Genomic DNA, 72089 nt, shown 5'->3' with positions numbered 1-72089 from the left:
ATTTATTCCATTGATGATAAAGTACAATGGATATATTTCATACTCTCTTTATCTAGTTATATATATTTTCCTATATCTGTTCATATTTCACTTTTTTTTACATTTGGTTATCTTTTGTTATGGTTTAGATGTGAGATGTCCCCCAAAAGCTCATGTGTGAGACCATGCAAAAAAAAAAAAAAAAGGTTTAGAGTTTAGAGGTTTATATAACAGCCTGAACCAAATCAGTGCATTAATCCCCAGATAGGGATTAACTAGGTGTTGACTGTAGGCAGATAGGGTGTCACAGGAGGAGGTGGTCCCTGGGGGTTTGCTTTTAGAGTATGGATTTTATTCTCATTGAGCAGAGATCTCTCTGCTTATGTTGTCCTGAGCTGCTTTCCTCTTCTGCACCCTTTCACCTTGATGTTCTGCCTCACCTCTGGCACAGAGCAATGGAGTTGGCTGTCTTTGGGTAGAGACCTGTGAAACTGTGACCTCCCAGATAAACTTTTTCTCCTCTAATTGTTTTAGTTCTTTTGATTGTAGCAATGCAAAAGCTGACTAAAACATCTTTATAATAAAAATTATATTTTATTTACATATTTTAGGAAAAATTCTTTTTCCAGACGTATGTATTACCTTGAGCTTGCCTTTTCATTTTCTTGGCAGTATCTTTAATTTTGTTTTAAATGTTGATGAAATACAATTGAACTATTTCTTATGAGGTTTTGTGGGGTTTTTTGTTTGTTTGTTTCTGTAATTTATGTGCATATATATTATTTCTAAGAAATTGTGAGCTTTTTCAAGATCTCAAGAATTTTCTTCTGTGTTTTTTTTTAACTGGATGCTTCATAGTTCAGCTTTTGTCTTCCATCTGATTCATTTCAGATTGAGTTGAAATTTTTAGATTTTCCATATTTCTCATTTTTTGTAATTCAATTCCAATCCATTTGGAATTTTACTTTTGGTGTATGTAAAATAGTAAATGTGAGAAATAGAAAGTCTATTGATCCTTTTTCTGAATATAGTCTTAATTGTTTCTAATTGTAGCCATTTTAATTCTAGCCCTTCTTTCTGATCACCCCAGTTTTAAAATTAGCCAATTGCATAGATCATAACCACAAGCTACAATGAAGGGCAGCGCTAAGTTAGGGATGTGAAAAGACAGATTGCCCCCCCGAGGCAGCTTGTTTGCCAGGTTCTGGTAGCACACCCTTCGGGCGGGGGTAAATGTCTTCCTTGCCCACCCACTTTCCTGCACACATTTCATTTCTTGTGACACCTCAGTATTTCTAACAGTTTAAGTCACCTACTTATTATTCAAGAAGAAAAGGGATACATTTTTAAATTCTATAATTCTGAATTTTGTGCACCTGCTTTGTACTCGCTTCTAATTTACAGAAGTTGAAGGACTAGAAAGGAAAAAATGAGATTCTGAGGTAGCTGATTCTACAATTTGAAATCAGCAATTATCACTTATTTCCAATTGGTAGACTTAAAAGTCTCCACCAGTTTTATTACAAGGTAGGTAATATTGTTCTCTCTTACGGATTTGAAATCTGCAGCATGAAGACATCATCTTACTTGCTCAAAGGATGTCAGGTGGTAAGTGTGTGAACACAGGACTTTGACCCTAAGGCCTGGCCATTTAACCTCTAGTCATCTGCTTCCCTCAAAGGAAAGCAAAGGTATTTGGTCCCTGAATCATTAAATAGCTAACTGTGAGCAACTCCACTTGGTGATACACACGGTAGACTTTATAAATCATGCTTCATCTTAATATATTTGAAAACCTCAATATTTTGTGTGGAAACCTTATTTGTTGATACTATGTTAAAAATAATTGAAAACTCTGATGTATGTTCACCCCTACCTGAATATAGTTTTAGGTTATTAAACGTCATGGCAGTCGAGCAGGGCTTATTCTTTCCAAATTGTTACTTTCCCAGCTTCACTTATTCACAGTTGCTTCTCTAAATACATTTCCAGGTCTTAACCTAGAAATATTAGCTTGAGAACATTGAAATTATACACTCGGAAGGTTTTCAATTATTATGAACATAAGTTAAATATTTTATATAAAACAATTATTGTGTTTGAAAGAAAGTTTAAAATATTGAATTGCAACAAATTTTATTTAAACAAATTCATCCAGAGTGAAATAATCACATAGAAATCAAGGAGTACCCTCCTGCACAAAGCAAATAGCAATCAAGTACGTCCATCAACCATGTTTTTCTGTCTCCTTCAGAAATTAAACAGAGGACATGGCAACAGGAAATCACTCCACAATAACTGAGTTCATCCTGGCTGGGTTAACTGACAAACCAGAGCTCCAGCTGCCCCTCTTCCTTCTCTTCCTAGGAATCTATGTGTTCACAGTGGTGGGGAACCTGGGCATGGTCACACTCATTGGGTTCAGTTCTCACCTGCACACCCCCATGTACTATTTTGTCAGCAGTCTGTCCTTAATTGATTTGTGCCATTCTACTGTGATCATCCCCAAAATGCTGGTGAACTTTGTGACAGAGAAGAACATCATCTCCTACCCTAAATGCATGACTCAGCTCTATTTCTTTCTCATTTTTGCCATCTCAGAGTGTTACATGTTGGCTGTAATGGCCTATGATCGCTATGTGGCCATCTGTAGCCCACTACTTTACCATGTCATCATGTCCTCCCAGACCTGCCTTTCCTTGATTTTAGGGGTGTATATTATAGGTGCAGTTTGTGCATCAGCTCATACAGGTTGCATGATTAGGATTCATTTCTGCAAAATGGATGTGATCAACCATTATTTCTGTGATCTTATATCTATTCTAAAACTCTCCTGTTCTAGCACTTACATCAATGAATTACTGATTCTAGTCTTTAGTGGGATTAATATCCTTGCCCCCAGTATGACCATACTTAGTTCCTACATCTTCATCATAGCCAGCATCCTGCGCATTCGCTCCACTGAGGGCAGAGCCAAAGCCTTCAGCACATGCAGCTCCCACATCTCAGCTGTTGCTCTCTTCTTTGGATCTGCTGCATTCATGTACCTGCAGCCATCAGCAGTCAGCTCCATGGACCAAGGAAAAGTGTCCTCTGTGTTTTACACCATTATTGTGCCCATGCTGAACCCTCTGATCTATAGCCTGAGGAACAAAGATGTCAATGTTGCCCTGAAGAAAATGCTGGAGAAAAGAAAATTTCTGTGAGGAGAAATAACATGAAGAATATTTATTATATCTAAATCTTTGGCTATTACATTATACAAATTGATATATTTCATCTTAGTATATCTACCATTATTCTCCTCCTATGGGCTTAATTTATTTTTTCTGTGACCTTATTAATGTCATTTATCTTTAGGTTTTTCTCTCATAAGTATCACTGAGACACAAATTAGTAAAATACAATGCCATGTATACATGAAACCACCCATCCATCTCCATTACCCTCTCCATTTTTCCCATGAGTTTGATGAAAAACATAATCCTCAGCATAATTAAAACACCATCTTCCAGATGTGATTACCAATCTATTTTCCTCTATGCACTCAAAAAAATCACACAAATCGTATCAATAGTATGTCTGTTATCTTTAGCATCTGCATATATTCCACCTAAAAAAGTTTTTTCTACCATATTCTATTCATGCATTCTCTTTTAGAATTTTTCTTCTATTCTTTTCCTTAAAAATATAAAACCTAATCAAAAATCAAAATATGAATTATAGATCCATGTCCATATTGTGATTATGTCCAATCCAATATACCTTGCTTTATTGTTTATTATTCTAGTTTTAGAAAAACTGCCTGCTATTGTCCAGTTCTTCACTGGACTATAACCTCCAAGAAGGCAGTGCACTGTACATATTACTCAGGCTTCAGCTAGATCCCTAGTAACCCCTTGATAATTTTCTCCTATAAAATATTTATATGAAAGTCAATATATATCCTGTATAATTGTTACTCATGAACCCATTCAAGTACTACACTCCACTTTTTTTGTTGTTAAGTCAAATAAATTATGCCTAAGTTTTCAAGAATATTCAAGATAATTGGTATCATCCTTAGTTATTTCTAAACATCAATTTAGAAATATTAGTCTTGAGTTACTTATGCAATAAATCTTAGCACCAGTGTGAATTCTAGATTACTAAGTCCTTATATCCAATTGACAACCAAGAATTCTCTCAAGCCAAGTCTAATTTATTCTTGAATTCAGACAGCACATGAAACACAACATTTTCAATAGACTTGAAATACAATGAGCCAACATGATAAATCAAGTGGCATAGTGAGTCTGAGACCCAAACAACACAGTGTATACTTCTATACCCACTGCAGGAAATAACACCACCCACACAGGCAAGAAGAAATTCCTGTTCTCTTTAGACTTAAGAGGGAGGGTACTAACTAAGTAAAAATAAAACCCTTGTTTACTGTATTCCAAGGAGTATTATATTCATCTTCTTTCCCATTTTCTTTTTGTTTTTTGAGGGGTGGTAGAAGTGATTAAGTTTCTCTGCTTGTCTTCCAGCTTACCTAAAATGCAGCCTGTTTTTATCTATACCTTTGTTCACAGACCTTTACGTTTCAATTTGTATTATGTTGAAACCTTCAACTGGAGGGAAGATAGGAGAATAAGTCTGACACATAAAAGGCAGTTCCCTGGCCATTCTAAAACTAACACAGTGCACTAATAATATAGAGTAAACTACATCAGGAGCTCCATTATCCATGGACTTTATTTCTGAGCCATCAAAACTCCTGGTGTGAATCCCTTAATCCTATTTAAGATTGAGTTTAAATATTTCTCTAAACAAAACCAAACTATTGGTTTACATGTTATTACAGATGTATCTCCAGATAACTAATGCAAAATGTGTCAAAATGATAAAGAAAATTAGACTTTAAAGGCTAAAAGAACTTAAACATCATTTCTTAAGAGAATACATTTTTGATACTTGAACTAAATTACTTTATACACCATCCCTCTCTTCTTGCTTTTAGATTACTGTCTCCTTTTCTTTTAATTAGTTATACATGACAGTAGAATACAGTTTGATACATCACATATAATGGAATATAATTTCTTATTTTTCTGGTTATACATGATGCAGAATCACACAAGTTGTATAGTTATATATGTACATAGGGTAATAATGTCTGATTTATTCTACTATCTTTCCTGCCCACATACTTCCTCTCCTCCCTGCATTCTCCTCCACCTAAAGTAACTCTATTTTTCCCTAGCCCCCATAGTGAGTTAGCAAAATGTTTTCTCTGATATGCATTATTTTTTGTCATAGTTTAAAATTAACTGTATTTTAGAACAATTTTAAATTTATTGAAGCATTTTGATGATTTTTACAGAGCTCCCATTTACTGGTATACTCTTTCCCCTATTACTTACATCTTACATTATTATGCTACCTTAGTAACAACTAATGAACCATTATTGATGTAGTATTATTAATGATGGTCTATATTTATTCCTTAGTTTTTCTTATTTATTTCAATTGATAAAAAGTATGTATTTACTGTATATAACTTGATGCTTTGATATATATGCACATTACAGAATGGCTAAATGAAGCTAATAAACATAGTCACTGTCTCACATGCTTATAATTTTCATGATGAGAACATCTAAAAATCTACTTTCTATTTTTATTGGTTCTTTTTAGTAATACATGACAATACAATGCATTTTGATATAATTATACAAACATGGAATATATTTTATGATAATTAGGACCCAATTCTTATAGATGTCCACAATGGTGGGATTCACTGGGTTATTTTCATATGTGTACACAGGAAAATTATGTCAAATTCATTCCATACCACTGTCTTTCCTTTCCTATGCCTGCTTCATGTATACAACATTTTGGTATTAACTGTAGTCATTTTGCTGCAAAACAGGTCTCCCAACTCAGGATATGGTTGTGTAGCAACTGTTCAGACTCAAGATGCAGTTAACTGAGGTGTAAGCTGGTTGTTTTTTAATTTTTTTCTTCTGTAAATTGCTTGCTTGCTAACTGGAAAATTCCAGCCCTGCGTATGTCCCACTAATATTGTTTTAACTTCTGTGATTGACTTGCTTGCAAGAGTTTCTCGCTTCTTAAAATGATCCCCATAATCCCATACCTATATATTTACCTATGGGAAATGAAAGCATATGTTTATAAAAATACTTGTACAAGAATATTCAGTTTATTTGTAGTAGTGTAATACACATGTTCCCTGATGTGTAATATTTACACTTTTTTTTTGATGTTGTGATGGTGTGAAAGAAATTTGCATTCAGTAGAAACCATGCTTTGAATTTTGGATTATCATCTTTTCCAGACCCGCTGACATGTGGTATGACATTCATGATGCTAGGCAATGTCAGGAAACTGCAGCTCCCAGTTAGCTATATAATCATAAAGGGATATAAGCAATACTTCTTGGTGTGGTGTGCTGCTAAGCTAGGATGGTCAGTAGCTTAGGTATACCAAATACTGTGTTTTTTTTACAATATTTTCAATTTGTTATGAGTATATCAGATGTAAACCCATGGTAAGCCAAAGAGTATCTCTAACTGGAAATGACACAAATGTCTATCACTATAAAACACTTGTAGCCACAAGTGCCCATTACATTGCCCATCCAATGTAATGCTACTCGTTAATCAAAGCAATTAACAACTGATACATGTGCAGCAACACAGGGGAATTTCAAAAAAGTACCTCTATACAATCTGTTAATATAAAACCATAGAAAATGCAAACAAATCACCAGGCTTGGTGGCACATGCCTTGTAATCCCAGCAGCTCAGGAGGCTGAGGCAGGAGGATGGCGCGTTTAAAGCCAGCCTCAGCAAAAACGAGGCACTAAGCAACTCGGTGAGACCCTGTCTAAATAAAAATATACAAAATAAGGCTGGGGATGTGGCTCAGTGTTCCAGTGCCTCTGAGTTCAATCCCCAGCACCCCCCAAAAATAGAAAATACAAACAAATCTATATTGACAGAAAGCAGATAATTGTGTACCTTTGAACAGGAATGGTAGATTGTCAAGTGGCAGATTACCATCTATAAATGGTGATTATGTTCATTAGTTTTATTGTACTGATGATTTCATGTTATATGTGCTTATGTATACACACTTACACAAGTGATGATGGGTTTTGGTATGTGTATATACATACCACATATATACATATATATAAATTTATGTTTACGCAAATACACAACTTATCAAGACACCAATATGTCTCCTACACACTATTCTATACATGCAAGAGACAATATTATCTCTGATTTACCAATCTTTTATTTGTACTCTGAAAATTCTCAAAAAGAATTTTAAAATTTTATAATTTATAATTTTAAGATTTTCTTCAAAAACAATAATAAAGTCCTTATCTGGGGATATAGATCATTGGTAAAGGGTTTGTGTGAGGTGGCAAAAGTGACACCCAGCACAAGATAAAACTAATAATGATGATAACAATAATAATAATACAATGGAAAATATGAACAATAATTGTATGCTAACTACATAATTTCACATAATTATGTCAACTATATCCCGATAAAACTCATTAATCTCAAATAAAATTTGATAACCATTTTAAAGAAAATAAACAGGTTAAAAGCTATTGATTAATTACTTTTTCTCATAATATGTTATCTATACTTTATTATTTAAATATCTTTTTAATGTACATTCCCATATAGTACTTAAAGTACTGGATATAGAAGGCTTTTCAATATTAATTACATGAAATGTCTCTTGTCAAGAATAATTTAGTACTTTATTTTGTATCCATATCAATTGATGCTTGCTGAGAGGAACACAAGATTAAATTCTGACAGCAGGAATGCAAAACATGAAGTATGGCCTAAAAATTTTAGGAATTTACATTTATGGTGATTCTATCATTGATGCTCAACTTTGTCCTCAATAAAACTATGGGAGAGAGAAAAATGAATAGATCAGAACCTTCTTCATAAATACAGATCTGAAATCTGTCTTGAAATTGATGTGTTTACAGCTTCTAAGTTTTTATTTTATATGTAATTATCTTAGAAATGAAGGAAAGGAGAAGAATACCTAAGAAAAATAGGTTTCTGATCATATTGTAGGAAAAAGAGTTATCCAGAAAGGCAGAGGAAAAGACTGAAGACAAATTCTGCTCTGAATTAAAGTTTGGACAAGACCACTTATATAACACCTGACCTTGCTGAGATCAGTGAATTCACTGACTGCTTCCTTTTTCTCAAGCATAATTGGGACAATTTTATTAGTTCTACAAAGACAACTTAGCCATGGTCTTTGACCATGGAATTCACACATCAAGGGAAGAGCTGAACATAACATGGAATCGTTCATAACAAAAAGTGTAATAACAATGGTAGGCACTTTTATACATCTGTTTATGTGTCAGGCATTAATTTGAACGCATTAATCTATTAAGTCATCAAATTCTCCCATCCATATTATGCAGTATGTATTTATATTACCTTCATTTTATATGTGAGGATACTGAGGTATGGAGAAGTTACATAACTTCTTAAATGTTTGCAGGTAGGAAAAGGCAGAGCTGGGATTACAGGCCACAAAGTCTGACTTCAAGGAACTTTTCCTTAATTATTTCACTGTAGAACTCCATAACTGTGACATTGGCACAGATGCCATAAAATCACAGAGCAGTGAATCATGTATTCTGCTTAGGAACCTCTAGAAAGTCTTTGCAGAAAGGTCATATGCAAGTCACACCTTTAATAGTGAACAAAATATATCATGGAACAGAAGAAATGAAAGATGTTAATGCAGGCAAAGAGGTGAAAGAAAATAACTCCTTATGGTCATTAACAACCAGAAGAGAGGAGGTACTAGTGAAGCAACTTAAACAAAAGTGCTGAAATTTCACAAGTAGGTGACACTATGTAAAGCTAAGGAGATTTAACTGTGGTAGTAACTATAGACAATACGAATCCTTTCAAGGTGTTAAAGCAGAAGAATTTCAAGTGAGACTGGTCTGCACTGAGAGTACTCATCAGACTGTATATGACATTTGCATTTGTTGGAAATACTGAGCCAGCTCTGTGTGCACACTTTATCGCTACAGAGCTTTGTATATTGGTCTAGGTCAGTCATCCTCAGGGGATTCCCCAAACCTGAAATTGACCTCATATATTAGATCTGTATATCTGGTTTACTGAGTTTATTTAACAAACATGAGAAGAAACTGGAACAAAATCACAAGAAGTCTAATTTCTCTATTCTCATTCATTCAACCATATCAACATTTTCCCCTCTCAGCAGGCATTGTGTTTTGGTTTGTTATATATTACCATGTTGGCTGATGAGTTTCAAAGTTCTTTTATTTTCTAAGCTTAAACTACATGTGCACAAGTCTATAAACATGCTAATCTACATAGAAGATGGGAAGTGGCAGAGGGAAAGAGATCAGCTTCAGGAGCAGAGACTCCTTCAGAAAAGGATTCCTAGTCCAAGTGGAAAACAGACCCAAAACAACCCAAAGTGAAAGAACAGATTAATAAAAACTATTTTATCTTATTGAATGGAAAACATTATGGGCAGCAGGATGCAACTGATGTTCCTGCACATAAAACACATGACCACTGGATGTATAAGTAAAACTCTGAGAATCTCAATGTCCTCTGTTCACACTCAAATGACCATCATCACTGCACTTCTGCCCATCACCAAATTTCTCCAGCTAGTGACTTAATATCTAAGCAACCACTTATTTTTTGCCCTCATGGTAATCTTAATACAATGCTCTTTCTTGAGACCCTAAGAACCAAATACATATGCATGGGTACAGACTCTTCTGACAAGACTCCATGACACAAGCTTAGGCGAGTTGCCCTTCACTTCTGTGCTCCAAAGTTCATATACTCACTCATCCTGTCCTTCAAACTGCCCACATATTAATCTTTAGTTGTTCTGTCAAGGATATTATATTTTCTAGACTTGTTTAAAAAAGAGTAAAAAATATAATTGGGATAAAGTGTGCACACAACTAATAAACAGGGCAAAAGTGAATACTTAGAAAATATTGCAAACTAGATTGTGTGCTCACCTCTCCTATTTTGATTTCCTAAATGTACTTTTTAAGACAGAATAAGAATCATCTTACCTGCAAATACTCATCATCCTGATTTAGTGATGTCTGTGTTCCCTCAGTGTTAGACTTTTTTGTTTTAAATAACATTTCCTTATTATGACCAAGTGGTACTTAGATATCGTTAGACTTTTTGTCTTGAAATTTTTTAGTGATTGTCCATAATTCACAACATACATTTACATCCAATTTATGTCTAGTTTCCAATAACACAATACCACTTAACAGGTAGTACAACCAGCCTATAATAACACAGTAATCCTAATTTTTTTTCTAATCCTTATCTCTCTTTATGGCTGAGTAACATTCCATTGTGTGTACATATACCATAGTTTCTTTATTCACTCACCTGTTGAAGGGCAACTAAGCTGGTTCCATAGTTTAGCTATTGTGAATTGAGCTGCTGTAAACATTGATGTGGCTGTGTCACTGTAGTATGCTGAGATATCAACATTTTGTTTATTGTTCCTTCTAATTGAAAAAGTTTTTACCAATCCCTTTCTCTCTGTTGTGTGATAAATATTTATTTTCTTTTATATATTAAGTAAAACTATACTCATCATAGACCATCGGCAATTTCTTATCATTGATGTGATCTTCCTACAAAATGCTCAGAAAGTTGTAACTTCTAAGGACCATTTTTTGTTTGTTTTGTTTTGAGCTTGTTTATTTCTTTCTTTTTAAAGAGGCAGGGTTTGGCTTTTGGAATTTGCTCCAATTCCTAGACTCACTCAAGTGATCCTCCTACCTCAAACTCCCAGGAACTGCGACTATAAATATGACACAACTCGGTGTTAAACAATCTGTTTTTCCAACTGTGAACTATACTATAGGCTAGGAGATCATCTAGAGTTATTTTCCATCATATCCCCAATAACTAACACACATATGACATATCATAGGAAGATAAAAATGCATTTTGTGAAAATATGAATAATTAAATAAATGAGTTTTATTATTGGGAATATATTCCTAAATGTTCACAGCACTTACTTCCAGACCAAGGAGTCTCCAAGTACAGGTGAATGAACACACTCATCTCTCTTCTGCCTGAAACCTCAATGCCAACTTTGATTTCCAATATCCTCTTTGACTTGGAGGAGAAGAGCACTGGACTGGTGTTTGCAGTCCCAGGCACCCAGCATGCTGCAGTCTTCAGTGCTGAAAAGGCTGAGCCTGGTTCTCCATCTCAGGTATTTTGAAGCTTGTCCACAAACCTGTCAACATCTTCAACTTTAACTTTTCAGTTTGTACTTTCCAGCTTCAGACTGGCCAACATACCTCACCTATTACAAACTACTGAGGACTTCTGATTGATGTGCCAGGAAACATTGTCTAGAGTTTAGATTGCCAGGTAACAACCATCATGGGTTCCTGAGAAAAGAAGCAATTACCACTGATAATTTCCTCAATTGTCTAATTTCCGTTCAAATAGATTCCTGTCAACTCTAAACTTACTAATTAGTAATAAAGCTTGGAACATAAAGATCAGCCAAGGACTTGTCAAAATGCATATTCTGATCAAGCTCCTCTGAATGGGGTTTGACATCTTTGTTTCTTACAAGCTTCTAGATGATATGGGTGGTTCACAGAAAGTGCGATTAACAGGTTTTAGTGAACCACGACATATTCTGATGAGTTATATGCTGCTCATAGTAGGTTAGCAACTTTAAAATAAAAATGAAGTTACTGCATAGCAGGTCTTAGGGGTATTGTAAACAACTGTTGTGAGATCAGGTGATTATCTTCCTTTGATTTAATTTGAAGAATCGTTACAAATTAATAGAAAAGCTTAAATTTAACTTAAGGGTTCCACCACTAGGGCCACAGTCACAGAGGACTATGATTGATCTACGTTAGTTGAACTTTTGGTTAAGTGTAGTGGTTAGAGTTACTCAAATTTTGAAACTGTAAAAGGGTTTTACAAGAAAAACCCTAGAGTCTTCTCTGCTGATCACTCTGCTGTGTTTTCAATAATTCATGTTTCTTGTATTCCACTGTAAAATCTGGAGATGGGGGGAGGTAGGGAAGATGGCCGCGAAGGGAGTGCAGTAACTCCGTGTACTGCGTCACTGTGAGGGAAAATGACGAGTTAGAACGGCTAAAAGCTATCTTGTTAGGAATTTCCAGTAAAACTGGGGTGCTCCAAAACCTAGTGGAAGGATTTTCATCGCACGAGGATCAGCTTCAGGGGCTCAAACGCGAGCGATCTGTCCGTACGGAGCGCTGCTTGTTCGGCAGATCGCCCCGCGGCTGGAGTCTGCGGTGCGCACTGGGAAACGACGGGCTGGTGGCGCAGAGATACAGCGATGCTGATTCTGCGGGCTCCTGCCAGCTAGGCATTTGCTGAGCTCGGAGCTGAATTCTGGGTTGGAGACGGGGGAAAGAAACGGTCCAGTTCGGTTCTCCACACCGGTCAGACCACGGAGGAAGCCAGCGGCCACCATCTTGGAGAGCTGACGTCACCATCCTTGTTTTCGACTGATTGTAGCTCTTTCAGCTATAGATCAGGTAATTTCAGGCTGACAATTGTCTGCGTCTCGCAGACAAATTGCTCAGACTTAGTGCTAAATAACACGCGGAAACTGCTTCTTGGAGCCTGCTCCTGTCGGAGCATGCACCAAGTCCTGAGAGGCCGAATTCTGGCTCCCGGAACTGCTCTGGCCCAGGGATAAAGAACCCGCGGAAACTGTTTCTCGGTCCGGGTCCTGCTGAATACTGTGGAGGCCAGAGGGGCGGAGCAGAGCCGCCGCCGGAGCCCGGAACAGGCCCAGCGACCCGCCGGTGTGGTGTCGCATCGCCCCGGCTAGAGCAGGGGCCGAACAGAGCCGCCGCCCGTGCCCGGAACAGGTCCAGCGACCTGCCGGCGTGGTTGTCAAGAAACCCCAATTGGAGTAGGGGGAAAGCAGATCCTCCACCCGCGTCCGCAATGTAGGCAGGCCTGTGACAGACTGGCAGAACAGGCCCAGCGGCCTGCCGGCGTGGTAGACACATCACACCACTTGGGGGAGGGGCAGAGCAGAGCCGCTCCCCGAGCCTGGATCAGGCCCAGCGGCCCGCCAGCGTGGCAGTCACATCACTCCATTTGGAGTAGGGGCAGAGCAGAGCCGCCGGAGCCTGCAAGGTAGACAGACTTGCGACCGACCGGTGGAACAGGCCCAGCGGTCTACTGGTGTGGTAGACACGTCACACAAATTGGAGGAGGGGCAGAGCAGAGCTGCCTCCCGAGTCCGCAAGGTAGGCAGACCGCGTCCGACCGGCGGATCAGGCCCAGCGGCCTGCTGGTGTGGTAGACATGTCACCCGTCATCCCAATTGGAGTAGGGGCAGAGCAGAGCCTTCGCCCGCGGTCGGAGCAGGCCCAGCGGCCCGACAGCGTCGTAGTCACGTCAACCCAATTGGAGCAGGGACAGAGCAGAGCCGCCACCCGCGCCCAGAACAGGTCCAGCGACCTGCCAGCGTAGTAGTCAAGACACCCCAATTGGAGAAGGGGCAGAGCAGATCCTCCACCCGAGCCCGCATGATAGGCAGGCCTGTGACAGACTGGCGGAACAGGCCCAGCGGCCTACCGGCGTGGTAGACACATCACACCACTTGGGGGAGGGGCAGAGCAGAGCCGGAGCCCGCACCCAGAACAGGCCCAGCGACCTGCCGGCGTGGTAGTCACGACAACCCAATTGGAGAAGGGGCAGAGCAGAGCCGCCGCCCGCGCCTGCAAGGTAGTCAGATCTGCGACTGACCGGCAGAACAGGCCCAGGGGTTCACGGACGTGGTAGACACGTCACACCAATTGGAGGAAGGGCAGAGCAGAGCCGCTGCCCGAGCCTCCAAGGTAGGCAGACCTGCGACCGACCGGCAGAACAGTCCCAGCGGCCCGCCAGCGTGGTAGACAGATCACCCCAATTGGAGGAGGAGCAGAGCTCCGCCCGCCCCTGCAAGGGAGACTTTGAAACTATACAAGAGCAATATAAATATATAGGGGGAAAATTTCAAAAACTCATCAGTTTCACTAAGCAGAAAGAAACACGAGCAATATGAAAAGACAAGGAAAGAAAGGACCACAAGCAATGCAGGTCAACTCAACTTTAGAAGAGGTAATAGCTGCAGCAGATGGAATGTCAGATAAAGAATTCAGGATATACATGCTGCAGATGATCTGGAGTCTCAAGGAAGACATTAGACAGCAAAATCAGACAATGAAATATCACTTCGACCACTTCGACAATGTATTACATAAACAAATCCAAGAAGCAAAAGATCAACTATACATGGAGATAGAGGTAATAAAAAACAAACAAACAGAAATCCTAGAAATGCAGGAAGCAATAAACCAACTTAAAAACTCAATTGAGAATACTACCAGCAGAGTAGAACACTTAGAAGATAGAACATCAGACAATGAAGACAAAGTATTTCAACTTGAAAAGAACATAGACAGCTCAGCAAAACTGTTAAGAAACCATGAGCAGAACATCCAAGAAATATGGGATAATATAAAGAGACCAAACTTAAGAGTCATTGGGATACAGGAAGGTATAGAGGTCCAAACCAAAGGAATGAGCCACCTATTCAATGAAATAATAGGAGAAAACTTCCCAGACTTGAAGAATGAGACAGAATCCCAAATCCTAGAAGCATACAGGACGCCGAATGTGCAAAATCATAAGAGATCCACACCTAGACACATTATAATGAAGATGCCCAACATACAGAATAAGGAGAGAATTTTAAAAGCTACAAGAGAAAGGAAGCAGATTACATTTAGGGGTAAACCAATCAGGATAACAGCTGATCTTTCAACACAGACTCTGAAAGCTAGAAGATCCTGGAATAACATATTTCAAAAACTGAAAGAAAATGGGTTCCAACCAAGAATCATGTATCCAGCGAAATTAAGCTTCAGGATGGAAGATGAAATTAAAACCTTCCATGATAAACAAAAGTTAAAAGAATTTGCAGCTAAAAAACCATGTCTTCAAAACATCCTCGGCAAAACATTACAGGAAGAGGAAATGGAAAATAACAATGAAAACCAACAGTGGGAGGTAGGACAGTAAAGGGGGGAAAAATAATCAAAAAGGAAAACAAACCATGTTTAGTAACATAAATAAACAAATATGGCTGGAAGAACAACCCATATCTCAATAATAACCCTAAATGTTAATGGCTTAAACTCACCAATCAAGAGACACAGGCTAGTAGAATGGATCACAAAACAAGACCCAACAATATGCTGCCTACAGGAGACGCATTTGATAGGAAAAGACATACATAGACTGAAGGTGAAAGGTTGGGAAAAATCATATCACTCATATGGACTTCGGAAACAAGCAGGAGTGTCCATACTCATATCAAATAAAATAGATTTCAAGCCAAAGTTAATCAAAAGGGATAAAGAGGGACACTACATACTGCTCAAGGGAACCATACACCAACAAGACATAACTATCATAAATATATATGCCCCAAACAATTGTGCAGCTATGTTCATCAAACAAACTCTTCTCAAGTTTAAGAGTCTAATAGACCAACATACAATAATCATGGGAGACTTCAACACACCTCTCTCACCACTAGACAGATCTTCCAAACAAAAGTTGAATAAGGAAACTATAGAACTCAATAACACAATTAATAACCTAGACTTAATTGATATATATAGAATATACCACCCAACATCAAGCAGTTACACTTTTTTCTCAGCAGCACATGGATCCTTCTCAAAAATAGATCATATATTATGTCACAGGGCAACTCTTAGACAATATAAAGGAGTGGAGATAATACCATGCATCTTATCTGATCATAATGGAATGAAACTGAAAATCAATGATAAAAGAAGGAAGGAAAAAACATGCATCACTTGGAGAATGAACAATTGGTTACTAAGTGATCAATGGGTTATAGAAGACATCAAGGAGGAAATTAAAAAATTCTTAGAGATAAATGAAAGCACAGACACAACATATCGGAATCTATGGGACACATTAAAAGCAGTTCTAAGAGGAAAATTCATTGCTTGGAGTTCATTCCTTAAAAAAAGAAAAAACCAACAAATAAATGATCTCATACTCCATCTCAAAATCCTAGAAAAAGAAGAGTAAAACAACAGCAAAAGAAGTAGAAGGCAAGAAATTATTAAAATCAGAGCTGAAATTAATGAAGTCGAAACAAAAGAAACAATTGAAAAGATTGACAAAACTGAAAGTTGGTTCTTTGAAAAAATAAATAAAATCGACAGACCCTTAGCCATGCTAACGAAGAGAAGAAGAGAGAGAAATCAAATTACTAGCATACGGGATGAAAAAGGCAATATCACAACAGACACTTCAGAAATACAGAAGATAATCAGAAACTATTTTGAATCCTTATACTCCAATAAAATAGAAGATAGTGAAGGCATCGATAAATTTCTTAAGTCATATGACCTGCCCAGATTAAGGCAGGAGGATATAGACAACCTAAACAGACCAATATCAATTGAGGAAATAGAAGAAACCATCAAAAGACTACCAACTAAGAAAGGCCCAGGACCGGATGGGTATACAGCAGAGTTTTACAAAACCTTTAAAGAGGAACTAATACCAATACTTTTCAAGCTATTTCAGGAAATAAAAAAAGAGGGAGAACTTCCAAATTCATTCTACGAGGCCAACATCACCCTGATTCCTAAACCAGACAAAGACACTTCAAAGAAAGAAAACTACAGACCAATATCTCTAATGAACCTAGATGCAAAAATCCTCAATAAAATTCTGGCAAATCGGATTCAAAAACATATCAAAAAAATTGTGCACCATGATCAAGTAGGATTCATCCCTGGGATGCAAGGCTGGTTCAATATACGGAAATCAATTAATGTTATTCACCACATCAATAGACTTAAAAATAAGAACCATATGATCATCTCGATAGATGCAGAAAAAGCATTCGACAAAGTACAGCATCCCTTTATGTTCAAAACGCTAGAAAAACTAGGGATAACAGGAACTTACCTCAACATTGTAAAAGCAATCTATGCTAAGCCTCAGGCTAGAATCATTCTGAATGGAGAAAAATTGAAGGCATTCCCTCTAAAATCTGGAACAAGACAGGGATGCCCTCTCTCACCACTTCTGTTTAACATAGTTCTTGAAACACTGGCCAGAGCAATTAGACAGACGAAAGAAATTAAAGGCATAAAAATAGGAAAAGAAGAACTTAAATTATCACTATTTGCAGATGACATGATTCTATACCTAGCAGACCCAAAAGGGTCTACAAAGAAACTATTAGAGCTAATAAATGAATTCAGCAAAGTGGCAGGATATAAAATCAACACGTATAAATCAAAGGCATTCCTGTATATCAGCGACAAATCCTCTGAAATGGAAATGAGGACAACCACTCCATTCACAATATCCCCCCCCAAAAATAAAATACTTAGGAATCAACCTAACAAAAGAGGTGAAAGACTTATACAATGAAAACTACAGAACCCTAAAGAGAGAAACAGAAGAAGATCTTAGAAGATGGAAAAATATACCCTGTTCATGGATAGGCAGAACTAACATCATCAAAATGACGATATTACCAAAAGTTCTCTATAGGTTTAATGCAATGCCAATCAAAATCCCAATGGCATTTCTTATAGAAATAGAGAAAGCAATCATGAAATTCATATGGAAAAATAAAAGACCCAGAATAGCAAAAACAATGCTAAGCAGGAAGGGTGAATCAGGCGGTATAGCGATACCAGACTTCAAACTATACTACAGAACAATAGTAACAAAAACAGTAACAGTACTGGTACCAAAACAGGCGGGTGGACCAATGGTACAGAATAGAGGACACAGAAACCAATCCACAAAACTACGACTATCTTATATTTGATAAAGGGGCTAAAAGCATGCAATGGAGGAAGGATAGCATCTTCAACAAATGGTGCTGGGAAAACTGGAAATCCATATGCAACAAAATGAAACTGAATCCCTTTCTCTCACCATGCACAAAAGTTAACTCAAAATGGATCAAGGAGCTTGATATCAAATCAGAGACACGGCGTCTGATAGAAGAAAAAGTCGGCTACGATCTACATACTGTGGGGTCGGGCTCCAAATTCCTCAATAGGACACCCATAGCACAAGAGTTAATAACTAGAATCAACAAATGGGACTTACTCAAACTAAAAAGTTTTTTCTCAGCAAAAGAAACAATAAGAGAGGTAAATAGGGAGCCTACATCCTAGGAACAAATCTTTACTCCTCACACTTCAGATAGAGCCCTAATTTCCAGAGTATACAAAGAACTCAAAAAATTAGACAACAAGATAACAAATAACCCAATCAACAAATGGGCCAAAGACATGAACAGACACTTCTCAGAGGAGGACATACAATCAATCAACAAGTACATGAAAAAATGCTCACCATCCCTAGCAGTCAGAGAAATGCAAATCAAAACCACCCTAAGATACCATCTCACTCCAGTAAGATTGGCAGCCATTATGAAGTCAAACAACAACAAGTGCTGGCGAGGATGTGGGGAAAAGGGTACACTTGTTCATTGTTGGTGGGACTGCAAATTGGTGCAGCCAATCTGGAAAGCAGTATGGAGATTTCTTGAAAAGCTGGGAATGGAACCACCATTTGACCCAGCTATTCCCCTTCTCGGTCTATTCCCTAAAGACCTAAATAGAGCATGCTACAGGGACACTGCTACATCGATGTTCATAGCAGCACAATTCACAATAGCAAGACTGTGGAACCAACCTAGATGCCCTTCAATAGACGAATGGATAAAAAAAAATGTGGCATTTATAAACAATGGAGTATTACTCTGCATTAAGAAATGACAAAATCATAGAATTTGGAGGGAAATGGATGGCATTAGAGCAGATTATGCTAAGTGAAGCCAGCCAATCCCTAAAAAACAAATGCCAAATGTCTTCTTTGATATAAGGAGAGTAACTAAGAACAGAGTAGGGACGAAGAGCATGAGAAGAAGATTAACATTAAACAGGGACGAGAGGTGGGAGGGAAAGGGAGGGAGAAGGGAAATTGCATGGAAATGGAAGGAGACCCTCAGGGTTATACAAAATTACATACAAGAGGTAGCGAGGGGAAAGGGAAAAATAATACAAGGGGGAGATATGAACTGCAGTAGAGGGGGTAGAGAGAGAAGAGGGGAGGGGAGGGGAGGGGAGGGGGATAGTAAAGGATAGGAAAGGCAGCAGAATACAACAGACCCTAGTATGGCAATATATAAATCAATGGAAGTGTAACTGATGTGATTCTGCAATTTGTATATGGGGTAAAAATGGGAGTTCATAACCCACTTGAATCAAAGTGTGAAATATGATATATCAAGAACTATGTAATGTTTTGAACAACCAACAATAAAAAAAAATGAAAAAAAAAATCTGGAGATGGTAGATAGACTGATTATTTGAGCTCATACACCATACAATTGGAAATTTAAATCTAATGCAATAATTACTTCTATCTTTAAGCACTTAAATTGTGATGTGACATTTTATACCTAGGTTCAAATTCCCAGTCAACCTCATACTTTCTAGGTGGCTAGGAAAATAATTTTAATTCTCCAAACCTCTAGGATACAGAGATATAAATAATATTGCCTTATAAACAATAAATAGCATTACACTTGCGAGTTGCCTAACACAGTTCCTGTCTCTTCATAAGAACATTGTAGACTTATAGTTGTTTTTTCACTGTACTCTGTGTTTCATAACAGTGGGGTGATAATTGATTTTCTCAGCATGTCTTCCCCATAGCTCTTTTTTATATTAATGCACATTGAAACAGATAAATCCAGAATGCTTTTACTAAGTATAAAACTTTTAAAATCATCTAAATATTTATGTTCTATATGTAAAGTTAAAAGTAATTTTTGTGTCTCTGTAAGATTTTTATAATCTTACAGCCAACTCTTTTTTTTTTTACTTTTTCAAAATTTATTTTAAAAAATTTTTAAAACGGTGACAGCCAAGCAATAAACTAAGTGTGAAACCTGTGTGACTGAACAGTTTGCACGCTCATAAAGCTGACCTTGATCAAAATATTTAATAAAGGTTATGATGTGACTCAGATGATTAAATTACATACCAGCCATGGAAGCAATGCAGGGCTGCTGGGCCAGGTCCTACCCCTTTAGCAACTGGAGGAGAGGGGAATTCTAGGGTACCTGGTGACCCGCCAAGGTAGCTGGACACAGGGAAGTACCTGGGGTATTCTCGTAGTAACTGTAATAATATATAGTGATGTGTCAGGATCTCGGTCTTAGACATGGCCCTTCTAGTGTCCACTGGCTGAATATGAGTCCAGCTTCTGATGGGTGAACCAGACGCCTCCTATCTTGCAGCCCATTCTCTTAAGTATGTGAGGAAGTAACTTTTAAACCAAGATAGGATAATTGGACACCTTCTCTGTGATGTTTGTGGAAGCAGAACTTTCCCATCCCACTCCCAATTGCTGTCTTAGAAGATGAACAGATCAGGAGCTGATGTGTTTCAGAGTTTAGTGGATCCATTTTTTCCTCTATGGTCTCCATACATACTGTTTTTTTTTTTTTTTTAAGTAGACTTTATGTTTTAAAGCAATTTCAGTTTCACAATAAAATTGGGTGGAGAGTACAAAAAGTTCCCATCTGTCCCTTGACCCTACATGTGTACAGCTTCCCCAGCTATAAAAATCCTGTGCCAGAGCAGTGTATTTGCTACAGTCAATGACAACCAACTCTTTTTATGGATTTTTGTCTCTGATATCTCAACAAGTCTCAAGTAATATAGGCTTTTGGGAGACTCTCAGTTTCATCTCATCATCTTCCTTTAGCTTTTCTCTCTTTCTTACCCCTCTATAATACAGAAACCCTTTTTAATAGTGAAGGCAGATTTATTACCCTTTTAATGGGATTTTTTCTAAGTGCCTATCAGTATATCTCTGAAGTTGTGCTTAGCACTAGTTAATTCGGTATTATTATGCAGTATTTATGGGTTTTTAAAAAATATTAGAATATAAACTTGACATAGTGCTTACAACAGTGTATAGCATACAAAGTCTCCAGAAATTTGTAAATGGAATTTTTGGTAGAAAGTTTGGGAAAAGGTATTAAGTTGGGGGGGGGGACACATTTCAATGTCTGAGTTTAAAGGAGTAAGCAAAGCAGTGCTTATCAAATTCAACTTTTCAGTACACACTAAAATGTGAGGTAACTTCCACTCCTTTGTGAGTGTGAATATTGCAATGGGGACAGCTACAGATTTGCTAATGGCCATGTGAATCACTATGTGCATAGGGTGGAACAGTGCAGCAGAGCATTCTAAGGTTTTGAAAGTCAAGGTCTGGAATTCAGGCAAAATCTTTTCCTTCCAGAATTCAGCAGAATTCCCTTGTTCTGTAGTAGAAAATGTTTCTGATAATACTGGTGGGCAGTTCTGAGCACCACCCTTGCAGGCTCTTGGTATGAATGTCACTAGCTCTGTACATATGTTAGCTGATATAACAAAAATACAATCTATGATAGTAAGGGTCTGATTAGGAACAATCATGATAATGACTTCCTGCCAGAATCACATCACAAAACTATCAAATCTTGCAAAAAGAAGTAATTATAAATTTCTTTTATCTCTAGTGGTTTCCCCATATTCAATATTTCACATAGCTGCAATGGGTTTATCTTGCAGACAATGGGATAGAAAGTAGGATGCAAAAGATAGTGCTGGCACTTCAGATTAATTCATATTCAGTCAACTGAAAAATTCAGAACTTCAAGATAGATGCAGATCCTCATAATACTAGCAAACCAAGTTCAAGAGCTTATTAAAATATTTTTACCATGATTAATTGGGATTCATTCCTGGGGTGCAAAGAGAGTTTAAAATATACAAATCAATAAATGTTATATACCACATCAAAAAAAGGAGAAAACCTGTATGATCACCTCAATAGATGCAGAATAGTATTTGATAAAATATAACATTATATTTTCAAAATAAAAATTCTGAATAAATTAAAAATTGAGGTAAGATACCTCAATATAATTAAAACCACATATAGCATAAGCTAACAGCCAATAATGTACTGAACTAGAATGAGGAAATTTCTCTTTAATATCTGAAACAAGTCAAGGAAATTTTTCTAGCACTTTTAATGGTAGTGGATTCCATAAAGCAATCAAGGAAGAAATAATAATCATTAAAAAAATGGAAAATATGTCAAATGCCACTGTTTGCACATGAAGTGATATTACCTATACAATACACCAAACTAACAATAAAAAATCTATTAAATCAAACAGAAGTATATGGGCTGGGTTTGTTGCTCAGTGTAAAGTATTTGCCTAGTACGTGTGAGGCACTGAGTTCGATCCTCAACAACACATAAAAATAAATAAAATGTATGGTGTTCACCTACAACCAAAAAAAAAGTCAGTAATGTGATTAATATTCAATAGCAAGTTATCTAAAATACAAATCAAGGAAGAAACCTATTTATAATAACTATAAAGAAACTTAAGAACAAATTTAATTTAAAAAGGTGGAAAGATTTCTACAATATAAAGTACTCATGAAAGAAATTGAAAAGAACACAAAACATGGAAAAACTCTCTTATTCATGGATTTGACATATTCAATATTATTAAAAATCCATTCAACCCAAAGTGATCTATGATTTGAACAGAATCCATATCATCATTTCTGATGTGATATTCTTCAATTAATTATGTAAAACACTTAAAATTTTATATATAAGAACAAAAAAACTCCAAGTAGCCAGAGCTCTCTTAAGCCAAGGAAGAAAGCAGGAGGCATCACACTATCTGACTTCAAAATATACTATGAAGCTACTATAATGATAACTATATTTATGGTATTGGCATGAATTCAGACACACAGACCAGTGGAACAGAAAAGAGCACTGAAAAGTAAACCCACAAATCTTAAGCCAATTGATTTTTGACAAAGTTGTTAAAAATACACACAGTTAGTGTTCAATAAATGGTGCAGGGAAAATGGAAATCACACACAGAAAAGAGAAACTGGACTTCTCTCTCTCTTATCACTCAAAATGAATTAAGGAGTAAGTTTAAAATTGGAAAAATAAAACTACTTAAAACTTAAATTTAATGGAAATACTTCAGGACACTGAAATGGGCAACAATGTTTTTGGACAAGATCCTCTAACACAAAAAACAAAAACAGAAAAATTAGATTATATCAAGCTATGTTCTTTGGCTCTAGCTTCTTTTTTTTTCAAAGATCTTTTTTTTTTTTTTTTGAGAGAGAGAGAGAGAGAGAATTTTAATATTTATTTCTTTATTTTTTAGTTTTTGGCGGACACAACATCTTTGTTTGTATGTGGTGCTGAGGATCGAACCCAGGCCGCACACACACCAGGCGAGCGCGCTACCGCTTGAGCCACATCCCCAGCCCCTGGCTCTAGTTTCTTAGGAGCCAAAAAATATAGTTAACAGGGAGAAGAGACAACCTATAGAATGGAAGAAAATATCTGGAAACTCTCTGACAAGGCATTGACATCCAGAATATACAAGAAGCTCCAAAAATTCAAAGCAAAAAAAAAAAAATCCCTAGTAGCCTAATAAAAAATTAGTAAATAACCTGACTAGATGTTTCTCAATAGAAGACATACAAATGGCTAATAGGTATATGAAAAAAACACTAAACATCAATAACTATCAGTTAAATACAAGTCAACCCATAATGAAATTATCACCTAATCTTAGTAACAATAGCAATCATCAAAAGATTAAAGAGGCTTTGAGATATCACTAAATGGTAGAGAATCTTTTTAGCATGCATGAGGCCCTTGAATTGAAAAAAAAAAATAAGGAAGGAAAGAAAAAAATGGAAGAGAGGACGTGGAGAAAAGGAGGCATTTATACACTGTTGGTAGTAATGTAAATTAGTAGAGCCATTACAGAAAACAGTATGTTAATTCTTCAAAAAATTAAAAATAAAACTGCCATGTGATCCAGCAATGTTCTATTGCTTATATATACACAAGAGAATGACATCTACATTCCAATATTCTTTGTAGCACTATTCACATTAGCCAAGAAATGAAAAAATCCTAGGTGTCCAATGAATGGATAAAGAAAATGTGATACCTTATAGAATATAATAATATTCGTTACCGAATGTAAGGGTTCTGTGTTTGGGATTGGGGTCTCTGATGAGTTTTATGACCGTGGCATGCTTGGTGGCTAAGGGAGTTTCTGTGCAAAGGCACAGAATGCCTAGCTGCTAGGAAATGCCTGGCTGCTATAGCAATGCCCTGCATAAGGAGGCTCTGTATTAGAGTCTTACCAGCCTTAACCTTGATCTTAGGCAAACAGCTCCTTGGAAAAAAGAAACTCTCTTGTTAGACAACCACATGTTTCACCAAGCTCCCCACATAATAGTAACTTTAAATAATGGACTTTCTTGAGAGCTACACAAAGCTCCTAACATTGCACATTGCAACTATAGTATGTAACTGAGGAATAAGCTGTGTAATGTTGCTAACTATAACCTGTCTAATGACTCAATGAGAAATATTGTACTACTGATGCCAGTGACCTAATGTAACCTATTAATATAAAAAAAGTTGGCAGCTTGGACAGGGAGCATTCTGCCATTCTGTCATTCTGCCCTTGCACCTTGCCTCTGTCTCCTTTTGTTTCCTTTACAACCCAAAATAAAATTCTTTCATTTGTGACCACATGGATAGAGGCAGAGAACCTAAAGTTCAGTGAAATAACCCAGGCACAGAAAAACAAAACTTCGTGAGCTCACTTATATGTGCAATCTAGAAAAATTGTTCTCAATACAGTTGAAAATACAAAGCTGTTACTAGTGACTGGGGTAGAGGACATATTTTGGTCCAAGGATATACAATTTCCAATCAATGGAAGGAATAAATTCAAGATATCTATAGTACAAAGTTTGATTATATTTAATACTATTTGTTGCATTCCTAAATATTACAGAGTATATTTTAAGCATTTTCACTACAAAAAAGTCAAAATATAAAGCAATTCATATTATAATTATCTCAACAATGTGTATTTGTATATATTTGTGTGTATATAGAGAGAGATATGCATACACAATATGGTAAGCATAATAAACATAAAATATCAATTAAAATAAATAAAATGTTTTTTGAACTTTATTTTTTTAAATTTGGAATTAGTCTGTTAATTGTTGAGAAATATTTGCAAAGTTGAGTTAAAATTAGAAAGAGCTACTATTGGAGCAAGTTATTTAAATGCTGCTACAGGCAATGGTGGCTTAATTTTCCAGTACATCCTGTTAGATGCACCCAGGTGCACATGGTGTTTTCCTAGATGATCTTTCTGAGGAACAGGAAGATGGACAGTGTCCTTACACAATATCCTGCCCCACTGGGAAAGCCTAATATATGCATAAGAACTAGTGGGCTCACTTGTAAAAAAGGCAAGTGGATATCTGGAGTTGAAAAGAAGTTTTCAGAGTAAAGTTTAAAAGCTCAAGTTGCTGATTTGAAGGAGAATACCATAAGTGAAGGCTGGTTCTTGGATTACAAAGGACTAAAAAGTGTTCCTCATGTCTGCTGAAATGACAGGCAAAGAGAGAATGTGACATGGGAAACCACGAGAGTCTTGTATGGTCATTAATGAATGTTTGAGTGTATATTCTTTCTCCTTGGAGTTTATAGTCCACTGAAACAAGGGAAATATAATGAATAAAAATTCAAATCATCATATGATTTTCAAAAGCAGTAAAGACTAAAAAGAAACTATTGTTTTCTCTGAGAGAAAAGATAGAGATAATATGGCAAATTTATTCAGGTGATTTTTCAGAGAGAATTTTCTGAGGAAATAACTTTTACATCTCTATAGCTTTGAGAGGTACATTTTTTTTTCTAAAAAAATTCTGGTAGATGATTCACACATTATCCAGGGGTAACATAGTCACTGAAAATAAGCTAATATTTGAGAGACATCATTTCCCTCAGCTTCAAGTGGGGAAAAAAAAAAAAAAAAGATCGGCTCTAGCTCAGATTCAGAGTCCACAATCAATTTAGCATTTGCTCAGGCAATTAGGAAATCTACTTGGTATGATAAATGTAACATATGACACACTATTAGTGTTCCCAGTGGACTATAGATCTTCAATCTCTGCCTGCCATTCCACTAAAGTCTGGGACAAACTACAGTTTTCATGATGCAAAAGTCTGTGAAAACATGAATAATAAAATAGGCTGCATGACCTGTGACATGATCAAAACAACTATCCTCATCAAGAAAAAAAAGAAATTAAATATTTCTCCTGGATATGACAATATAGGTCATTACATTTAATCATCAATATTCTCCTCCCCCGCTTCAAGCATATTATAATATATTTACATGTCTCGCTGAATATCTACTTAGGATATAGATTTCTCAATTGCTGAGAGCCATAGCCAAGTAGGAATGACGCATGGCATTTTGCTTTGAAAGGTGACCCTGCTCAGGGATTAGGGTGGATCCTGCTGGATTAGGGTGGATCCGGGTTTAGAGTGGATCCTGCTGGGAATAGGGCGTTTCCTGCTACCTCAGGCGCCCGCTCCTTGAGTTCCCATTGAGTCCTCGTGGGATTCAGAGGGTATTTGGTATGCAGAGCCTGGTGGAGGCTGTATTTTCCCAGAACATTCGTGTAGAGTGCAGGTGAGAGTTCGGGAATAAAGGTTGCTGTTTGAATCTACAAGGCTTGTGTGGTGGCTCAGACAGACTGCGGCACTCAATGGCAACATAGAATATATTATAATTGGCTCTGGATATGCAGAATTGCTGTAATTCAGATTGGATTATTGAATTTCAATTATCTGCCTTCAGATTTGCTAAATTGGTCTACCATGTGTCAGATACTCTTATAATTCTTTGACCTGCCTATGTCACATGCTTGAAAATCAAGGAAAAATAAGTACTGTTGTAGGGACTTCTTGACTATTCATAGGATTCAATGAATTAGGAGATCAGGCATTTGAAAATTACCACCTCTACCCTAGGATTGGCCACAAAAGTATGTCAGGATGAAAGCTTCTAAAGCTTGTGTACTATAGGTCAAAACATCATTATTATCTTACCAACCCTTGAGGAATTCTCCAAAATTAAATATAAGGGTTATGAACAGCAAAAAATAATTTTAAAACCACAGGCAAATCCATGGAGAGATGACCAGACATTAATTGATGCTGATAGGATTGGGTAGGTTGCAGTTTTTCTTGAAATATTTCATAAAAAAAGAAAATGATGAAATTGTCAAGGAGTTAAGAGATTACAGCAGCTGTTCTAGGTCCTAGATGTGGCAGTAAGCAAGATATACAGAGAGGACCTGTGGCAGGAGCAGAATCCTGTGCAGTTTGGAAAATAGGCAGGGAATGTTCTCTCTGATATGAGGTAACTGACTCATAGTGGGGTAGGGAAGGGGAGCATGGGAGAAATAAACACACTCTAGATAGGGCACAGAGGTGGGAGGGAAGGGAAGGGGCAGGGGTTTAGCAAGGATGGTGGAATGTGTTGGACATCATTATCCAAAGTACACGCATGAAGACATGAATTGGTGTGAACATACTTTATATACAAACAGAGATATGAAAAATTGTGCTCTAAATGTGTAACAAGAATTATAATGCATTCTAATGTCATTTATTTTTTTTAAATCAATTAAAAAAAGAGAAAAGAAGAAAATAGTCATGGAAGAGCAAATTAGAAGAGTATAGGGAAATTCCCACAGGTATACTGGGTTGGGCACGACCTGAACATATGTCTCTCTGAACATAGGTTTTAAAGTATTGTTCAAGTCTGAAGTAAGAGAGAAAAAAATTAGAAAGACAAATAGGGCATATGAAAGAAAGAGGAGCCCCAAATAAATTATATTCTGCTCTGGGTATGCAGAAAGGTTGTCATCCACATTAGGTTATTGGAAATTAGACAAATAGGACATATAGAAGAAAGAGGAGGCCTAAAGCTAGAAATTATAGCACAATATTTATAAGCTTTATGCAGCTTATATAGATGGAAGAAAGAAGGTGGTAATCAACTTTGAAAGATGTCATTTTCATTGTAGTTGAGAAATGAGTTTTTGTCAATTGTATAGTAGAATTGTAAAGTGAGGGGGTCAGCACTAATGGTTATAAGGATATTTGCCATTATTAGCATTTCTTCTCATTTTTTCTTCTATGATACACATGAGATAGAACTATGCTGAGAAAAAAAAATTAAAAAGACCATAGTCATAAGAAATAATATCAAAAATCCTAGCAAATGAGGAAAAATATTTACAAATAGACTAAACTACATGACATTGATTCATAACATGAAGTCAATGACTTAGATCTAATAAATCGTCCACACATTATTTCTCTTCACAGAAATGTTTTTCTGTGTAGCATTTTCTTCAGGGCAACATTGACATCTTTATTCCTCAGACTATAGATCAGGGGATTCAGCATGGGCACAACAGTTGTATAAAACACAGAGGACACTTTCCCTTGGTCCATGGAGCTGACTGATGATGGCTGAAGGTACATGAATGCTAGAGAACCAAAGAAGACAGCAATAGCCACAATGTGGGAACTGCAGGTGCTGAAGGCTTTGGCTCTGCCTTCATTGGAGCGAATGCGCAGGATGCTGGCTATAATGAAGATGTAAGATCCAAAGATCATCAAGATTGGGACAAAGATGTTAAATGTACCAAAAAATAAAATCAGCACTTCATTGACATAGGTACTGGAGCAAGAAAGCTTCAGGAGGGGAAGAAGATCACAGAAATAATGGTTGATCACATCAAATTTGCAGAATTGGATCCTAATCATGCAGCCTGTATGAGCTGATGCACAAACCACACCTATAATATACACCCCTAAAATCAGGGAAAGGCAGGTCTGGGAGGACATGATGACATGGTAAAGCAGTGGGCTACAGATGGCCACATAGCGGTCATAGGCCATTGCAGCTAACATGTAACACTCTGCAACAGCAAAAAGCAGGAAGAAGTAGAGCTGAGTCATGCATTCAGGGTAGGAGATGACGTTCTTCTCTGTCACAAAGTTCACCAGCATTTTGGGAGTGATCACAGTAGAATGACACAGGTCAATCAAGGACAGACTGCTGAGGAGAAAGTACATAGGAGTATGCAGGTGAGAGCTGAGCCCAATCAGTGTGACCATACCAAGGTTACCCAGTAATGTGAACATGTAGATTCCTAGGAAAAGGAGGAAGAGGGGCAGCTGGAGCTCTGGCTTCTCAGAGAGTCCAGCCAGGATGAACTCAGTCACTCTGGAATGATTTCCTGCTGCCATGTCCTTTATTCTGTTTCTGAAAGGGAGACGGAAACCATGATTGTTGGAGGGACTTCGTTACTCTTTTCCATATACATGAGAGTTCATCATATATATGATTTCTGGTTTATGTATCTCTTTGACCTCTAGATAAACTGGCTCAGTTTACATAAATAATCTTTGTCACAGTTTAATATTTATTCAGAATTATTTTTAATTGTAAATGTATGTATGGAATGTACTTCTTATAAATGTACTTCATATAATGGAGTAAATTTTAGTCATTTTTTAAAAACATTGAGCCCTTTAAAGTGTCTCCTATTTTGAACATTTCAATGATTTCAAGCCAGTATTTCTTACTTGAGACTTGCAAAGCTAAATGTTTAGAGAAGTCAATGTCAATGGGTAGAACAGGCTGACAATTTGGAGAAGGCAGAACCTGCGTAAGGCTTTTTAGTTTCTGCAAGTTGTGAGCAAAGTTCTTACTATCACCCGTTACTTTAATTTTTTAAAATAATTCTTAGAAAGTCAGTATTTCCATCAAATCATTAGATTTGTCAAATGTTATTGAAATTAAACAACATCTGTAACAACTACTGTGCAATCTGCTAGTGGGTTAGCTCACATTTAGCCAGTTTGTGTTCTCAAGACCAACACATGAGGGAAATCCAATCAATTGTGGTTAATGCCCAGACCTTAAAGTCAAATAGCATGGGTTCATAGGCCCACTCACTTACTCACTGAAACCATTAAGAATGAAATATATATTTTTTGTCTTAATTTTATATCTGTATAGAGAATAAATGTGACACTTACTTCATAATTAAATTGGCAGAGACCTCATCAGATTATGAGCAATGTCACGATCATGTTATTACCTATAAACATGGTATCAGTTTGGAAACAAACTACTTTTATCCATTTAATTCACAAAGCAGATATTTTCATATCTCCATTTTCCATTCAACTCCTTTATCTTTTGTGAATTAGGATAAAATACAATGCAGAAACATACATCGGGAAAACATATAATTCTAAGCAATGTCTCCCATTATCTTAAAACATCAATAGACAATTTGATCTTTGTATACACCAAAGCAAAATCCCAAATGGACTAGAGTTGCATTATTAAAAATGTGAAGTGTCAGAAATATAGAAATGTTAGACCTCATAACCATCAAGAAAATTCATAGATATAAGCAGAAAGACTAAAATAAATGTTGTCATAATACATTCAATATACTGACCTTAAGAAAAATTAAAAGAAAGACTAAAACAAAATATCTAGAAGAAAAGACTAAAGTCTTTGAGATCTTGGAATAATTTAAGATTTTTAGAAAGGACACAAATACACACAAAGACACATAAATCAAAACAAACAAAAACCACAATTATAAGATTAGTTAATGAAACTCCACATTATGTACACCCACAAGAATGGGATCCTAATTAGAGTAAGTTATACTCCATGTATATATAACATGTCAAAATGTACTCAACTGAAAAAGTGAAAAAAAAGAAAGAAAAATAGACCAATGAAATGAAAAAATACATAAATCTAACAAAGGGTTTCAACCAAAATATATGAAATATATGTACAAGTAATAAAATGAAAACAACTAAAATTTTAAAATAAACAAAATATATGAGCAGATAATTTACAAAAATACATATTACTAGTCAATAAGCATATTAAAATATGTTGTTAGTATTGATCAGTGAAGGAAAAAGGAAATATCTCTATACATCTATACATGGGTTAAACAAATTTTTAAAAATGCCAAATGTTGGTGGTGATACGAAATTGGTAACCATTTGGAAAACTGTTTGTCAGTTTATTATACATTTGAACAAACATGTATTACATAACCCAATATATCTATCTGTATCTCAGTTTTCATTCAAGAGAAATGTAAACTTTTGTCTATGGAGAGATTAGTATTAAAATGTGCACAACAAATATGAATTGTAATCCATTCTGCTGTCATATATAACAAATTAGAATTAAAAAATAATTTGCACAATAGCTTTCTACATAACAACCAGATTAAAAACACTCAAATGTTCATCAACAGAGAAAAAGATGAAAGAGTTGAGGTTCACAAGAATATCAATCCATCCCTGCAACTGAGACCAGTGTCTATCTCTCTTAGAATAGTCAGGATGAGACTTTGGATCCCTGGCTGGGCAGGGTTATTGCCCCTTGCCAACCTAAAGCAGTCATAGATGAGGGATCTTCACCCCTCACCAACCTTTAAGATTAAGGAAACTTGTCTGGGACATGGGGATGAGATAGGTATTTAGGATAAAGAGAGAGAAAAACCCAATCTTAAGGGAAATGCCCTCAAGCTATTGAAATGAAGAATCAAGTTATTGAGATGCAGAAAATAATTTCAAATCTTGGCCAAGGCCCTTGGCAAAAGCCCTTGTAAAATGAAGAAAACACATAAGCCGGAAAACTGGCATGAAATTGTGCAGTTCCATTCTAGATCCACCTGCAGTTCAGCCCCCGATATAGCTCTTCTATAAATATTGGACCCTCAGCCTAAGTCAGGCCTGCTTTTTCATTCTCAAGGCAGCCTGCATTCTCCCTTGAATATGTATCTAACTTCCTAAATAAACCTCTGTCGGTGCCTCCAAAAAACAAAAACAAAAAGAAATAGAGTTGAGGTTTACATATACAATGGGATGCTACTTGGTATTTTAAAAGGAACAGATCACATATACATGCAATGACACAAATATTAAAACACTATTATTTTTGTAAAAAGTTTCCCTCAAATATTTGGAAATATTCTTTGTTTGAGAATTTTTAGAAATGGACTACATTTCTGTGGAGAATACCACTATAAGATTTTCTTTTTTATCAGCTTTCTTAAGTTGGAATTTCAACATATTTGACCCCTTTGCAAATGAGCAGATACATTGCAATTGCTCTTAGTAATGATTTCTTAAATTATAGACTCTGCAGTAATTTCTGTTCTTGCATTTCCAGTGTGGCTAAATTGGGGATATTCTGATCTCTATTGCTCATTCTAGAAATTGTCCATTTTTATTCACCAGTTTAAGCACACCAACTTTTGACTCTGCTGATTTTATGAGTTATATATTTGCTATTTAAATTTTTCAAATAAGTGTATTTAATTTTTACACATTTCTTTGGTATGATTTTCATAAGTACTTGAAGTAGAAACTTAAATCAACACTTTGATTTTTGTTTTAGTTAACATAAGTTAGAAATTTCCTTCTAACTCCTAATTTAACTGTATCTCACAAACTTAACATATCAAATTTAAAATAATATTTATTTTGAGATATTTTACAATTTCTGTTTCATTTGTTCATAATATCACAGATTATGTATAGTTTTTTTGTTAAATTTACAGATATTGTGTGTTGTGTTTTGGCTCTTCCCTTCTTAAAATAATGGTCATAATTTCACCATAGTCAATAAACTTTGAAATTTCTAAATAATTATAGTTTGCTGAGGTTGTCTTTATAATAGAGTATATGAACAATTTTCCCAATATTTCCCAAATATTCCCAATAAGAATATCTTCTTCATATTATATACATATATATTCATTCACATATATTCATATATATATATATATATATATTTTCAATTATTTCTAATTTTGTAATTATGTTGTTTAGTTCTTCCATATGCATGTTAATTTTTTGAGCCACTGTTCCATAGCTATTGAAGAAGATATGGCAACATCTTCAAAAATTTTCTGATTTTTCTTTTTCTTCCTTTACTTTTTCAAACCTGGATCAAACCATTTTAGTTTTATAATGGACTGGCCAACTTGATATATTGTAATGCACTTTGCTTAAAGCCTCTTTTTCCTGATATGTGTGTATCATATTTTATTTTTGGTTAGTATTTGCAAATCATATCATTCTCCATCTGCCTCCCTTTCATAAATCTATGTTCTTATCGATAAACCCAGCCTAATTCCTTCTTAAGATTGGGAGCTGTCTTGCCACAAAAGCAAGAATAATTAATAAATTACTGTGATTTCTAAACTTGCTTGGAATGCCTGCTCACCCATGCCTGGCTCTTCCTATCCAGATAGCAACCCTCTCTGAAGCTCTAATGGCCCTCATAAATTCTAATTTGGGGATCTAAATTTACTCCCTAAGCGCTGAAGCATTAAACCTACTACATGCTTTTGTGTTATGCTTGTCAAAATCCTGTTATCTGTAAGTTCTTAAGACACCTCCTCTTTTTGCAACTTTCTGTGCTATAAAGCTGCACTTCTAAAGAGCTGGAGTACTGTCTTCTGTTCCCATGGGTTTCAGGAGAGACAACCCTGGATGGTCAGAATTACAAGCTTGCTTTAATTTAATTTCAATTGGAGTCAGTGGTCTTTTCTTTGCATTGTGGTTTAACATTATATTAAAATGTAATTGAGAAAAAAGCTGGCAACAAAATAAAAATTCAATTATGGCATCCCAGAAAATAGCACCAGAGTGACAACAAACACCTAGAAGTAAATCTAACATACAAACACAAACTTACACTCTGAAACTTTTAAATAATTCTGAAAAAAATTTTAAAAACCCTTAATAAGGGGTTGGATGGACCAGGCCTATGACTTGGCCACTCAATATTGTATACATATTGAGACCCTCAGACTTATAGATAGACTATATATTACTCCTAAATAGATAAGCAGTAATTTAAGACATCAAATAAGTATCTAAGGCATTCATTGGCTACTTCTGAATATCTCTCAGAATTTATGGAAAATGTTGGCTTAGCCTAATATTTGAGTAGAAATAAGATATTGAATATTAAGCACTTACAAATATCAGACTCTACAATCTCAAGATGAATGAAATGATGCCTTACTGTTCTGCACACCTTTCTCCTGGAATCTGTCTCCACTTAAGGTTCATATATAAATTCAATAAAATATTTAACTTTAGAACCTATCTTGTTTCAAATCAGGGAATTTTATATCAAATCCAATACTTCAATAGGATTTGGAAGAGATACAATCCATCCTCATTTCATAGCAGTAGTGGCATGGCATCTTCTAGTCTGACTGGGGCTGAGACACAGTAATGTGGACTGTTGCTCTACAGTCAGATGTATAGTACAATTTAACACAGAAGGTGTTTATTAATCCAGGGTTTTCCAGTATGGTTTATCATCAGAGTAACCTAGAGAGTTTATAGCTTTAACAAAACATGCTGAATGTAAAACTGTGAACATGTTTGCATTGAACTATAGAAGTTTCTGATTCACCTATATTCTTAGCAGTGTCCCTTAGAGAAAATGTAAATCTCTGTGGAATAGCTCCAATAAACATTTGATTTTTAATTCTGCTGAAAGTTACCTATGTACCTCTAAAAACTTTGCTCATATTGCTGTTTCTGAAATTATCACTCAGAAATTTTCACCAACTTTCCATGTTAGTGTGCAGATACTTCAGTTAATCCGGGGCCTCTACCTCCTCCCTCATTTCATGTTTAACAGCTGTCTACCTTTCATTCCCTGTTCCTTCTACATGAGATAGTCTTACTGGGCCACCTTTATCTCTGTGGTCCAGTAAATATTTACTTTTTTTCAAATCTTATTTAAATTGAAAACATCCTCCAACTCATTGAACTGGTTGGAACATTCTACTCTAGACTCAAACTAATTTCTAAACAGCTCACTTTTAAACTCTGATCCATGCTATGAGCCAGGTGATGAACCAGACCTACTTTCTCTATACCTAGGAAATAACAAGGAGCTAGTACACTGTAAGAGGTTTAAAAAATATTTTGTAATAAAATGACAAGTATAAAAATTATACTTTGAATAACTGAATAAATGAAGGCATTATGTAATATTTGCCTATATTTTCAGTAATTATTTCCTAAACTAATAGTCTCAAATCAAGCACACTTACCTTTCTTTTGCCAAAACCTCAATATCAAAGTTTACTTGTCATTTGCAAACAGCAGCAATAATGGGGTTGGGAGTCATAGGTGCCCATCATTCTGCACTCTTCAGAGCTAAGAGGACAGGTTCTGGTGTTCAGTCTCAGAGTTATTTTTAATGTTTGTCTGCATCACCAGTCAACATCTCCAATATTTACTTTTCAGTTCATCCTTCTTCAGCTTCTGTGTAGCAAACATCCTCAACTTCACAGTTACCAGAGAAGTTCTGGTTGCTGTCTCTAAATGTTATTTCTTGATTTAGATATGCCAGGTACCAAATAATAGTACGCAAACTATCTCCAAGGATTTCCATTTCCTAGGGATCTAACTCCTGAAAACTAAAGCAATTAACATTGATATTTCCCCTGTTGTTTAATTTACTCTATCCAGTCTATACTTGTCAATTAGTGAAGGACACGTATGTTTAAAATGAATATTATGATGCAGTCTTCTGATAGGGTTTGAAATTCTGCATTTCTTACAAGCTTGTACTCAGCATTATTGGTTTATAGCCCACAATACAAGTAGTGGATTTTAAAGGACCAGGCACCTTCCTGGAAAATTATATTTAGCTGATATCAGTAGAGAATTCAAATGATTAAATAATCTATTTTCTTGCTTAAAAATGTTTAATTTTATATTTTGTATAATTGGGTACTTTATATACCTAATTAAAATTCTTATCTATTTTTATTGTTTGGGAAGAATTGATGTTAGGATTGAGGAAACTGATGTAATACTTATCTTTTGGTGCTCCTTCTTAATCTGAATATCACTTCCTTGTTTTTATAATTGAAGGAAGTAATTAGTTATTAGACAGCTAATATGTTCTGCATTTCTTCTTATTTCTTATATTTTTACTTTTTTCTAGAAAAAGAAAAAAGTACTTGAATTGAATGTCCATCATAGAAGTAAGTGAATTTAGGAAAAAATATATGGACAGTCACATATTAGGAGCTCTGAGGAAAATATTACAAATAAGTAAGGCTTGACTACTATTAAAGAGATTCAAGTTTTGTTTGGATTAGTGTTTCTACTATGGTGCATATTTAAAATCAATAAAGATATATTTAAAACTCATACACCTGGGCTTCAGAAAGTCTTTTTGTTGTTGTTGTTGTTGTTGCTGCTGCTGCTGCTGCTTTGGTGCTGAATTGCTTCAAGGTTCTGGGATTTCTTTCAGAGAACATTCATTGTCATTCCCACTATCCAAGCTTGTAGATGATGGCTGACTTGTACAAGAGTGTTGGATAAGAAGACCAGGAAAGCTAGAGTTGGGTTGAATGTGAATGTCTTTAACCAGCATCCTCAAACTGTATTATGGAAGTGGACAGTGTCTTTTCCAGTTCCCCTAGTTAATAGATAGAGACAATTTTGCTCTATCTATTAACTAGGGTAACTGGAAAATGATACTCAGAATTCATCTATCATATTCAAATGATTTATATTTGAGTATTTTGATCCAATGAAATGTAGTGAGATTTTTAGGATTGAGTTTATGCTATAATGGATAGAATCCTTTAGGGATCATGTAAAAAGGTGAATGTATTTTGCATGTTGAAAGTAAATGAATCTTTGGGAGCCAGAGTATAGATAGCAGTAGACTATGTTACCTAAAGATGTTTGTGTCTCGATTCCAGAACACACGAACATATTAGAAAAGGGTCAGTGGGGATTTGGAGTGTGACTAAATTAAGGATCTTGAGACAGTGTTTTCTGGCTTATTGTGTGGGCCCCCATGTAACCACAAAAGTCCCAATAAAGAGGGAATCAGGATGAAGGAGTAAGTCACAAAGAGAACAATGGAAGCAAGAGGTTAGAGTGCTGTGGAGGTGGAGTCACAACCCAACAGACTCTAGAAACTCAAAAAAGGGCAAGACAAAGATCTCTTTCATCAATTCTCCAGAAAGAACCACCTCTGTGAACACCTTGACTCTGACCTGCTGAAGCTGATTTTGGACTTCTGACTTTCCCAGCTAGTTGATAATAAAAAGTGTGTTGTTTTCATTCACTAATTTTATTATATTTTTTAACAGAAGCAATAGGAAATTACTAAATATGAAAAATGGAAGAGAACACAAATTTTATACAAGAAATATAAAACAGTGTATCCAATGCATATTGAGCTGACAATAATAATATGTAGGACAGTTTGAAGTGGGAATGAAGAGTAAACAGGTATTTAGAATACAATTTAAAGACAGTTTCCACACACAAGTGAGGTAATGCACTTTTTTTCTTTTTGTGTCTAACTCTTCTGTGGGACACGGACATTGGAAATGGGTTCCTCTCAATGGAATGGGCTGGCTACAAAATAAAATCTAAGAAAAATAGAATGACAAAAAAAATCCCACAGAACACAGAAAATATTTTCAAAAAGTGAGGGCAGAGGGGCTAGCCGATAATACGCATCAAGCTTCTATACTAAAAAGGCAAAATGGAGCCCGCATTTGCTTTATTTATATTGGGGAACATCAAAGACCTTCATATTCCTCAGCAAAAAAAGATAAAAGGTGGGCTGACCACTTCCCAATGTCCATCTCAAATGCCACTATGAGGGATCTTCCTAGTAGAGCAGAGACAAATGTCATGTGCCTTGAGCAATCTATTGCTTAGAAAAGCTACAGATAGTTCCCAAAGTTAAACCTGGCTGCCATACCCAGAGAAGATCCTCAAGTCATTCGAAGGTGGCTTCCTGAAGATGACCTCTTAGCATTTATTCTCCTGGTTCATCCATATTTTTGAATTTCAGAATCTATTCTTTTTTTGATTGTTTTTGTTTTTTGGTACCAGGGATTTAACTCGGGGGCACTCGGTCGCTGAGCCATATTCCAGCCCCATTTTGTATTTTATTTAGGGACAGGTCTCACTGAGTTGCGTAGTGCCTTGCCATTGCTGAGGCTGGCTTTGAACTCTTAATCCTCCTACCTCAGCCTCCCAAGCCACTGAGATTACAGGCGTGAACCACCATACCTGGCTTCAGAATCTACTCTTTTAAAGATGAATAATACTTCATAATTTATGTATATACACCTATCTGGGTATACATAGATAAATAGATGAATGCATTCATGCAAAAGATTGCAATAATCTATTAGAATTGAGTCTGTATTAGGAAAAGACTATAGTTCTCCACTTTGCTTTGATCACAGCATATGTGAAATATTTAGATTAATTTGATCAAAAAATAAAAGTAAAAATAGTATAGAAGATATTCAGATTACAGTATCACTGTCCTACAGGGAAATAAGAATACTCAATGCACAGAAGGAAGTGCCTGGGGAGTCCTAAGATGTGCCCCCACAGTTCCATGGGTCAGAACACTGTAAGCAAAATCATAGCTACTAGAGTCAAACTTCCTGGCTTGTTGTGAAGCTCAATTGCTTATTACGTTTGGGACCCTGTGCAGATTTTATCAACTCTATAATCTTTGATTTCACAAAGGGAATGATTTCAGTATAATATTACTAATTTAATGTAAGTATGGCATACAGGTAGAATAATGCATTCAACTATTAGGGTCAAAGTGCTTGACCATTCAGAAAATTTCAATGATTGTTATAATTGTTACATAATTATCACTATTGTATTATTATTATTAAAAAATAGACTGAATTAAGGATAATCTCCAGAAGCTAAAAAGGAAACACAGAGCAATTTTTCCTTTATGGCCCTATCTGATACTTAATACTAGATTTGTAGTGTTGAAAACAAAAACAAAAAAATTCAATTGTTTTAATTCACTCAGTGTATAACAGTTTGTTATAACAGTCATAGCAACCAATACACTATACAAGATTTGTGCGTTTTTAATTTCATTGATCTTCACTTACCATACTAAATAACATGATTTACTTATAAGATAGGAATGCTAGGGCTGGTATGTAGCTCAGATATAGCATTTGCCTCATATGCACAAAGCCCTGGATTTAATCCCTAGAAACAGAGAAAAGAAAAGAAAATTGTAGAAATTTGGAGATAAAGGCATATGGTCAACATGTCCATTAATATTTCAGGAGTTCTTAAGGAGCTAATCATTGAAAGCCAATAACTTCCGTTTCTTCTGGAAATGAAGAGAAATATTGAGGAAAAATAGAAATGTGTATATTAGAGAAATTACTTAGTGTCCTTCTGAAAATTAAGTTATTTGTTTGGAAATAAATTTATACTTAACATTCTTATACAAAATATTCATAAACATAAATTGAGATAATTGCAATATATTTTTTAAATTTAATATACTTGAAATACTTGAATTTATTGTGCAATGTGCTACTTTAATCTGTTGAATTTTAAGTAGTTTCTACAGATTTTTAGAGGAAGGAAAAGCTAACATTGCAATGTATCATGAGGTGCTGCTATGGGCCACAGGGATTCAATTAAGCCCCCTCCTCCTGGGAGCAGAGGTGATGTTTTCCAGAGGGACAGGAAGATTCACTGTTCTTACACAGTGTCCAGTCTGCAGGGTAGGGCAAACCACAGGGGCAAGAATTCCATGGGCTGACTTGTACAAACACCAAGTGGGCACCAGGAATGTGGAGAAATTTCCAGAGTGAAAGTGAAAATCTCATGTTGTAGATTTGAAGTGAAACAACCTCAATGCAAGCTGAGTCTCAGATATCACAGTAATAAAACTGAGCCTCATGTCTGCTCAAATGAGAGGCAGTCTGAGAGAACATGACATGGGAAAGCAGAGGAGTCTGGTATAATTGTCAATAAATATTTGAGTGTTTATCCTTTAGTCTATTGGAGCTTAGAGCCATCTAAAAAAAGGGAAATATAAAGATATTTCTCTGAGACCACATAGAGAGAAAGTATGGAAAAATAATTTAGGTTGATTTACAAAGATGAGTTTCCTGAGAAAGTAACTTTAATCCCCCCTTGAGAGGTACACTTTTCTAGGACAGATCCTGGTACAAATTTTCACTCATTATCTGAGAATACGATTGTCACAGTAAATATTCCAATAGCTTAGAGAAATAATTTGCCTCAACCTCAAGTGAAGGAAATAGATTGACAGTAGGGTCCTCCTAGGCTCAGATTTATAAACCCCACCAGCAATTGAGAATTTCTACAAGCAAGAAGGCTCACATTCTTTGGTGTGCTCAATTTCATATGTGACATAATTTTAGATCTCCTGGGGATATCCCTATACAAATATGGTTTATTCACCTGCATTACCTTCAAACAAAACCATGGACAAACTACCATGTGGATGAACACATCTGTGAATGCAGACAAAGTAAGTTACTTGGAATGTGATCCAAGCAATTTAACCCCACCCTAAACATATACTAATAAAATATCTCCTCTGCTATAGCAATGCAGATATTTTCCTAAAAAAAAATGTTTTATCTCCTTTTTTAAAGCAACTTTACTCTGTTTTTTCCCACATCATACAATATCTACATAGTAAATAATATTTTAAAGCCATCCTAGGTGATGTTATGTTCCATTCTGAGTATAGAGAATTATGGTGGTTTCAGACTGAGCTGAGTTCATCACTCTATAACAAGGTTTGCTCTGTTGATTAATCAAGTGTCAAATACACATATAATTTTTTAGCATGCTCATGACATGTAAAAAAAATGAAGCAAATGTAAGTTTTGTTCCAGGGCATCTTGGGTTATTAAGAAATGAATATTCAAAAGTATTCACAACTGTTTTGGGATTGGTTGACCACAGAAAGAATGCAGGACTACTACTTCAAAATATTTCTGTGTAAAATATCAAAATACCACCATCACCTTATAAATCCTTGAAGAACACTTCCAAGTTAAATGTAGTAGAGGTGAGATATATATGTCTACTTTATATTAATTAGACATTAATAGATATTAATGAGGCATCAATGGATATAGTATATATGGTTTATATGGTTTTCCTATAAATATTTCATAAGAAGAAACAAGAAAATCATTAAAGAACTACTGGATTTCAGGAAGTTCCGGGTCTTGAGGTATGGTAGTAAATTATGTGTACAAAAAGAGCCTTCCTGAGAATAAAGTCCAGCACAATTGGACAATAAGAAGGCAAGTACACACTGGAAGACCAAAGGACAAAGCAGAGAGTATGTTGGATAACACGATCACAACATATTCATATATCTAAACTCAAACTTTAAAGTTCTGATTAGATGGCCTCAGTAAGAAAACATAAGTTGGATAGCAAATGATATGTATGAAGGTACAGGGCAGGCCAAAATTGTGGACAAACTAGAGATTACAACTGCCAGATAGCTATGATTTTTTTATATTTTTAATGAATACATTAAAGAGTATTATTAATCACTGTTGGAAGATGTTATTTTTAGATGAACTAAACTGACATCAATGGTACAGAATAACAGAGGTAAAGTGATGGGGATTGTTTTAATTGATTTATTTGTCCATATCATTCTTAGTATTTCTTCTGATCTGTGTCTCAGTGACACTTGTCAGATAAAAGCTCACATGGAAAATGGCATAACATAAAATAATGTCAATTGAATCCCATCAAATATTGACAGATGTTAAAAGATAAAATAGATCCATTCAAACAATAAAAACATAATTGAGGTTTAATAAATCTTTTTCCCCTTATTTATCATCACAATGTATTTTATCTCCATGAAATATTCACATTTTTATTATTCAACCTGTGGAATAAAGAGGATTCAGTATGGGAACAATAATGGCATAAACCACAGAATATTCATTTCCTTGATCCATAGAGCTAAACAATGATAGATGTGGGTACATGAATGCTGCAGACTCCAAAAGACCAGGGGCACCAGCATGTGAGAGCCTCACATGGTACAGGCTTTGGACCTGCCCTTAGTAGACTGAATAAGGAGGATGCTGGCAACGAGGAATATATACAAGCAGGGAGCGTTAAGTGAACCAAAACACAGAACCAGCTATTTGTTGATGTAGGTATTAGATTGGAAAAGCTTTAGAAGTAGGGGAATATCACAGAAATAATGGTTGATGACATCAGATTTGCAGAAATTAACCCTAATCTTGCAGGCTGTTTAAGCTAACAAATACCTATATTATATACCCATAAAATTAGAGAAGCAGGTTTAATGGGATATGATGAAATTATAAAAAAGGGTCTAGAGATGGCAACATAGTATACAGTTTTGCTCTATTTTTCTTTTTTCAGTTTAGAATTGGAATATGTTTATTGTTTTTATTATATTAAGTGAAATATCACTGAAGTTTCCCAGAAATAAACAACACAGTTTGGCAGAAATAGTGGATGCTTGCTCTGTAGGAGGTAATTCTCAAAAGGCCTTAAATGTACACACAGTTACCTGGACTCAACTAACATCACAGGTCCTGGAGTGAAACATTCTAAGTTCAATCATTTCTCATGTTCAAGACCCTGGGCATTCTCTCAAATGAATGAGCTCCAATTTTTTTTCATATTTGAAATGGGAGTAATATTCAGGATCTCTATGAGGGATTACTGAAAATATTAAATGTAAATATTCAGTTAAAGTTTTAACACAATTCTTGATTTTTCAAAGAATCTCAATAATATATGTAACTACTATCACACCATCATGACTATCATATTGTTATAAAAAAATAAACAGATCTTCTTTAAGCCTTAAGAATCTTTTTATCATATTTCTTGGGATAGTTATTGTAATATAAATTCAAAGAAAGTGAACTAAAGGACAATTTTGGATATATGAATATTTCTTATAGCACAACCTATATTCCAAAAACTTGAAAAAAAAACTATCAAATTACATGTCTAAGCAAACCAAAGGTGTGTTTCCATATGAAAATACAACACTGGTTTTATTCATGAATGTGCTCGCCTGTCCAGCATTTTCTTCAGGGCAGATTTGACATCCTTATTCCTCAGGTTATAGATCAGGGGGTTCAGCATGGGCACAACAGTTGTATAAAAAACAGAGGACACTTTTCCTTGGTCCATGGAGTTGACTGTTGATGGCTGCAGGTACATGAATGCTGGAGAACCAAAGAAGAGAGCAACAGCTGAGATGTGGGAGCTGCAAGTGCTGAAGGCTTTGACTCTGCCCTCAGTAGAGCGAATGCACAGGATGCTGGCTATGATGAAGATGTAGGAGCCAAGGATGGTTAAGGTAGGAGTCAAAATGTTAAAGGCACTTAAGAAAAGAACCAATAACTCATTGATGTAGATGCTGGAGCAGGATAGCTCCAACAGTGGAAAGAGATCACAGAAATAATGATTAATCACGTTAGTCTTGCATAAGAGAAGTCTCAACGTGAAGACTGTGTGAATTGTAGACCCAATGATACCCAAAATGTAAACTCTGGCTGTGAGTCAGAAGCAGAGGTGATGAGACATGATGACACTGTAGAGCAAGGGACTACAGATGGCAATGTAACGGTCATATGCCATTGCAGCCAACATGTGACACTCTAAGATGGCAAAAATGAGAAAGAAATACAGCTGAGTCATGCATTCAGGGTAGGAGATGGTGTTCTTCTCCATCACAAAGTTCACCAGCATTTTGGGGATAATGACGGTGGAATGACAGAGGTCAATAAAGGACATATTGCTGAGGAAAAAGTACATGGGGGTGTGCAGGTTAGAGCTAAGCTCAATCAGTATGATCATTCCTACATTCCCCACCACTGTGAGCAGAGAGATTCCCAGGAAGAGGAGGAAGAGGGGCAGCTGGAGCTCTGGCTCTTCTGAGAGTCCAGCCAGGATGAACTTAGTCACTGTGGAATGATTTCCAGGCTCCATTGTCCTGTTAAAGTTTTTAAGAGAAAACAAGTGGATTTTCATGTCCATTTGTGTGTATGTACATGTGTGCATGTGTGTGAGTGGGCGGGGGAGACACTATGGAAGCTATTATTTTAGCCCTTATTAAGAAGATACAAATACATAATGCAAGAACATCTAATGCTTCTGTTTCTCTGGGTCAACCAATGATTCTGCTTGATAAGAGAAGGAATTAAAGATATGATGGAGTTTAAAATTGTAGTATTCATAAGCTTTCAAGAAAAAAAGCAAAAAATTTTTGGACTTTTGTTTCTTTGAAGGAAGGTTGTTTTTGAGAACTCTGTTCTTTCCATCTCATATTCTATAAACTATATTAATGTAAGTCATATCAAATGGTATAATGATTAAATTTTCATTTGAGAATACTAAATACTTTCTATCATTTTAAGGTAGGATTAAGTATATAAAAGTAACAGTTTTATTGGTTTATTTTCCTTACTAGAATTCCAACTCAAAATTTTGGAAGAACTGGGCAGCTACAAATACAATATCTTTTCATATGAAACTGGTTCTCTGTGCCTTAATTGTCTTCACCCAGTCCAACCACCTAAGAAGACAGGAAACTGTTTGGCAGACAGCATCCTTCTATCTTATCTCCTGTTCCAAGAGTGAGGATGTATGTCCTCTTGTGCTAATCTGAATATTGCCAGTGGAAAAACATGATCATGTACATTTTTATCATGGATTACACCATTCTGGCAGAGAAGAAGTGAGTTATGACTGCACTATAAAAATTGAACTTCTTGGTTGAACTGATGGAGATCAAAAAACTCCTCACATTTTCCCACTAAGAGAAAGGTTTTGGAAGAAAAACAATAGATGACCATAGTTGTAAGATGACCATCAATCACTTTTTATAATCATGTACTTTGCATGAGCTCTCTATAGAATGTAAAGACATAAGGTACATGGATTATCAGAGCAAACATGAAATATAGATAGAAATTTTAGACCAAATTCAATACTAATCAATAGTGAGATATGAATTCTCAGAAGACTAATATCTTTAGTTTTCACATGCAAAGAAATTAATACATTCTAGAAAACAAAACTTGTCTTAACACTTAATATGTTTGACATATAGAAAAACCAGATAACTTCAGAAAAATGATGAAGAAATCTTGTCACTTGATGAATGACTAAAATTATTGGGATAATTAGCTAGCATAGTAAAAATACATGTGCAATTTATATTTTCATTCAAATATTCAACATTTTTTTGTATTGTAGAAATGTTGGACCCATTGTACATGTCTTCAGAAGAGTGAGGTAAAGCTAATTTCTTGAGACTGTGGGGTTCAACGTGTAGTTTCACAACCAAGAATATTCCAACAGTCAAATATACCTTGATTTTCTTACAGCCAGAAATGTCAGAGAAGGATGTATAACAATTTTATGTTGTTAAAGGGACATGCACATGACAAATATTAGAATATTAAATCATCTTTAAGATCTATTTATGTAATTATATAGGTCCTGATATTAGGTTAGACATAGACAGCCTAGTTTCAAATTTTATCTCAACTCCAGATTTTGTGTGTGACATTAGAAAAATTACTTACACCCAATATCCAAGCCTCTGAAAATCAGGAATGTCAGATCTATCTCATGTGAAAATCATATTAAACAATGCACAATTCTTGAATCCCAATACAAAAATAACAAAAGGCAGTGTTATTTAGTATGTAAATCAGTGTCTCTCTCTCTCTCTCTCTCTCTCTCTCTCTCTCTCTCTCTCTTTCTCTCTCTCTCTCAAATATCTTTTATTAGCCCACATTTTCATTTTCATTTCACTGGAGGATTTTTGGTTTTTATTTGTTCCACAGAATAGTTGTTATTTCCTCCTGCATAAATACACATGGTAACACAGAGATTTAAAATTTCTAATGAGTGTCAAATTCTTATATTATTAATATCTTCTATTGTCTCAATTAAAGTGAAAAGTTGTATGTATGTCATTCAAAGACTGGTATATCTGGAAGAAAAAGAAAAGTTTTCTTCTTTTATGTTGCAACAAATGTTGGAATGTGACTATTCTATAAAAGGATGTTTGGTAGGCTCCCATTTATTTTTCATAATTCTACTTTGTTTTTTCTCCCTTACCTATCATTGTTAATGTATTAAATCTTTAATACTTGAAGTAATTTAGTTAAGATCTATAATTGTGAAACACTATTAATCATGCCATTTTCTATGTGCTCATGAATGTTTCTTATATTTACATGTAGCATTTACTTAATTCTGATAAATTATTATGAGCCATTTACCAGCTTTATTTCTGCCCAAAATGGTAAATCCAAGATAGTGCTGGCACAATGCCTTTCATGCAACAAATCTCAGTAAAAGTGTGATCAGTAAGATCCTTGCAAGAACCTTTGAGATAGGTTAGCACAAATTCGAAATATATGAAAAAAGTCTTCACGCAGCCTGAATAGAAATGAGTAAACAAAGAAGGGTTTGTCAGAATTTTAGACTGCAGGAAGGTGATAAGGGAATCTGTGTTCTCCAAGGGGTATGAGTGACTCTTACAATGAGAACAAGGAGAGATAGATAATTAGCCATGTGCATCTCTATTAACACTGAGAGACAGAGACTGCAGCAGAAGAGTCTAAAACTTTAAAAGTCAAGGTCTGGGATTCAGACATACCCCTCCTTCTTTCCAGAGAGTTCAGTGTTGCCTATTTTTTTCTTCTCAGTTGCTCTGGAGGGGAGTTAACATTGATGATGGGAGAAGATGACAGGCCAGGGGTATATCTGGGTCACTAATCCCGATTTTTGCTACAAAGAGCCCAAAGCCAATTGGCTCTGCAAAATTTGGCCAATGTGATTATTTTATCTGCTGGGTATAGAATATAATAAGACTATGATTAGGAAAAAAACAATGATAATGACCTCCCACTGGAATCTCATCCCACAAGTGTCTACTTTGGGGAATATCAACCATTAGAATTTCTTTTTTCCACTTTGCTTCTCAAATGTTTAATATTGTCATGTAGGTATGATTTGTTACATCCAAGAATATTAAAGATATTGTTAGCACTCTACTGAGTTTCATGAAGTAACATGTAAAAATTAAAAATTTCAGAAAATTTTGAGAAATACATTGAAGAAATTGTCTAATGTGAATTCTTTTTTTTTAAATTAATTTTTATTTTTGGTTGTTCAAAACATTACATAGTTCTTGATATATCATATATCACACTTTGATTCAAGTGGGATATGAACTCCCATTTTTACCCCGTATACAGATTGCAGAATCACATCAGTTGCACATCCATTGATTTACATATTGCCATACTAGTGTCTGTTGTATTCTGCTGCCTTTCCTATCCTCTACTATCCCCTCTCCCCGCCTCCCCCCCCTCTTCTCTCTCTACCCCCTCTACTGTAATTCATTCCTCCCCCTTATATTTTTCCCCCTTTCCCCTCACTTCCTCTTGTATATAATTTTGTATACCCCTGAGGGTCTCCTTCCATTTACATGCAATTTTCCTTCTCTCTCCCTTTCCCTCCCACCTCTCATCCCTGTTTAATGTTAATCTTCTTCTCATGATCTTCGTCCCTACTCTGTTCTTAGTTGCTCTCCTTATATCAAAGAAGACATTTGGCATTTGTTTTTAAGGGATTGGCTAGCTTCACTTAGCATAATCTGCTCTAATGCCATCCATTTCCCTCCAAATTCTATGATTTTGTCATTTTTTAATGCAGAGTAATACTCCATTTTGTATAACTGCCACATTTTTTTTATCCATTCGTCTATTGAAGGGCATCTAGGTTGGTTCCACAGTCTTGCTATTGTGAATTGTGCTGCTATGAACATGGATGTAGCAGTGTCCCTATAGTGTGCTTTTTTTAGGTCTTTAGGGAATAGACCGAGTAGGGGAATAGCTGGGTCAAATGGTGGCTCCATTCCGAGCTTTCCAAGAAATCTCCATAGTGCTTTCCAAATTGGCCGCACCAATTTGCAGTTCCACCAGCAATGTACAAGTGAACCCTTTTCCCCACATCCTCGCCAGCACTTGTTGTTGTTTGACTTCCTAATGGCTGCCAATCTTACTGGAGTGAGATGGTATCTTAGGGTGGTTTTGATTTGCATTTCTCTGACTGCTAGAGATGGTGAGCATTTTTTCATGTACTTGTTGATTGATTGTATGTCCTCCTCTGAGAAATGTCTGTTCAGGTCTTTGGCCCATTTGTTGATTGGGTTATTTGTTATCTTATTGTCTAATTTTTTGAGTTCTTTGTATATTCTGGATATTAGGGCTCTGTCTGAAGTGTGAGGAGTAAAGATTTATTCCCAGGACGTAGGCTCCCTATTTACCTCTCTTATTGTTTCTTTTGCTGAGAAAAAACTTTTTAGTTTGAGTAAGTCCCATTTGTTGATTCTAGTTATTAACTCTTGTGCTATGGGTGTCCTATTGAGGAATTTGGAGCCCGACCCCACAGTATGTAGATCATAGCCAACTTTTTCTTCTATCAGACGCCATGTCTCTGATTTGATATCAAGTTCCTTGATCCACTTTGAGTTAACTTTTGTGCATGGCGAGAGAAAGGGATTCAGTTTCATTTTGTTGCATATGGATTTCCAGTTTTCCCAGCACCATTTGTTGAAGATGCTATCCTTCCTCCATTGCATGCTTTTAGCCCCTTTATCAAATGTAAGAAAGTTGTAATTTTGTGGATTGGTTTCTGTGTCCTCTATTCTGTACCATTGGTCCACCCGCCTGTTTTGGTACCAGTACCATGCTGTTTTTGTTACTATTGCTCTGTAGTATAGTTTGAAGTCTGGTATAGCTATACCGCCTGATTCACACTTCCTGCTTAGCATTGTTTTTGCTATTCTGGGTCTTTTATTTTTCCATGTGAATTTCATGATTGCTTTCTCTATTTCTACAAGAAATGCCATTGGGATTTTGATTGGCATTGCATTAAACCTATAGAGAACTTTTGGTAATATTGCCATTTTGATGATGTTAGTTCTGCCTATCCATGAACAGGGTATATTTTTCCATCTTCTAAGATCTTCTTCTATTTCTCTCTTTAGGGTTCTGTAGTTTTCATTGTATAAGTCTTTCACCTCTTTTGTTAGGTTGATTCCCAAGTATTTTATTTTTTTTGAGGATATTGTGAATGGAGTGGTTGTCCTCATTTCCATTTCAGAGGATTTGTCGCTGATATGCAGGAATGCCTTTGATTTATACGTGTTGATTTTATATCCTGCCACTTTGCTGAATTCATTTATTAGCTCTAATAGTTTCTTTGTAGACCCTTTTGGGTCTGCTAGGTATAGACTCATGTCATCTGCAAATAGTGTAGATTTGAGTTCTTCTTTTCCTATTTTTATGCTTTAATTTCTTTCGTCTGTCTAATTGCTATGGCCAGTGATTCGAGAACTATGTTGAACAGAAGTGGTGAGAGAGGGCATCCCTGTCTTGTTCCAGATTTTAGAGGGAATGCCTTCAGTTTTTCTCCATTCAGAAAATTTTGAGAAATACATTGAAGAAATTGTCTAATGTGAATTCTTACAGAAAAAAAAAAAAAACAGAAAAGCCACAAATGCTTATAAGACTTGAAAGTTTTTATTTTCTTTGACTACTACTAACTCCACTTAGATATTATGATGAATTAATAATCAACAATTCTTGGATTATTTTAATGTGAGGACTGAAGGATGTTAATTTGAAAATATAATTTTTAAATATTTCAGATATTGCTAAAGATTCATGAGAAGTTCCTGACAAGGAGAGAGGAAGATTTTTTCTTCTCAAAAGAAAAAGTGGAAGAACAATAAAAACATATGTATTAAAGGAGTTATGCTATTACAAATTTCTTTTGTTTCAAAGTAAAATTACAATTAGTGTATTAACCAGTATCCATTAAATGACAAAGTTTTTGAAATAATTACAATAAATTTTATTAAATTTACTTTAAAATGCTTTTAAAATTGTTAGATGGGGAGTTTTAATTTGTTTTTGAAATGTAATTTTTCAAGTTGCTACAGTCAACACATTAAATTTTTAAGGCTAACAACATAGAATAATTGATAAACCCCATAATAAAAATTGCTCATCAGTAACAATAATACTTTAGAACTAGAAATAGTGTGTAGTGCAAGACAACAATTTTGTTCCCTAGAATTTGAAATTTTTAAAAGTATGGTATCCACAAGCATTCATTGACGACCAAAAAATATATACCACACACAGCATCATTATTAGAGTATTTGCGATGAACAAGAGCTCTGCCAGATTATAACCTGGAGTAGTGACAAACACATGAGAATCAAACACTCATGTTTATGATGAAAAAGTAAATCTGAAACGTCGGGATGGAGTCAGGGATGCAGAGGCTGTAAGAATGAAGACAAAGCCATAGGAATGAACGCAGAGTTGTTCAGACATTGTAAGGATTACTCCATCAGCGCGACATGTGCCTTCTAATAGATACATGACTATCAAATTATTATATATATGTGTGTGTATATTACACATTTTACTTGAATCTCATTTACCATTATTATTCCTCTTAGAGGTAATGCTAAAACTGAATGTCAAACTCTAGAGGGAACAAAATTAAGCCATCTACAGTGTAATATACTTATAAAAAGTGTGAAAGAAAACTTTAGTCATTCCTGACATTCATTCTCCCTGTCCCTCAGTAATAAACATCCTGATTTTTTTTATATGCATATATTTTATTTTATTTTTTTAATTAATTTTTATTGTTGGTTGTTCAAAACATTACATAGTTCTTGATATATCATATTTCACACTTTAATTCAAGTGGGATATGAACTCCCATTTTTACCCCGTATACAGATTGCAGAATCACATCAGTTGCACATCCATTGATTTACATATTGTCATACTAGTGTCTGTTGTATTCTGCTGCCTTTCCTATCCTCTACTATCCCCCCTCCCCGCCTCCCTCCCCTCTTCTCTCTCTACCCCCTCTACTGTAATTCATTCCTCCCCCTTATATTTTTCCCCCTTTCCCCTCACTTCCTGATTTTTAACTTGGCACACAGCCATCTAGAAACAGAAAGCATTACTCAGTCCTTTGTACTGGGGGATTTTTCTGTGTGACTAAGTCCTTATGAAAGGGATATAGGTGGAGTGAGGTTCAATACTTCTAATCAGTGTCCTTCAATTCGGAGGACATTCCCTTCTCCTTTAGTATATTTCTAATGGTCAAGTTGTAGAGATGAAGGAGGAATATGCAGACAATAAGAGAGACAACAGATGGAAGCTGTATGTAGAACAGTAGAGCAATATAGTAAAAAGATACTGTTAGGAACCACAGAACCCGGCTCATCTTCTCTTTTAAGGCAATGCAGAATGTGTGCAAGTGAGAGAGAGAAAGTGATGGTGAACATTCATATCTATCATAAGGAGTAGAGAAGGTTAAAAAAATGATTCTGCCTAAAGTCCACTGCTGTGATAGCCTAATGGATCCTAAAAATGCTAAGGGTAAGTAGGGAGCTATTTTCTATTGAATTATTTGTTTCATTCAGAAAAATAAAAAAAAATTGTGCATAAAAACATTATCCTAAGGATAGATTATATTATATGGTCTACATTCTCTTCAGTTATTTAAACTTTTCATTATATGTTTTCTCCTGAAATCATATTTAATATTTTTATATATTTTTCCTCCTTTGTAATAGATCTAATTTATCAAGGTACTTTATTATTCTTCATTTGAAAAGAGCTTCCTCTCCATTATAGAATCTGATAGCTAGCAAATATTTCAATAATACATCATCTACAAATTTTCAGAATTACGACAATAGAGGTATTTCTATTCTGTAATAACTTTGAACACTTTGAATGCATAAACAAATGATTGGAAAGGTAACCAAAATTCCATAGTCATTTATATCTATAACCCTTAACATGAAAACATTTGCAGAATGCTATTTTTTATGCCTAGAATATTAACTAACTCACAAACTTACAAACTTTGTAAAATGCCCCCAAGCTATATTAATGGAAAATCTATATATATACATATTTTTTCTACATTGGCATGTACACATAAGCATAGATATACATAAATTCAGATATTTTGGAAGAAAATTAAATTGGTATATGAAAATAAGATATGATTAGTACATAGAAATCATGAAGTAAGTTTCTTCTAGTTTTCAACAATGGAGAATATCCTCTTTAATTACAATGCTGTTTGTATAATTAGATAACTATGTGTAAAGGAATTAATTTGTACCTCTTTTAAATCACCGACAAAAATTAACTCAAAATGGATAATAGACCTAAATGTAAGACACTATAGTGATTTAAAAGAAAAAAAAAGACTAAATCATTGTGACCTAAGATTTGATGATTTCTTTTAGATAAAATGTCAAAACTCAGGGCTACATTAGGAAAAAAAATGATAAATTGGACATTATGAAAACATTTTCAAAATAGTTCTTTAGAGAATACCATTAAGAAATTCATTTTGGAATTGGAGAACATAATGCTAAGTAAAATAAACCAGACAGACTCAAGGGTCAAATGTTTTCTCTCATATGTGGAAACTAGATCAAAGATCAAAATAAAAAAAAAAAGGTGGGAGTGGCAGGTGCAAAGGAGGAATACCATGAAAACAGAAGGGATCCGTGGAGTAGAGGAAGGAGATTGAGGGAGTAGAAAGTGAGATGGGAAAAAGGAGAAACAATGGAATGGATCTGGAAAGATTTCTTATGTATATATGTAAGTATCCCACAGTAGATTTTATATCCATGTATATACATAATGCACTAATTTAAAAAACATGAATAAATAAAGGAAAGATCAATAGAGGAAAGGGAACAGAAGGAGGGCATGGGAAGGGAGAACATGAAAACTGGGGACTGAATTAGAGCAAATCATAGTCCATGATTGTGTGATTGTGCCAAATTGAACTCCAATATTATGCATAACTATAATGAAATAATTTTTAAAAAGGTGTTCAGTCCATGCATAATGGGAGGGAAAAAAAGCATTTGGGGCCGGGGTGGGGGAACACACAGAATGGGAAAAAATCTTTTAATGTATATTAGATTTACTGGATATTAGTAATATAAAAGAAAAGGTAGTAGTCATTATAAATAAAAATATCTTCAAATTTAGTGAGGGAAAAAACAAATAGCCCAATTAGAAAACAGCTAGAGGACCTCAATAAATAGTTTTCTATGTTGCATGAAGCCATCCGTGAAATATGTGAGGACCTTTTTTTCAGCATTGTAGCCAGTGAGGAGGTAGATCCTTCCCATGGCAGTCCCACCGGGTGAGATCACCCAGATGCAAGTGAACTTCCCCTCACCTGTGCCAAGACGACTTCTGCAGCACTGGAGATGGATGTGACCCCTAGCAACTGAGTAGCCTACCTGTCCCCACCCCCTCTCTATCCTGTTTTGATGAAGAACTTTATATGAAAAGCCTTTGATGTATTCCCATGTAAATAAAGCAAACCCAGGCTCCTTTCTTTCTTAGAAGGTGGACCCATCTGGTCAGCTTTGCCCATCTTTGCCCCTGCTTTGAAACAACTTTTCTGTGTTCTGTTACTTTTCTCATTTCTCAGCCAGCCCATCCCTCCAGAGGGAAACCCATTCCCTTTCCCACAAGGGACATGGGCGCGACTATGTAATACATACAAATGATCAATAAGTCCCTGAAAATAGGTTTCTCATGATTAATTATTAAGGAAATATCATTTAAAAACAAAGTGAGAAAATATTTCACATTTATCAGGAATGTTATGATCATAAGTTGAGAAGAAAACAAGTGTTGGGAAGAGTGGGAAGGAATGTGAACCCTCATCCATTGCAGGTGAGACTGAAAAAATGGTACAAATGTTAGAAAAACAGTTCATTACTTCATCTTATGAAACATAAAGTTACTATGTCACCCAGCAATTTTACTGCTGGATACATACCCACAAGAAATGAAAACATGCACATTGTTTTTGTGTGCAAATGTTCAATGCAGCTTTGCTCATAAGACCAGAAAGTGAAACCCACACAAATGACCACTCAATGATAAACTGATAAGCAAAATGCAATATTTCAAGATAGCACTGAGATATAGCACATCACAGATGGGTCTGAAACACTCTAAATGAAAGAAAATAGACAGAAAAGATCATGCATGGTATGACACCATTTATAAAAAGCATCTAAAACAGGCAGATTTGTTGTGACAGAATGTAGCTTAGTGTCTGCCAGGGAATGTGGGCAGGAGGTGCTGGATGGGACTGCTAATGAGTATAAGCTATTTTTGTGGTGGTGGTGAACATAGTCTCCAGTTAAATCGTAGCCATGGGCATAAAACTTCTTGGATACACTAAAAATTATTGAATTCTATACATGAGAAAGGTTAATATTGTAATATATGAGTTACATTTCAATAAATTGTTATAAAAATTAAAATGACTACAAAAGAGTGATGACACCATACTTACCCTACAAAACATTCCATCAACCAACTACTTGATTTTTCACTTTCCTGTAAGTCTTATTCATCTAGGTTGGGCTTGATGTTATCAGAGAAAATTATAAATGAGTAAAAAAATATTCTTAAGGAGGACTGTATTACAAATGAGTTTAAAAATTATAAGAAAATCCCCAGCAGATTGAAGTTGAGTACCAGAATTTGCTTCCTGATGTTCACTCTCTTCTGACTCATCAGTGGCCTTGTGCTGGATTCTATACTTAACAAAAAAGCTGAAGTATGTCTACAGTAAGAAATTGTTAATTCATAATGCAGCCAAAATTTGGCTGACTTTGTAAACTCCTATTGTATTATCTGCTTCCATAAGTGACCTGCTATAAATACCTAATATGCATAGAATTATTCAACATTTGTCCTTTTCTGATGCTTAGCAAAGCTTCCTCCAGCTTCATTCATTTTGTGTAAAATGCCAAAATTTTTTCAGGGAAGAAAATATTTTTGAGTTCTTATAAAAGAAAACAATGATGACTAAATTATCAAAAGACTGACAAACTATTCCCAGATTTTGTGTTTCATTAAATTTTTACTCTTTGATAAAGTAAAAAAATGAATACTCCCAGGTTATCCTGATTTTAATAAACTATTTGTTTAATCTCTTCTATGGACGTGACACAGTTACATGGTATAAGTGAAATGGAGAACAATGTAGTTAGGTGGACAGAACTACAGATCACTCCTAACGTGAGAAATATTGAGCTATCTTTCCAAAGAACATCTTTTTTAGACTTGACTTGAAAAAAGCAATAAAAAACTAAACCATACATATCCGCAGATGCATATGTATATGCAGTATATATAAAGTAATAATGAAGAAGCACGTGGTATTCATGAGTCAAGAATATGCACTTAGGCTACGCATGGAGACTAATATTAGCAAACTAATAAAAAAAGTTTGCTCTGGGTTTTCAGTATGTTGATATGAATAATACACATAATCTTTTCTCTTCAGAATTTTAGGAACCTAGGAGACAGGAAAGCCAACTAGACCCTGTGGTAAATACTTTGATTGGATCGGTGCTACAGGACACAGTTACTGAGTTGTTTATGTTTAATATATCTTTAATTATTTTGTGTGGTGTTGGCTTAAGTCTCCCCTTCCCCACATACACATATACACAAACATACAGAATGGAACACATAAAAGAAAATAGTTTTAATTTTTAAAATGGAAAAATTGAAAAAAAAAAATTGCTGAGGTGGTCACAGATGAGGTTGATGTACTCCCCAAACAGGACTGATGCAAAGTTCCATATGGGAAGCTCCGGTTGTCGGGGTTTAGCCTTAACTTTACTTTGGAACTTTGTTAGAAGGTATTTGGGATTCTATCCATTTTTTCTGTTGATAGTCAGATGCCAATCTCTGCTTCACATCCGGGTCTCAGGGACATCCTGAAAATTTCACTCTTAGAGTAAGGGATCTAATCTTCCACGAGTCTCACATAGTCCACATCCATCGATGTGAATTTCCTAATATCAGATCTGAAGAGCAGACATGAGTGACTGACGGGTTTCTGGCCTCTTCCCAGCTGCTTGTTGGGCCAGCAGCAACAAAGAAAACTCCATTCTGTCTCCCCTCAGTATTTCCAGCCTGGATCTCCCTGGGCATAATTCTCTCTGCACCAGTTTCAGTCACATTGGTCCAGGCACACTCTGGACCCCACAACAGGTGGCTTCTGGGTCAGGTTGGCAATGACGTTTATGAGCTCGTAGTCTCTGGCCTCTGAAAGCTATGACATGGCCTCTTTCAAATAGATGGATTCTGTAGTAATTTTTGTTTTGACAGCTGAGAGATTATAATCACTTTTCAATCATCAAATTGTGCCACATTCTCTGGATCAGTTAAGATAAGTCTCTTATTCCACAAGTTCTCCCAAATCAAATCACCATGATTTTTCCTCTATGTTTCTGTTATCCCTACCCTCAGCTGTGGGCTGGGATAACATATTATTTATTGTCTTATGATGAGAGCTTCTGAATTTCTGTGTTTCTATGATTATTTTACTATTCAACATTGAATTTCAGTGAATTTCTTCAGTCACCTACTTGCTGAGAAACAATACTCTAGTTGCTTGAATCTTGAGCTGAGGAGCAATTGGACAGTGTACCCTACCCTTCCTCTAATCTGCCATCTTTAATCTCCCCTTACTAGTTATTATTTTAAATATTATGTTTTTTCCTTTTTTCTTCTAGGATTTCCATAATGTATACATTACACCTTTTGAAGTTTTCCCATAGTTCTTAGACATTCTGTTCTATTATTTTAATCTTTTTTTCTTTGCTTATCATTTTGGGAGGTTTCTATTGAGAGAACCTCAAGCACAGATTCTTTCCTTAGCAGTGTTCAATCTACTAATTAGCTCATCAAATTTATTGTCATTTCTGTTACAGTATCTTTGATTTCTAGCATTTCATTTTGGTACTGTCTTGGAATTCTCTACTCTAATAACCTTGCTCACTTATTCTTGTATAGTCTACTTCATCCACTATAACCTTTAGTATATTAATAATAATTGCTTTAAATTCCAAGTCAGTCTGATTCCAACATATCTACCATGTCTGAGTATGGTGTGATGCTTGCTCTTTATCTTCAAAATGTGCTTTTTGTCCTTTGTCTTTTAATTTTTTATTGGTAGGTAGACATGATATACTACATAAAAGGAAGAGTTATAAAGAGTCCTTTAGTAATGTGGTAGTGAGGCGCAGCGGGAGAGAACTATTCTATACTTTTATGATTAGGTCTCAGTATGTTAGTGAGAGTCTGCCTCTGTATTGTGAACTTCATAGTGCTCCTCATTTGCCCCTTTGACTCATGTGGAATAGAATAGTTAGAATGGGTTAGGGTAGACATTTCTTTTCTATATGGATGTTTAGAGCCAGCTGGGGTTGGGTGTTCCCTTTTCCTAAGGTCAGTTAGGCTATGATCAAACCCTGGCAGGTTGAGATCTTTTCAAATAGATTCTCCTGAGGTCAGACTCTGCCAAGAAGTGAGAACTCTAATATATTTTAACATGGTTTCTTCCCTCCACTCCACAACCCTCCCAGTGGAAGCGGTGGGATTTATCTCTATTATGCACTTGGTGGAATTCCGGGAAGCAAAACTTACCAAAGTGTGGAGATCCTCTATCATAGGTCCCCTTGAGTCTTTCATTCATAGACACGTCAGACTGAACCTCCAGCAATTCATCAATTACAGCTTGCCACAACAACCCTGGTTCCTGGGGAGGCTTTGGTTCAGGAAGTTGTAAATCTCTGTACTTTTCTATTCCTCCAATCTTGGGGAAGAAGTTTACTCCATGGGTCAAGTTAGAGTTGTATATTTTTAAATTTACTCAGCTTTTTATATTCTGTTATAATGGAGTGGTGACCTGAAGCTCCTATATTCTACATCAGAAACTAAGTGTTTTCAATAGCTCTTTTAGGATCAATCATTTGTCTTTATGAGAAAGAACCGAACCACAAGAGAATTTTGGAAGTTGTTTTTATATATTAAGGAGATCAAAGAACCTGTGATATAGACTTGAGATGTTTTATTTCCTGTTTCTGTAATGGAGAAATCATGAGTTCAATGTAGTCCATTAAGAATCTGAAATTTGACAAATATCTGTCATTCTGTTGTTACCTGATAACTAAAAAGTACCCAAAACCATTTAAGAAGGCTCCAGAGACTTAATATCAATCAGATGAAAACAATATTCTGATAAAATTGAACTGTAATTTTTGGTGGACAAAGGGCCTTGAACATTGTTTTCAGCTTTTTCACATTGTGAAAAAGGGTTTGTGAGTTTTAGATCAAACATATGCATCCTCAATCCTTTATTACATAATGTTTCTCTGTAATCTTTTAAAAATTCTTGGGAATACATTAATTTATGTAGCTTCTCAAAAATAAACTGTTTCCTAATTTGTACATGGAAACAATATAGTTTACAGTATTTTCTCCATCAAGAATGTACTGTTAGAACATCCCACAAAGACTTACATTTTTATGGAGAATTAGTGTGTCTGTAATTGTTGGGAATGTTAATGAAGTTGAATTATTATAGATCATGAAATGTGAAAAGAAGATAGTTTTGAAAAATTACCAGAACTTATTTTTGCACTCTTTTGTCAATGTTTCTAGCTATTTATTATTAGTTATTATTTGATAGAATGAAAATAAAAGGCATTTAGGGTAGATAAGTATTGTAATAATTAATAGATTGTCTATAAAAATTTCTGTGAAATTTTCTGCTTTCCAAATTGTGCGAGAGATACTACACTTAACTGCTCTCATGATACTAATTGGTGTCATAATGATGCATCTCTTAAATAAACCAGATCATATTCAGTTCTTTTCTGTTATTCAAAAATCATTTATATCTACAAACCTAAAAAAGAACTATGGTATGAATTCAGCAGCATGCCCTTTCAGAGATTCGAATGTTAGGAAGGCATAGAAATTACACGATTATTAATAATATTTAGAAGGAATATTAAATTTTAGTTTCTAAGTTCTTACTGGATATTTTTTCACATGTATATCCTGAATCATAAGAAAAAGTATCTGTTCCTCTGGATGTACATTAAATTCATCAATATTGAACCTTTTTTCATATGTATTTCCTGAATCACATGAGAAAGTATCTGTCCCTCCAGATGCACATTAAATTCGTTAATCTTTGAGATATTGGGGTTCTAGGAGCCAGGACTGATTATTTGATTGTTGGTATCTTTTAGAGCACAACCATCTTCTACCCTCTGCTAACATAAATACAAGTAGTATGTAAATAGTTATTTTATATGAATGCTTTTAGTTTTTACTATAAATGTATGAGCTTAAAAGAGTAAAACTTCACTTCTCATTTAAAGAGGTGGGCTCTACCTCTATGAGTGAGGACATTTCAGGACAGTTATCTGGAGGGAGAAAGTCTTCAAGCTTACCAAATGCTGGAACTCAGTATTAGGAGTTAAGGATATATGCTGTAATTTCTGAATGAAGTAAATATGATGCAAATTTTCTTTATGTTTCATGATAACCTGAGGCATACTCTTGGGAATCATCTTCAGATTGTGAAAAATTTCTGTAGCTCTGGGACCTATTGACTTCAATTTAATATGATCTTTAGAGATTTGTGTCCCTCTCCTGAGCTATAACCTGGGGCCATAAGGTATTCAGGGAATAGTTAATGATTGCAAGGTGGCCAGGAAGACATCTCCATGCCTGCAGAATAAATTTGTGAGAAATTCTTCCCTCACACAGGGGCAGTTGCTCTCTGTATCAAGTCTGTTTGAGGGCAGTGAAGGCATAGTGGGAAGAACACTAAACTTGGAGTCAGATTTGGTTATGAATTGCTCTCCATTTTTTACTTTTATATGAGTTTGAATTTCAGTGTCCTTATATGAGAATTGGAGTTCATTGACAATACCTCACAGGGACTTAGGAAAATAAATTAGGAATGCATAAAATTGCCTTATAAAAATAAAGCAATATGACAATATTATTATTTAAAGTCACGATTATTTCTGAATGAGTATAAGATTCATAAATTTAGTAATTGCTCAAAAACACATTTCCACACTTCTATGAGTAGGACCCAACTCTTCTCACTTGCAGATGTAGAAACTTGATAAGTTCATTTAAATGAATTGTCTCTCAGTTTCTTAATGAATATGGAAATAAACACTATCTGTCTCAGAGAACCATGGTAGCGACTAGAACAGTTAATATACGCTAAGCATTCAGTATAATGCCTGCACACACTTGTTTTCAGCATAACTATTGTTTTCTGTTTGTTTTTGAATTATAGCTCATGCACAAAAGAATCCCCATGAACTTCTCCAATCCTGAGGCTTTTCTTCAGTGCAATTCTGACCTTCTCCATGGCATGTGCTTGTTTTCTTTGAGAACACATCAAAAATTGTCCTAAAGGGTTTTTATTGTAAGTACTATAGGTATAATCATATTCTTATTATTTTTAATGTGGATAAATCTGTCAAGTTTAAATCAAAACACTTTGTCCACTCAGATATATTAAAGTTGATAAACTCTGTGATAAAATCAAAGAATCTAAATATTATTAGAGATATAAAGGGTAAAGGTAATGTAGCCTCAAATTCTAAATAAGAATCTTTCATTATGTTCCTGAAAGAATCTTTTAATCAGCACTTAGATCCCAATCTGATGGTGAACTCCTTAACAAGGCAACCTATTTCACTGATTTTTTTTCTTTCAGTATTTCAGCAAAATCTAAATTTGTATCAGTTTCACAGCCTTTTACTGGTTGTTTACCATAGAGAAACACACAATAAAAATATACAGAAGCTTTTCAGGTATTTAAGGTCCACTCTCATGTCTTTCTTCTATAAATAAAATACCCAATGGGAGCTCTGACAGCAGAAGTGTTAGAAGGACTGGCTCTGGAATGGAACCTGGGTTTTAATTTTACATCAGACACATTCCGACTGTATGATCAAGTCACTAAAGCTCTCAGTGTTTTAATTTATGCCTTTAACTAAAAAAGTTGTTTGAAACTTAATAAAGAAAAAAAAGAAACTACTGAACTTAAAAAAATTATAGCAACTTGCTAATGTTCAATCAACATTAACTGTTATTTACATTGTTTTTGTTGTTATTGTTGTTACAAATGGGGTGGTTTATTGCTGTTTTACTAATTTATAATCTACCTTTGAATGTACTTAGTTTATTAGTGTTGTTTTCAATGTATATTTGCTAGAAGGACACATTATTATTTAACAATTAAATTAATGTTTATTATTTTATTTACTAAATCCCTGAATGTTTATATAATTGAAGTGGTGATATTGCAGTATTATCATGAAAGACTTAAACATGGAAGAGATAAGCAAAAAAAAAAAAAAAACCAAACAAACAAACAAGTACTGAACACAAAGCCTTTAAGTCCTGGTTGGAGTCAATTCTCCAGGAGAGCTGACTGGAAAGGGAGGTAGGTATTTCTCATTTCAGCACATCTCACTATTATTTTATTTGGAAGGCAGTGCAGATGATTTTACCCTAGTTGCTCCCTCTGAACTACCAATGACTGAAACATGAGAGATTGACAGAAGGATCTGAAGGCTGTGATCCAGAGGGAACAGGTGAGTGCAATCTTGATAATACATGTCCTTGACACCTTCCTACACAAACACAAATCTATCTGATGCTGGGATACTTTGCTCTTTTGGGAACCAGAGCATGCAGCTTGGGTTTCCTTTCACAGTACTACAGAAATCCCACCATGTTCCCTGTGGACAATGTGCTTATGTTTTTCCTCACTTCTTCCGCCTCTTATTCACTGAGGTACTGACATCCACATGTTGCAAGCTGCTAGATTTTTAGTTCTTTGAAAAATAACCCTTGGATAGGACTTAGAAATTAAGAGAATCACAGACTTTATGTCTAACACACAGGTTCATGTAAAAATTTGGATAAACTCACTGCATAAACACATGGAAGTAGAAGTCCTGTTATTCCATGTTTTTGTAACACTCCATTGTGTCAGTTTGGTTTCCCCCCTATTATAATAGATGTAAGTGTTACTCCTTGTGGTTTAACCTACATTTCCTTTGACTAACAATTTTGAGTATTTCTCATGCATTTATTTGCCATTTGTATGTCTTTTTTATTAAGTGCTCCAATTAGTTTCCCATTTACTTGAGGAGAGAAAGTGTTTGATTTGTATTAAGTTTGAATAGTTTTTTTAAAAAAAGATATTTTGAATATTTTGTCATATACCCAAGTTGTAAATATTTTTGACTAATTTTCTTTTAATTCTCCTGTGATTCTCACAAAAGACTTTCAATTTTTAAAATTAAATATTGAATAAATTTTAGACTTAAATTTATATGAAATCTTACCATTAAGGGTACTGGTACTGAATATATAGGAGCTCTGAGCTCCCATATATATTCATCTTTATGAATACCTAGGTCACAAAGATATTGTTTCATTTGTTTCCAGCAATAGCATACTGTCAAATTTTTCACTGAAATCCATGATCTCTGTAAGATTTTTATGTAAGGCATTAGGTATAGAATTCTAGAATAATTGTGTTTTATTATCTTTATATTTTGCTTTTCTGTAACAATGTTCAAATGATCCAGAACTAGTGTTGAAAAGACTTTTCCATTTACTTGCCTTTGCATAATATGTTAAAAATCAATGACTGCACATTTATAGGTCTCTTCCTGGGTTCTTCATTTTGTTTTACTGAGTTCCGAGTCTCTGCCTTCACCAGTATCACATTATCTTGATTAATTAACATTAATCAACATGTTTTAAAATCTGGTCACATGAGCCTTCCAACTTTGTTTCTCAAAATTGTTTTCTATTTTAAGTCTTTTGATTTAAATATGAACTTTAGAATTAATTTAATATCTGAAAAAAGTGGGGTTGTGATTGAGATTGCATTGGTTATATAGATTTGTTTGGAAAGAACTCATTTCTTAACAAATTTGAGTCATCCAACCCATAAATAGTTTGTTTCTCCATTTATATGTGTTTTCTTTGATTGCATTCATATTTTATTTTCAAAATACTGATCCTACACATAATTCACTAGATTTTACACTATATATTTTGTTCTATTATAAATGGCACTATTTGTTTGAATTTTAATTTCTATTTTTTTTGTTTACTAACATATGGAAATTCAGCTTGTTATTTATATTAATTTTGTATCCTGTGACCTTGTTAACTCTTGTAGATCCTTAGAGTTTTATTATATAGATAAATGTTGTTTTTGAATACAAATAGAAATACTTGGTTTTCTTTCTTGTTATTGACTAGGAATCCTGGTATGGTATGACATTAAGTGTTTTTTAAAACATGGAGTCCCTCATAAAGACCTCTTCCCAAAACAATGGATTAATTATCAGAATTTTGGCATCCAACACTATTCTATAATTTTAGTTCATCTTGAACTCAAAATCACAGGAGTAAAGCAGGGAAAGACATAAAAACTTGCATTATGTTTTTTCCTCTTATTCCCAGTCTGCCTTTTTCTGCTTACTTTTTGGAGTTCTTGGGAAAACAATTTATATTATTTTGTCTAAAGTTTTAATTACAATCTGTGAGATTTATTTACCATGGTGACTTTAATACAAATTGGCTAAAATGAAAAGTGCCAGATTATAGTCGGGGATTTTATTGTCTATATTTTATGTAGATCTGCCCCCCAAAAGGAAGGTAGATTGTTAAAACATGAAACCCACACATCCATCAGAGATCTTCTTGTTTGACATCACTGTGTACACTTGGAAGTACTGTCATCTGTTTTGAAATTCAATATTCCGACAAAGATGAGGAATCGCTCAGTGGTGACTGAGTTTGTCCTCCTGGGCATCCCACACACAGAGGATCTGGAGACCATGCTCTTCATCTTGTTTTTGTCCTTTTACGTCTTCACCCTCATGGGGAACCTGCTAATCTTGCTGGCAATTATCTCCTCCACTCGGCTGCACACCCCCATGTACTTCTTCCTGTGCAAGCTATCTATTTTTGACATATTTTTCCCCTCTGTGAGTTCTCCCAAGATGCTGTTCTACCTGTCAGGGAACAGCAGAGCCATCTCCTATGCGGGCTGCGTGTCCCAGCTCTTCTTCTACCATTTCCTGGGCTGCACTGAGTGTTTTCTGTACACAGTGATGGCCTACGACCGCTTTGTTGCCATATGTTTCCCTCTACGCTACACCATAATCATGAGCCACAGAGTGTGCGCCATCTTGGCTGCAGGGACCTCATTTTTTGGCTGCATTCAGGCCACCTTTCTGACCACTCTCACCTTCCAGCTGCCCTACTGTGGTCCCAATGAGGTGGACTACTACTTCTGTGACATCCCAGTGATGCTGAAGCTGGCTTGTGCAGACACCTCAGCCCTGGAGATGGTGGGGTTCATCAGTGTAGGCCTCATGCCCCTCAGCTGCTTCCTCCTCATCCTCACCTCCTACAGCTGCATTGTCCATTCCATTCTTCAAATTCGATCTACAGAGGGCCGCCGCCGTGCCTTCTCCACCTGCAGTGCCCACCTCACGGCCATCCTCCTCTCCTTCATGCCAGTGGTCCTCATCTACCTGCAGCCCACTCCCAACCCCTGGCTTAATGCAACTGTTCAGGTCCTGAACAACTTGGTCACCCCCATGCTGAATCCTTTGATTTACAGCCTGAGAAACAAGGAAGTAAAACATTCTCTGAGGAAGGTGCTACAGCAAGTGGCCTTCCTTCCTGAGAAGTAATAGAGGATTAGTGACTAACAGTCTAATGGCATCACAGTGTCTACAGAAGGTGTTTCCTTTTGTGCAATGTGGAATACAGTTATTATTACTGCCTCCTTTTACAGATGAAGCTAGACCTAGAGACATAGAGACAATACTCAAGGTCATATAACTAATAGACTGTTTTACCTTAGAAAGGAATATCTCTTCCCACTTGGCAAACTATCCTAAACTTTCTTTTCTTTTCCTCTCTTATTATTTTATTCCTCTATCCTCTGTTTCTCTTTTCATCCTCCGTACTCTAACACTTCTTCATCCTCACTGCATGATTTTTCTATTATTCCCTCACATGTCTCATCTGATGGTCTAGGAGTTGCTAAAAAAAATGGGAGAGTTTTATGCACATGATTTCAAATGGCATCCTGTGACTCCAGAAACATCCAGAAGTTAAAGGAAAGGACCTTTGAGTAGGACCAATGTTAGGTCTCTTATGGATGAATCACTGCACCAGTGGCTTTATCACCTACAAATTCTTTCTGTAACAGTAAATAAAAGAGAATGTTGTATGTATAATATGACAAAATACATTCTACTGTCCTGTATAACTAAAAAGAACAAATAAAATGATTTTTGAAAGACAGAATATAGATAGGAAGAATCCATGAATGGATAACAGATTCTGTTGTTTTTCAGTATTAGAAAATTTGAATTGGGTTTTGTATCCCTCAGCCAAGGGTAATGCAAAGTCCAAGTTGCTATGGCAGTGTGGTTTGGAGGCTTTTCTTATTCAAAGGCTTTGGCTTCAATGCCCACCCCCTGGCCTGCCTTTCATCTTTATTCTAGGAGGCTTGGCATGAGAAACTGTGATTATAGTCCAGACTGCAATGTGATGGAAAGAAAAAACTGTGAGTAAGGAGTGATAGGAAAAGAAGGGGGTGAGGAGAAGGAAAGGGGTGATGAAAAAGTAGGGAATGATAGGTAGAAGAAGAAGGAGGAGGAAGATGAGGAGGAGGAAGGAGGAAAGGTAGAAGGGGAGGAAGAAGAAGAAAAAGGAAGAAACAGAATTAGAGGCAAGCATTTTCTCCTTTTGGTTCCTTTTCTGGATCAAAGATCAGTCAAGGAATCTGCCAGACTGAATCAGCTAGAGCATGGATTTGACCCTCTTGTCAGGGTGGTGAGCCAATGCATGTATCGGAGGGAAGAACACTCTTTTCTACTCAGTTTTCTAAAGTTCTTTGCCATTTATTTTCTCTTACTTGGATGTCCTTTTCAGATGCTTCAACTGGACAAGCTCATTTTCCTTCAAGACTCAGTTCAAATATCATTTTCTATGTGAAACTTTATTTTGAGCAGGATCCAATTCCCACTTTGTCCATGTTTTGGACGAGCCTTAACAAAGTCTCATCATAATCACTCTATTGTGTCAGAATGCATGTCAAAAAAACATTTTCCAAGAGAAAAAGTGAGGCAAACTCAGGAAGGATAAGGGCAAAAAAAATATAGGGTCACTTGGGAACTGAACAGATAAAGATGTGAATCTAAGGTAACTTCTTGTTCTGGTGAACGGAGCAAAACCTCAGTTTCCTACTATCTGTCAGTTGTATTTGAGAGTAAGAGCATATTCTTCTTGTAGCCTCTTAAATGAGGCTTCAATGATAGTCACAGTCATTCTCTTTAAAAAGGCTTTATCATACAGAGGAAACATGGCAATAGTCATGTTTTTTATTTATTCAATATATCAATATTCATGGTGCCCTTACTTAGGGCAAGTGCAGGGCAGTGACATGTTCAGAGAAATAGTCAGCAAAATGTGGTAGGTGACTGATGTAGACATTCAACAGATACTGAGGATACAATGGCCCTCTTCTAATCCCTTCTCCTACTTACCTGAAGTTTAGTCCAAAAGAAAATATGTGATTGGGTAAGGAAATTTTCATTAAGGAAACATAGTATGTCCGGAAGAATTCATCTAACCTTTATCTCTCTCATTTACAGGTTGTGAGCCTCTTCAGTAACATGGAGATTATCATACTTACTTGTGTTGCTATTGTAAAGATTAGATGACACAAAAGTAAAATGCACATTCATCTTATTGTAGGCACTCCAGAAATATAATAAATATGACATTTTGGGTGTTTTGTCAATGTTTTCATGGCTAGCACCTTCATGTCTCTGAAAAAAAAAACTTTATATTAATATGGAAATTCTCATTATGTGATAGTTGACATGGGTTTTAATACTACAAATTCAGGGTTTGTTTTTTTGTGTGTGTGTGTGTCTGTGTTTTTGTTTGTTTGGTTGGGTTTTTTTTGTACCAGAAATTGAATACAGGGGCACTTTATCTTTGAGCCATACCCCAGCCCTTTTATTTTATTTTATTTTTATTTTGAGATAGGGTCTTGATACGTTACTTAGAGCCTTGCTAATTTGCTGAGGCTGATCTCAAAGTTGCCACCCCCCTGCCTCAGCCTTCCAAGCCTCTGGGATTATAGGTGTGCATCCAGCTGTATGTCTCCAGTATTTTAACACTCAAATGCCACAGTCACAAAGGTGATTTCCATGATTATAGTATTAAAATATAGCCATTCACTTCATCAGGCTTTTCCCACTTATCTTATTACACCTTTGATTCATAATATGGGCTATTAATAGGCAATATGTTGTATATTTCATATTGCTTACTGACTGTATCCCTAACTAAAACATAAACTCTGCAGAAGATGCTTTTTCAATTTTGTCTATTACTGTACATGACACCATATGCCTTAGAAAAAAAAATGAATTTTTGTAATCACACTCTTGTCTTGCTCCTTACGACAATAACAAGTCTCCATTAACTGCATTCTTTTTGATATACACCAATCCTGCCTTTTTAAATTAGATTTAAGTATTTGCCTTCAGTTCTAAATAGAAACTTCCCATGGAGGGGAATTCTCTTCTTTACACCAGAATTCTCACAGACCCATTCACAGTGAAAAGGAAAAAATACAGTGATCTTTATTTATACACAATGTAAACATTTATGTGGGAAATTTTATGAAATCTACTAAGAAACTACCAAAAATAAAACACACAAATTTAACAAGGTTTCAAGCTATATAACAGCTGAACCATAAAGTTCAGGTAGGGAAGTGTTTTAACCTGGAAGATTTTGTTTACGATTTCTACATTTTAGGCAAAGTAGTAATTCATTTTTAATAAGACTCAGGAAATTTTAAAAGTGTTTATTGTCCTGGCCACTGATATCAAAAATAGAATACTTCAATAGGGGTAAAAATTTGTTCATGCTCCCCTGATGTCAATCCCCAAATACCCTGAGTCCAGGCAACAAGGATCTCCTTATGTCACTATATATTTGTGCTTATGTTTCTGTAATTTGAAAAGAACAGGATCTGCAATATGAACTCTTTGATGTCAACATTCTTTCACTTAGCATAATTATTTTGCCATTCAAATGTGTTTTTTATGTGTACAAAGTCCCTGAGTTTTGTTTGTGAAGGAATATAACATCCCTAGGCATAATACAATTTGTTTATTTGTTGATTGATATTTCATTTGTTTCCAGGTTCTTATTTGTGTTATGACCTCAACTATCCTGTACATTGATAAGTCTTTGTAAAGACATGTGTCTTAATTTTTCTTGGGTAAATATTTAAGAGTGACATTATTCTGTCATCTTTACAACTTTACAAGAAATAAACTGTTTCTCAAAGTGATTTACACCATTTTACATTCCTATCAGCAATATAAGACATTTCCAGTTGCATGCTAGCATATAGAATTATTTATCTAAAGTGCTTAATGTAATGCTTTGCATAATGTAGGTACTCACAAATTTTAGTATAATTTAAGATACCAGAATATTTTAACATATGCATATAGTGCTTTATTTTATACTTCTGTAACATGCAAGGATAAAACAATTGAACAACGTTCTGTTTCTTATAATAAATCTGTTTACCCACATGTAATAATTCTCATCCAAACTTACTAAAATGCTGGAAACAACTTTTGTCTTCAAATACACACACACACATGCACATACACCAGTTGGGACTACTCAGCTTATGGTAATACCACACGTATTTGAAATTTAGTCAAAATTTGCCTATTGTAAGCAGGGAGAGGAGGAAAGCTTTAGTAACAAAATAAGAAGGCAAAGGAGGAATAACACAACACCCAGGCCCTCATTTGCTGCAATACAATAACGACATCAGGGGCTGGGTTTGTGGCTCAGAGGCAGAGTGCTCACCTAGCATGTGTGAGGCACTGGGTTTGATCCTCAGCACCACATAAAATAAGATATTAAAAAAATAACGACATCAAAGAAAGCCTGGGGAAGACAAAACAATGATATTTTTTTATAGGAATCAATTTAACACAAAGAAAAATAAGCACAGGAATAAATGTGAAATTAGATTAATAAGTTGACAGTCTAGTTTAAACTTGACTGTATTTGGAAATAAATACAGGTATCACCAAGGAAATACTTGAGTTACTACAGAAGCAAAATAAAATAATTCAGAGATATGCTGAAAATTATACCTTTCGTTAGTTACTGAGCTTAGAATTGTCCAGAAATTTGTCTCATTCCAAAATTCATGGTCTCTATGTTTCTACTTTAATGACAACCATGTATGATATATTATATTTAGTATTAATAACAAAGTACGTTTTCTAAGTTTATTTAGAAATGACATATGAATGGTCAGTACTACTCAGTTAATATAAGTTCAGTGAAACTCAGGAATAGGTCTTATCTCTTAAAATTATGCCATATTGCCATCTCTAAGAACTCAATGAGGTGAAGAAGCTAAGGTAGTCGATGAGAGGTCATCTGGAGAGAAAAAACCACCTTTGCCCAGTAAACTCGAGGCATTTCTGGTTGGCTGTAATACAAATTAGGGGGACAAAAGCATCATTGATATTTTAGCTGTAACAGATATAATTTAGTAAAGAATTATGAGAGTAAGTGTTCAAAGACATGGGTCCAGTCACATTAACTCTTTACAATCATTAGAATAGCAAAACTTTAAAGTCTGGAAACGATATTAAAGATACTGAGAAATAATGGAGATGAAACAATGGGAGGGCACTTAGCATGCACAAAGCCCTGGATTCAATTCGTAGCATCAGAAAATAATAAGAGAGAGAGAATGTGGAGTAACAAAAACACACATATATATTGCTCATGGAAATGTGGAACTACATAAAATCATGTTGCAAGTATTAACTTTTTAAATAAAACTAAATGTGCCAACTTTTTGCTCAGAAATTGCACATCTAGGTATTTTTCTTACATCTAACTTTTTAAAGTGGCTATTTATTAACTTCATTTTAACTGATTAATAAAAGCATAAAAATAGGGCATATTATTGGGTAACATGAAATTTTTAGATGTGTATACATTCTATAGTGTTTAAATCCTTTCTTCTAGGTTTTTTAAATGTACAGTGCATTACTGCTATAATCACCTGCTGTACACCAGTATTCTCCCTTCTATCTAACAGCAACTTTGTACCTGTTGTTGAACCTCTCCCCTGTCCTTTGCTCCTCTCCTCAGCATCTGGTAATCACCATTCAACTCTTTCAACTTCTATGAGATCAACTTTCAGATTCCATATATTAGATTATGTGGTATTTATTTTTCCTAGAGAAACTAAAACATGTTCACAAAATATTTGTTAGAGAGTGTTTACAACACATTTATTCATAACAAAGTGTGAATGAGGGGGATCCAAGATGGTGGACTGGAGGGAGGGTGCATTCTTTGTCTCTCAATGACTCAGGATTCAAACAGAGGAAATATTGTTTCTATGCAAGGCAGCCTTCACTACCCACTGATTCCCTGCTGTTTATCCCTCATTCATCCACCAAGATCGCCAACCATCTACCAACATGTTGCCTGCCTTTTGAGCACAGATCACTTGCTGACATTGCCTATCATCCCCCATTTGCCCATTTGCCTACCTCTTGCCTGCCTATCCCCTGATAATATCCACCAGCCAATTGGCTGCTGTTAGCCTGCAGACAACCTACAGACCACCAGCAGATCACCTTCTGCCTGCTGCCCCCTGCTGCCTGTCACAGTTTCCACAGGTTTAGTTACATGTGGCTGCTGCCATCTTGGGTCACCAGCCAAGGCCCTAGGTTTGCCACCACCACTGCTACTGGGGCACAGCCACCTCAATCTTGGGGCACAGCCACCTCAATCTGGAGACACCAGCCAGGGCCCAGAGATACATTGTTGGTTTACATGCAGGTCTGGTTGCATCTGAGGTCTTTCTGCTGGGTATGCTAGTGGTTGCCATCTGGCTGCCTCTTTGCAGGGTCACTCCTTTGTGTAAGTGATCCCTGGTGGTCTCCCTGCAAGTTGAAATGACATTTAGCTCTTGGAACCCCAGCATGGCAGAGCCTGGGGAATCTGAAGCCCAGGTCTGACAGACTGCAGCTCGGCTTTTGTGGGCCAGTCTGGGTCTAGCAAGCCTGTGGAAAGCCTGAGACCAGGCACAGTTCCCCAAGGACAGCTCAATTGGAGAAACAGGAGAAAACTCAGCTCTCTCCAGCTCAGTGAGTCCTAAAGTGCAAAGGAAAGGAAGGGGATGGTCACAATGAGTGGAAAGACTGGAAGAAGGTATAAGAGAATCTTGCTACCAGCTCACCCACCCAACCAGTCCAGCACCCACCAGACTGGAGCTAACATCAAACTTCAGACAACCCCACCTATCAGTGGAGAAGGGAAGCTGAGAAAATTTTTGAAAGCCAACAGAAGCTGCCATTCAATTTTCCATTGAGACTTTCCTTTTTTTTTCTTTTGCCTTCTCTCTCACATCTCTACCATCTTTAAATCTAAATATTTTTCATTCATCAATTTACTAAGGAATAGAATGTCTGGATAGTATATCACAGTTTTGTTGTGTATCCTTATATTTTTACATTTTAAAAAAATCTTTGTGTATTTTTTCTCTCATCTATCTCTCACCTGTCTCCCTGGATTCTCTCTCTTACTTCTCTCATACTAACAGCCAACCTGTATTAATTACTCCCTCACTCTTACTATAAATTTTAACCTGTAGCATCTACCTCATAATCTTCTCATCTTATACTACTGTTTCCTCATTGTCCATGGTTAGAAACAGTAAACCCTTTTAGCAAACTTACTACTTATGTTGTAGACAATAATTGAACACATCATTTCTGTTTATTGCAACAAAACTGTAGATGCCTTAATAGGAGCTATTTGTTTTAAAGTT

At 35.7% G+C, this 72089-nt stretch overlaps 3 protein-coding genes and 1 pseudogene across 3 annotated transcripts; 2 read left to right on the top strand and 2 right to left on the bottom strand.

The window, feature by feature from the left end:
* Positions 1-2191: 2191 nt before the first annotated feature.
* Positions 2192-3185, top strand: LOC143391071 (olfactory receptor 8G5-like). Its single transcript, XM_076843632.2, has one exon. It carries the CDS (start codon positions 2250-2252, stop codon positions 3183-3185), a length of 936 nt encoding a protein of 311 aa, XP_076699747.2. The 5' UTR covers positions 2192-2249.
* Positions 3186-28508: 25323 nt separating this feature from the next.
* Positions 28509-29447, bottom strand: LOC143391070 (olfactory receptor 8G1-like). Its single transcript, XM_076843631.2, has one exon. The coding sequence runs from the start codon at positions 29442-29444 to the stop codon at positions 28509-28511; it is 936 nt and encodes a 311-aa protein (XP_076699746.1). The 5' UTR covers positions 29445-29447.
* A 13713-nt stretch (positions 29448-43160) lies between these two features.
* Positions 43161-44096, bottom strand: LOC143391069 (olfactory receptor 8G3-like; annotated as a pseudogene).
* A 19828-nt stretch (positions 44097-63924) lies between these two features.
* On the top strand, positions 63925-64857 carry LOC143391068 (olfactory receptor 10D1B-like). The gene has a single exon (XM_076843629.2). It carries the CDS (start codon positions 63925-63927, stop codon positions 64855-64857), a length of 933 nt encoding a protein of 310 aa, XP_076699744.2.
* The last annotated feature ends 7232 nt before the right edge of the window (positions 64858-72089 follow it).

The sequence above is a fragment of the Callospermophilus lateralis genome, chromosome 2, assembly GCF_048772815.1.
Source record: "Callospermophilus lateralis isolate mCalLat2 chromosome 2, mCalLat2.hap1, whole genome shotgun sequence".
In the NCBI taxonomy this organism is placed as follows: domain Eukaryota; kingdom Metazoa; phylum Chordata; class Mammalia; order Rodentia; family Sciuridae; genus Callospermophilus; species Callospermophilus lateralis.
This window is presented reverse-complemented; position numbering and strand designations above follow the sequence as displayed.

What these genes read in the sequence shown, in the direction of transcription:
- LOC143391071 (XM_076843632.2), top strand. Translation starts at nt 2,250, where the DNA reads ATGGCAACAGGAAATCACTCCACAATAACTGAGTTCATCCTGGCTGGG.
- LOC143391070 (XM_076843631.2), bottom strand. Translation starts at nt 29,444, where the DNA reads ATGGCAGCAGGAAATCATTCCAGAGTGACTGAGTTCATCCTGGCTGGA.
- LOC143391068 (XM_076843629.2), top strand. Translation starts at nt 63,925, where the DNA reads ATGAGGAATCGCTCAGTGGTGACTGAGTTTGTCCTCCTGGGCATCCCA.